Below are 72,089 nucleotides of genomic sequence, written 5' to 3' on the forward strand. Positions count from 1 at the left end.
ATGTAATAACAAGCCTTAAGCTAAAGGTTGTAGCAAATACATGTTCAATTAATCATCGATTCACTCGACAACTATTTATTGGGTATCAACTTTGGGGCAGGCCCTGGGAATACAGTGATGAGTGGAAAAGGATGAAGGATCTGCTCTCACCAGGCTATAAATAGCGTTTAAAGGAGAGACACACATCAATCAACAATGACACTAATGAATGCATAAGCATAAATGGAGAGAATACTTTAAAGGAAAGAACCAGTTTTGTGAGAGCTACAGCCAAGGAACCTGACCACAAGAGGGGATATCCAGGAAGGCTTCCCAGGTGAAGTGAGGATTGAGCTAACATCTGATGAATGAGAAGGAGTCTGCAAGGGGAGAGGAGAAGAGAGCAAGTTGCAAAGGCAGAAAGACAGGCAGGAGGAAGACAGATGGGAAGGTAAGGTACAGTCCAGGGAGGGAGCAGGTAGTGGGAGAGACTTACAACTGGGACAGGGGGGTGAGGTGTCCAAGGGATAGTCAGAGAGTGGGATTGGCAGAAGGGCTCTTGAAGGTAGAGATGGGGTTGGCAGGAAGGAGGTATCTAAGCCACACTGACTGTTGGAAACCACATTAGGGATGTCGATCTTTTTTTATATATAATTTTCATTTATTTATTTTTGGCTATACTGGGTCTTCATTGCTGTGCAGGCTGTTCTCTAGTTGCAGCACGGGGGGCTACTCTCTAGTTTCAGTGTGCAGGCTTCTCATTGCAGTGGCTTCCCTTGTTGCAGAGCATGGCCTCTAGGGCACGTGGGCTTCAGTACTTGCAGCACGTGGGCTTAATATCTGCAGTTCCTGGACTGTAGAGCACAGGCTCAATAGCTGTGGTGCATGGGCTTAGTAGCTCTGTGGCATGTGGGATCGTATCAGATCAGGGATCCAACCTGTGTCTCCTGCAATAGCAGGCAGATTCTTCACCACTGAGTCACCAGGGAAGCCCTGGGGATGTCAATCTTTAATCCTGAGTTGGGCACACACATCTGATTGGGGGTTTCAAGAAGTTCATCTGGAGGCATCTCTCAACGGTCATCCTGCCTCCTCCCCTAGCACATCATCTGAACCACTTACCTGGAGCCAAATCACACTGAGTTATGTGGAAACTGCTTCTCCTGCTTCTGTCTGATCTTCCCACAGAGATCACAAGCTCTCCGGGGCCAGAAACATGTGCTCCAAGTGTTATGCTGACTCACTGCTGCTGCTAAGTCGCTTCAGTCGTGTCCGACTCTGTGTGACCCCATGGACTGCAGCCCACCAAGCTCCCGGTCCCTGGGATTCTCCAGGCAAGAACACTGGAGTGGGTTGCCATTTCCTTCTCCAATGTGTGAAAGTGAAAAGTGAAAGTGAAGTCGCTCAGTCGTGCCCAATTCTTTGCGACCCCATGGACTGCAGTCTACCAGGCTCCTCCTTCCATGGGATTTCCCAGGCAAGAGTACTGAAGTGGGTTGCCATTGCCTTCTCCAATGCTGACTCACACAGAGTCTTAAAAACAGTAAATGCTTCCATTGAGTATATGTCTGAGGATAAGGCTAGTGATAAAGAACTTGCCTCCCAATGCAGGAGCCTCAGGAGATGTAGGTTTGATCCCTGGGTCTGGAAGATCCCCTGGAGAAGGGCATGGCAACCCACTCCAGTATTCGTGTCTGGAGAATCCCATGGACAGAGGAATGTGGCAGTCTACAGTTTATAGGGTCACACAGAGTCGGACATGACTGAAGCAACTTAGCATGCATGCAATACAGGGGAAGTTCAGTTCAGTTCAGTTCAGTCACTCAGTCATGTCCAACTCTTTGCAACCACATGGACTGCAGCAAACCAGGCTTCCCTGTCCATAACCAACTCCTGGAGCTTACTCAAACTCATGTCCGTTGAGTCAGTGATGCCATCCAATGATCTCACCCTCTGTCGTCCCCTCTCCTCCCGCCTTCAATCTTTCCCAGCATCAGGGTCTTTTCAAATGAGTCAGTTCTTTGCACCAGGTGACCACAGTATTGGAGTTTCAGTTTCAGCATCAGTCCTTCCAATGAATATTCAGGACTGATTTCCTCCAGGATGGACTGGTTGGATCTCCTTGCAGTCCAAGGGACTCTCAAGAGTCTTCTCCAACACCACAGTTCAAAAGCATCAATTCTTTGGCGCTCAGCTTTCTTTATAGTCCAACTCTCACAATAGAGTCCATAGGGTTACAAAAAGTTGGACGTGACTGAAGCGACTTAGCATGCAACACAGAGCAGAGCCTCCCTGTCCAAAGAGAAAGCCAACCCTACTATACAAACTTTTAGGAAACAGTAAGATGTTTACTTCCATACTTCATCAATCACTTTATTTGCATATGTGGCATATTACATAAAATAGTGTGAACATTGAGAAATATAATGTTTCCCAATCTTTAAAAAATGAAGTTAAGGTCATGGAATGATTGTATTCAGACTCTTCCTGTGCACTTTTGTCATTTGCCTTCATCACCACCAAAGCCGTTTTTGAATCATTGAACATAATTCTCTGTCACACATCACCTGCTCTTCAAGTTGTTCAAAAAAGGAAACTTTTAATCCATCTAAGATGCTGTTGCTGCTGCTAAGCTGCTGCTAAGTCACTTCAGTCGTGTCCAACTCTGTGCAATCCCGTAGACGGGAGCCCAGCAGGCTCCCCCATCCCTGGGATTCTCCAGGCAAGAACACTGGAGTGGGTTGCCATTTCCTTCTCCAATGCAAGAAAGTGAAAAGTGAAAGTGAAGCCGCTCAGTTGTGTCCGACCCTCAGCGACCCCATGGACTGCAGCCTTCCAGACTCCTCCATCCATGGGATTTTCCAGAGTACTGGAGTGGGGTGCCATTGCCTTCTCTGAAGATGCTGTTACTGAAAATTTTATTTTAATCCCCAGGAGGTTTTCTCATTTGTTCTCTGGGTGGATATTTATGATACCTAGAAGGTTAGCACTTAAAATATGCCTTTTTTTTTTTTTGGTAAAATGAATGTTGAAAGACTTGCTTTAAATACCTTCAATATTTTTTAATGATGAAGTCATATCTTCAAAAATAAATCCCATATCTGTGTTATGTATTTTTGCCTCTCTTTCTTCCCCTGGTGTTATCAGATGCCGTCTCTAAGCCTCCCCCATCATCACCAAGATCATCATCATTGGTTCAGGTCCTTTGGGGCTAATGTCTTTCCCCCAAAACTTTCTTTTTTAATTTTTTTGGGTGGCCATACCAGGTGGCTTGCAGGATCTTCATTCCCTAACCAGGGATGGAACCAGAGCCCCCTGCAGGGGAAGAACAGAGTCTTAACCACTGAACCACCAGGGAAGTCGCCCCCAAACACTTCCTTGATATTCAAAATAAGGTAACTGAGAAAACATCAGGAATGAGAAACTTTGTAAGAACTTACATTATAAACGAGTTTAGGGGGAAATACGTTGTCTTACAATCAGCTTTGTACAGTAATTACTTGTCAAATGAAATACCAGCCTATCTCACCTTGTGGTCATAGCCAAGGGACACAGGACAGTGTGGAAACTTTTGCTGAGAAGTATTGTATAACTTTTGAGAATACATTTCATTTAGCTTACGCCAGTGATTCTCAAATGGCCATTTTTGCCTCCCAGAGGACGTCTGGCAGTGTCTGGAGACATTCTCGGTTGTCCCAACGAGGGGGAGGGTGCCACTGGCATCTGGAGGGTAGAAGTCAGGGGGTATTGGTGTATGGTCCTAGGACAGGTGGCCTGCCATTAGGCTCACCTGAGGAAGATTTCTGGGTTTCACCCATGCGTGTACCTGTGTGTCTCTCCAGTTTAGGTTGCTGCTTAACCAATTGAAAGACCCATTTTTGTCACAGCAACTCATCACAGAACACTTCTTGGCTGGGATTAGGAGAAGATAGTATTGTGAGGGCCAACTAGTCACCAAGCATAGTGTTATGATGGGTTCCTGAAAGTCCAGGAACCCATGAAAGTAGATACTCTCATGCTAATTTTCACTAGGAGGAAACTGAGGTACAGAGAGGTCTAGAAACTGGCAGTGATGGAACCGGCACAGACTTCAACCTCACTGACTCCAGAACACATGCCCTTGAAGCCACCCCACACTGCCTGGGTATCAGTGGATTATGAGTGCCTTGGATCATTTCCAGTAGTTCTCCAATTGACGGGGCCATTGCATTGTGCAGTAACCCCTTCCTTCAAAACCCCTCATGAATTTTTGGTCTTTAGAGTTTTGAACTTCTAAGATCAAAGTTTTGCCTGACTGCAGGGCTTAAGGTACAATGTGAGAAGAAAAAGTAAGGGAGCTTATGGGAAGACAGATCATGATCACTCCATCAACCTCCTCCAAAGGGTGAACCAAGGAGCCCACCCTACAAATCCCTCCGCAGGCATCATTTCACTGTTTGCTATTTTGGTTGCTCTTCACTGACAATCAACAATCCAGAGCTGTTCAGCCAGTACTTAGAGCTAGCTGGGGAATAGTCAAATAGTCATTTAAAGCATGTCATCCTAGACTTCTCAAAGTCGCAAGAAACATATCCTCATGCCATAAAAAGCTATGTAGTGCTGAACTCCCGATCCCTCCCCTGCCCTCCATGTCTCGGATAAACACACAACTTGTCGCTGTGAGGGTTGGAATACTCTGCAGGTGTGGTTGCCTGCGTCCCACCATGCGGGCTTCTGTCAGCTTCCAGCCGTCCTGTCCTCTATGGTGAATGGACGGGGAAGCAGAGAGATTGATCCATCATCAGACTCGAGTTAACCCCCTTTTCACGTCAATATCGGTCTCAGACAATCTGAACACACTTTTAGGAAAAACTGCCTCCCTCTTTCCACAGTGATCCTGGTGGGTACTGATGTTTTTATGATTATTAATAAAATCTCTGAGACAGAATTTTATGGGCACAGAGAGACTCTAGAAAGTCATTCTTATGCCTCGGAAAATTGTGTATGTTAAGGATGATGAAGGAGATTTTTAACAAGAATGTTTAAGTGGCCGGGGTGTGAAAGACAGAATTTTAAGTATCTGCTGTGGCTCCTTGTGATGCTGAACTTGCTTCCTGCAAAGGCCTTCAAGGGATGTGTTTCCTGGAGGCAGCCCGACCCCCCCCCACCCCCGCCCCGGAAAGTGACTGCCGGGAGAATGTCCCAGCGATGGTTTCTGTGTACCTGTGAGGCCAGGTGACTCATTGGGAAGATGCATCATGGTTACCAATTCTCTGGCTTGGTTTTATATCAAGCTTTGCTTTCTCTGCTCTCTGCTCTTCTTTCTCCCTCCCCTCCTTCCTTACCTCTCCACTTATTCTGTCAACATTCTCTTCGGAGGTGCATGGATCTGTTCACCCAAACTCTGTAAATGACTTACAAAGAAACCCCCACTCCTTTGGACCCTCCTAATGAGAACGGGTTGAAAAAGAGGCAAACACGAGGAGCGTGCAACATGATGAACAAATATCGATATGCCCTGGATGAACAGGAAGGGCAGAGCGCCCGGCATCTGGCTGGAAGTCAGCTTCATAATTCACGCGGCAGAAAATTCCTTGGCCAAGCCCAGGAAATGTAGCTTTGCTCAATGCAAAGGAAAAACCTGGCACTGTTTCCATGTGTTGTCTTTGCTGAAGCCAGGAGAGGAGCCAGAAGCAAGCCCGAGTGCTACCTGCAAATTCTCCAAACATTTCTGCTACATCCACCTCCCCCTCAGCTCCTAGCTTTAGGACTCATATCAACACTGATTTTAAAAACGAGAATCCTGGATAATTTGGCCGTCCCCAGCACATAATGACAGCTTGGTTAATGAAAGGTGTGCCTTCAAAAATGGGAGCTGGATGGACAAGGCAGCTAATTTTGATAACGAAGAGATTCGAAGCAACCATGCAGCAGGGTCCTTTGCCTATAGTTCCACACTGGCTGTGTTTTTGTTTGGATTCCGTGTTAATTTTAGAAACTGTAAAACACAACACGCCAAATGCGTTGATTGAAATAGTACTGCTTCCTGGAGTCTGACAATCTGTTGTCTCTTACAGGCGGTTGTCCAGTGAGTGAGTACTCAGTTGTAGGAGGGAGTTTTGTGGAGAACTGAGTTAACTGGAAGCTTTGAATATTGTGATTCTGCTTCACATCTGCCTGGGTATCCCTCTGTTCATGAGTTCATGCTTCTATTCACTATTTATTGGCTCTAGTCTCCTTGCCAATGTAGAGCTGGACTATATTTTGATCTGGAACATTGCTTTTTTAGCCAGTTAATATAGAGTATTCTCCCTAAAGACCTGTCAAGGAAGTTGGTCATTTCAAATAATCCTGAAGAGAAGTTGAATTTTTTATGCAACATTTAGACCCAACAACATTCAGTTACTGGGTTTTAAAATGAAGGTATCGAAGGAAGGAAAGGAGAGAAGGAAGAAGGAAGGAAGGGAGGGAAGAAAAAGAATGAAGAAGGAAAGAGGGATGGTTTGGTTTATGGTTTTAAATTTAGACAAACTCTGAAGAAACACTTACCCTTTCTTTAAATAAATAAATACTGACTGCTAAGTTATATTGTTGAATTTAAATCATATGATAAAGAGGTACTTAGCGAGGCCATAAACAATAAAGATAAACATTTTTGCTCTCATGGGACTTCTATTTAAAAGTAGGAAAGACAGTTTTTAACAGAGCATGATATAATAGCAAATATGATAGCTGGTTTATTATAAAATTATAAATGTTAATTTTTGAATCACATTTACAAAAGTTGCCACTGAGCATGGTTATATTTGTCAATTTTTTATTGTCAGTGTTGCTAAAAGAAGCCATTCACTAGTAACAGACTCAACACTGAGCAATATTTAATGGGAACTGAAACAAGTCTCTGTTTTCAGGGGAGCTTTTGCTGGAGAGAAAAGTCCCCTCAGAGCATCAGTGAGATACTTCAGATAAACATTTAGATTTATCTCTAGCAAAGCAAGCAAGCTGGGGAGGAGGGAAGGGAAAAAAAGAAAGAATGTAAAAACCCTAAACCAGGAACCCCATGGAGGGTAGGAAGAACTTGGAAAGGCTAATAATTTGGGCTTTTAGCTGTTTTGCTACGTTGTTAGTATTTGATTTTATCCAAGAGCAATTCTGGGTTTTAAGGCATCCTTCCTTGTTGCAAAATAAACAGAAATTCAGACATTGAAGGAAACTGAACTTCATTTCCTTCTTCATTAGAACCTATTTGGACCCCCACTCCCATGACTTTTTCACGCCTTTCCTTTTTGTCTCATGCTAACTCTTTAAGAAAGAAAATGAAACACAAATCAAACAGCAGTGAGAACCTTGGGTGGGGGTTTTGCTAAATTTTGTGACTGTTTTCAGAAATACAACATAACTCTTCCTTTCCCCTTCATGAGCGTTTTGGAGGCCCTATTATCAGGCCATCAGTAATGAGAAAAAGGCACGATGTTGATTCACTATTGTAGTTAAAATAGATTTAGAACCCAGGGACATTGTTTTGTTCTAATTTTTCTCTCTTTTTTTCTCAATTCACCGACTTCTCAAAGACTTTCCCAAAGTATCTGGCAGTTTACAGCGCAATAAGGTAAAGTGAGGAGAAAGTTTTGTTGTGGTTTTCTTTGTCCTGCTTTTCCCCCCACTTCAAGAATCTGAGGCCCCATGGAAATCCTTGGAGTATGCTTGGCCAGTACGGACCATTGTAAATGAAACACCAATCAAAAGCATCATTCCACCAGCTCCTTCAGGTTCTAAAGCAGAAGAATGTTCTGATCACTGAAGCCATTTCAGGGCCCAAAATTAGAAAGTAATAAAAAATATCACACTCTCCCTGGTGGGTAGTACATTTAATTGGTTCCCCAGCAGGAGGCCAGCCTGAAGTCAGAAACGCTTACTCTCTAGAACTCTGCTTTGGAAGGGCTGCCTGTAAACACGACCAAAGAAGTAAGCAATTGAGCGAGTGAAGGGAAACTAGGAAACCAGAGCCAAATGCAGAAACAAATAGCTCGGGGCTAGAAAGAATAAAGAAAAAATTGCACTAGCCCCAAATTTCCTTAAACACAAAAATTCGGGTGTCACCACACCAGACCAGATGGCTCGTTTATGTGTTTAGATCAGCTTAGAGCAACATCCCTGTTTAGGACTGAAGTTATTCTTGGGATTAAATTCTGGCTGCGGGACCTAGTTCAGGAGAAAAGGGACCGTGCTCACAGAATCCTGACTGTTTGGGATTTGACTTAAAAGGCTGGGCAGAGCCCTGATTCCAGCTTACTCTTGGCTAAAGCACAGCTTTCTCGGCTGGTCTGGTTAAACGTGCCCTCCGAGTGAGAACGCTGGGACTTGAGTTATCCGGAAGGACTGCTCGGCCCACAGAGCCTGATGCTCTGCTGCCACCTTCTGTCCCAGCCGTGACGCCAGGAGGCTGTTCAACTTTGGAAAACCTTGAGATTGCCCCCCTCTGCCTTCCCTGCACGTTTCCGAGGCATGAACGATCCCTCTTGTCCACCTGGAGGCTCGAGGGTTTGGGTCTGGCCTTTGGAAATGAGCTCATCCAGAATGAACATCAGCTTGATTGTGTCCCCTTTTCCCAGATCTCCACGTCGCCATAGGTAGAGGGAGGGGTCTGGAAAACGAAGTGGAAGGCCAAGACAGGGCTTTTTGTTTTCAGACGTCAGCACACTCTTGTCTAAATCATTGCCAAAGACAAATGGGATGAAGTGGAGGAAAGGAAAAGTGAGATTGAATAGCAGGAAAAAAGCCCTGACAGCAAGATCTATCGCCCAGTGGAGAGGCGTCCCCAGGGGCGAGCTATTGGTAGAGATATTTAAAACCTGAGTGGACAAAACATTAGACCCTTCACTGCAGGGAACAATTCAACAGCAGCTCCTGGGACCTGACCCTTGTGAGCACAGAGGTCCTTCCCAACTGTAATTTTTTATGATTTCTCAATTGACTTCCCTTTCTATAAAAAGTATTCAGTTGCTGCTGAGGAATCCAACTGCTCTAACATTCGGTTTGAGGTGAGGATGTATTCAGTATACTTTCATTTTTGTGCAGCATGAAAAATGCCTCTACACCCAATCTCTTTGAGCCAAAGGAAAGCAAAATTCAGATGATTAAGCCTATAAATACGTATTTTAGGCAGGGGATGGAGGAATCTGCCCTTAACAACCAGCCAAGACATGATCAGAGCAGCTGTGGCTTTGCTGTACAGCTTTTAGCAAATGCTCATCTCTTCCAAGTCTCCAATTTTGTTGCTTGTCTCGTCAGTCAGGATAATGATATCTGATGCCAGTGGTGAACATTTTGGAAGGACCGTGAGGCCGAAGAAATGTCTTAGCCTTGCCTCTCACTGCTAACCATCCCATTGTGTGGATTTTATACTTCTCAGCTTGCAACCTTGGACTGGGGGAGACAAGAGGGAGGAGAGAGGTGGGCTGCCGAGTTGTGTGCTTTGCTTGCAGTCTCTTCTTTAGGGTGACTTGGCTCAGCCATCCAACCAGTAATAATTAGGCTCCCACTAATGGCCAGGTGCTGACAGCCTGGAGTTGGTGTGTCAGAGTGGAGGTGAACAAAGGGAAGAAAAGCAGTGGAGTCCTTGGTGTAAGTCTCTCAATGGCTTCTAACTGTTCTTAGGGGGAAGTTGAACATCCCGTATTTTGCAAAGCATCACACGATCTGGCCCCTGCCTGCTTCTTGGATCTTGTCTTTGCCCTTCCGCTGGGTCAACTTCTCCTTTCATGGGTGAGCCTTGTTCCGTCTCATTGCAGTGCCGGCTTGAGTGCTCAGCCCAACACTCAACTAGTCTTCCTCCCACCCTTTCACCTAGTTAATACTTCTCATCTCTCAGTTCCCAGCTGTGAGGTCACTTGGACAGAGAAACTTTCCCAGGCTTCCTGGCTCATGCCAGGTCTCTAGAGTGTTTGCTACTTTGGCCCTGTCCCTTCTCCATCAGAGCTCACGACACAAGGACAGCTAAAGAATCCAGGACTGGCTGGGGGGAGGAAGGGGGGTGTGAGGAGGGTGTCACTGTCCATCTTTCCCGTCAAAGCAAGCTCCAACAAGCAGGCACCTCGCCTGTCTTACTGACCTTGGCTCCCCAGAGCCTCCCCCGGGGCCTCATTCATAGAGCAGCTGTTAAATAGGTGAACAAATGAAAGGCTGAATTAATGAAGTGTCAGAATGCTGGTGGGCTTCCCAGGTGGCTCAGATGGTGAAGAATCCACCTGCAATGCAGGAGCCTTGGTTCCATCCCTGTGTCAGGAAGATCCCTGGAGAAGGACATGGGAACCCACTCCTGTATTCTTGCCTGGAGAATCCCATGGACAGAAAAGTCTCGAGGGCTACAGTCCCTGGGGTCACAAAGAGTTGGACGTGACTGAGCGACTGACACGTCCATGTCTGTATTGTTCTAGAACACTGGTTGCACGAAGTACTATTGGATCACAGAAGAGAGAATGAATGCCACCTGGAATGGCTTCCTAGAGGAACTAACGGTTGAGCTAGGTACTTTTTAACCTTCTGATTCAAGGAGATATGATCGACATATAACATTGTTCAAGGTGTACAGCAGAATGACTTGGCTTACATATACTGTGATACAACAACCACAGTAAGTTTATTTCACATCTATCATCTCATATAAATACAAAAAAAGAAAAAGGAAAAAAAGATTGGTTTTTTTCCCTTTGTGATGAGAACTTATAATTTGTCCCCTCAGTACCTTGCATGCAAGTGTGGTAAATCACTTGAGTCATATCTGGCTCTTTTCGACTCTATGGACGGTAGCACACCAGGCTCCTCTGTCCATGGGACTCTCCAGGCAAGAATACTGGAGGGGGTTGCCATGCTCTCCTCCAGGGGATCTTCCTGGCCCAGGGACTGCAACCTGTGTCTGTAACATCTCTTGACTTGGCAGGTGGGTTCTTCAGCTCTAGCACCACCTAGGAAGCCCCTTAATTAATACTTTGAATGTCATCTTAAGGAAAAACTTACAAGTTTCCACGCTGAGAAAGGCCTAGGGCCAGTTCCTACAGGGTTCACCCTCTAGCCAGCCTAGGAAAAAGCCACCTTTTAATTTCTTATTACAAAATAATGCCTATTGGTGGTAAGAAATTCAAACACTGCTGAATGTCCAAATACTACAAATTCCTGTCCTTATCTTCTGTCCACATGCTCCAGGTTTCACTATCAGTCACACCAGGTGTTCCCTTCTTCCTGTCCAGATTTAAAAAAAAACACCTTCCTTCCTCTCCCATATGAAATTATTTTAAATAAAGTTTTATTCCACCGAAAAAGGTATATGTGTATTGCCCCAGGGAAGAGCTTGACTCCTTCTTTCACTTAATTAGCATCTTGGGCAAGCCTGGAGGAGTTTGTAGACTGCTGCTTATTTCCTCCTAGCTGTGGTGGATGTCTTGGAAGAGATTTTTACATTGTTGCAATAAAGCAGGTCTCCCCAGGATGTCCCACCTCTAAGAAACAGAGATTTTGGTCTGGAGAGAACTTTTCATAGGTACCGTCACTATTGGGTTCTATTACAAAGATGATTGAAAAACAAGATGTATCAGGAAATCTGAATAGAATGCATTACTCTTAATAATCCCGGAGTTCGGGGATCTGATATACGCTGAGTGTCTGGCATTGGGCTAAGTGTTTTACCTGTGTTGTTTCATTGACTCCTCATGAGAACCTTGCAAAGGGGATCTTATTATTATCATTCCTATTTTGCAGATAAGGGAGTTGAGAGTGAGAGAATTTCTGTATCTTTCCCTAGGGTCAGCAAAACAAGCATCAGATCTGGGACTTGAACCAGACAGCCTGCGGGGAGAGCCTGCAAGCTTCCCCACTGGGCTACTTTGACTTCTGCGAAGTCTAAGAATGGGAGACACGGACCGGAAGGCTTAGCTCTAGTTCTTGTTGTTTTTGTCACCAAGTTGTGTCCGACTCTTTCACAGCCCCATGGACTGTAGCCCACCAGGCTCCTCCATCAGTGGGATTTCCCAGGCAAGAATATTGGGGTGGGTTGCCATTTCTCCCAGGGATCTTCCTGACTTAGGGATCAGACCCTTACTTCTTGCTTGACAGGAGAATTCTTTACCACTGAGCCACCTCAGAAAGAGATCAAACCAGTTCATCCTAAAGGAAATCAGCTCTGAATATGCACTGAAAGGACTGATGCTGAAGCTCCAATACTTGGGCCACCCGACGCGAAAAGACCCTGATGCTGGGAAAGACAGAAGGCAAAAGGAGAAGAGGGCAGCAGAGGATGAGATGGTTAGATAACATCCGCGACTCAATGGAACTCCAGGAGATAGTGAACTCAGGGAAGCCTGGCAGGCTACAGTCCATGGGATCACAAAGAGGTGGACGCGGCTTAGTGACTGAACAGCAACCACAACAGGGCTGTTCGGGATGTAAATAGAATCCTTTGTTGAGGTATTTGGCCAACTCTAGCACATGCTAGCATCTTAATGAATGCCTCTTAGCTGATTTCACGTGGCACACTTCAAGACAGTTCAAGTTGGCTCAGAATGCTGCTGACTGAGAGGAATCACCCATATCAAAGTTGGAGGTGGGTGGGAGTGAGCGTTCTCCTTCCTGCCACGCTATCCACTCCAGCTCTTGCCCCATTGTCCCCATCTCCACCTCCATTACTGATGTAGATTGTGCCCATTAAAAAACAAACAAAAAAAACACAATCATCTTACTGTGTTTGACAAGTAATTTATGGTTATTGTGAAAAGTCCAAAAGTTAAGAAAAGTAAAAATGGCTCTATTTTTAAAATGTTCACCTCTGTGTTTTCAAGGTTACTTGATCTTTTGGTTCTTGGCATATGGGTAACAAAATCCGTATTACCCAGAACAGGTTTTTTAAGTAGCAGATGAATCTTATCCTACTCCTGAGTCTTGTTGAGGAAAGTCTCATTGTGAAATGTTAGTAACCTGAATAAATACAGCAAGAGAACTCCTTTAAAAAAAAAAAAAAACAACTCACGGCAATGGCACCCCACTCCAGTACTCCTGCCTGGAAAATCCCATGGATGGAAGAGCCTGGTAGGCTGCAGTCCATGGGGTCGCTGAGGGTCAGACATGACTGAGCGACTTCACTTTCACTTTTCACTTGCATGCATTGGAGAAGGAAATGGCAACCCACTCCAGTGTTCTTGCCTGGAGAATCCCAGGGACGGGGGAGCCTGGTGGGCTGTTGTCTATGGGGTCGCACAGAGTCAGACACGACTGAAGCGACTTAGCAGCATAGCCAATTAACAATGTTGTGACAGTTTCAGGTGAACAGCAAAAGTACTCAGCCATACATATACATGTATCCTTTCTCCTCAAACTCCCCTCCCATCCAGGCTGGCACATAACACTGAGCAGAGTTCCTTGTGTATACAGCATGTCCTCGTTGGTTATCTATTTTAAATACAGCAGTGTGTACATGTCCATCCCTGACTCCCTAACTATCCCTTCCCCTCATCCTTCCCTCCAGTGACCGTAAGAAAAAGAACTTCTTGAATGAAGCAGGTGGTCATCCCAAACCCTAGTGGCTCAGAGTCAGCTTTGTCTCCTGCTCATTCACGTCTCTTCAATAGCATGCAGGGGGGAAGCTGATGCTGGTTTATAACATGCCCTGTGAAATGTCTATTTTTTTTCTTAAAAAATCCAAACATTCGCAGAGAATGTAAATACGCCTCCTCTCCTGCACCATGGCCCCTCTCCTCCAGCGAACATGTGTGAAATCTCACACGTACTCTTGTGCACCCAGGCCGACTGTCTGATTCAGGACGACAAGGCTGTTCTCCATGTGTCTGTCAGAGGTGCCAAACCCCAAAAGCCCAGCGAGACCAGATGGGAAACCACAAGACCGGCCCCCTGCCCTCCGCAGCGTGTTGTCACCTCATTTGGGTGTGCATCACGTGAGAAGGCCGAGGGGGTCAGCCTCATTTGTGAGCCGAGCTTAGCCAAGTAGACGGCTTTCCACACCTCGCTCGTCCTGCCGGCCTCACACTCCCCTTAGTCTGACCACCTGAAAGCCGCTGGCTCTCTCCCTCCCCCACGGCTCACCACTTCAACTTTTCTGAAAACAGAACAGACCCTGGAAGAGAGTTCAGGGGCACAGTGGCGGGGGACAGGCAGGACAGGCTGGTGGCAATGGTCATCATGGGCTTGTAAGCTGCCTTCCTGGTTGCAGCTGAGGGAAGCCAGTGGAGACCATGGAGTCTTCATACTTGGGCTGTTTCAACATCTGGATGGATGCCTTGTCCCCATGGAGACACGGTTGTCATCCTAGCAACACACAGAATGTCTTCAGGGTTTTCAAGCTCTTTCCCATCTGTGACCTCCGCTCCCCTCTCAACCATGGTAGGGAGAGCAAGGCGGAGTCCATCCCAAACTCCCAGAGGAAGATATTGTGATCAGAAAGGTTGAGGGGTTTGTCCATGTAGCGATGGGGGCGAGCCTGCTACTTCTGCTCCCTCCCCAAAGCATGTCTTGAGAGTCCCCCCCAAATGTGCCATTCTTAGAGCAGAAGATGAACTCGGAAGGATGACCTGAGACGGCTGGGCCCCCTGCCTCCTTCATGTCCCCCTCCTCCTGTGGTCCCCTGATCAGTCCGCTCCTGGGATCTGTGCAGGATGGTGTGCCCAGTGCCTAGGTTGGCCGCGTGGCCCCCTCCTCTCTATGCGACAGTCTGTCACCGTCCAAGCAGGAGGTTGACAGTGACTGGCGGCTGACGTATCTCTTTGTGGAGCGGTCAGCCTGGCATTCTTTTACCGGCTGTCCCAAGTGATATTTTTCAAACTTGTTTTTGAAAAACCGAAAAATCAGATCTGGTTAGCGTCTGGCTGTTCCAGAAGGGGTGGCTGTAGGTAGCATCAGACGAGGTGATCCTGAATTGCCCCAGGGTAGAAACTATCGCTGAGACAGAAACATGGTTTTTGACCTGCAGGAATTTGAAGAAGTGACACGCAAGGGTGGTGTTAGCCCTTGGTGCCAGCACTCGGGGCTGATCAAAGACCCTGATGTTTGCGGTGACCCTGGCCATTCATTTTCACTTGAATTTGTTAGCAGACCATAATCAAGTGCACAAAATCTTGCTATGAAGGCCAGCCACTTGGTTGTAATTTGCATGACATTCTACCAACCAGTATCTGCCTTATTTAAACAGTCTTTAATTTCTAGAAGAATCTCACCCTCTTTTTCAACAGCAGGCTTTTTTCCAGCCCCTTCTGGTCATCACTGCCTGCACCTATCAGAAGCAGTAGGATGAGGGCCAGAAGGTTGTTGGATTAGGGGGTGACAGTAAGTTTATTTGTTTGCTTGTTGACTGAATTTGAAAATATATATATATTACTTTCAGATGAGTAATAATAATGACTCAAGCATTATGCTAAAAACTTTAAAACATGATCTCATTTAATCCTAAGACTAATTAATTAGGTAGAGATGTATAACTATCCCCAACCTATAGGTGAGAAAATAGAAACACAAGAAATTTCATTAACGTGTCTAGAGTTGTACGGGAGCCGGGAGAGCTGAGATTCACACCCAGAACTATCACACTCTAGAATCTTGTACTCTGAGCCACTGCCCAGCTTAAGCTGTGTGTGTGATCAGTCGCTCAGTCGTGTCTGACTCTTTGCGATCCCATGGTCTGTAGCCCTCCAGGCTCCGCCGTCCATGGGATTCTCCAGGCAAGAATACTGGAGTGGGTTCCCATTTCCTTCTCCAGAGGATCTTCCTGACCCAGGGATCAAACCATCTCTTGCGTTTCCTGCATCGGCAGGAGGATTCTTTACCACTGAGCCACCTGAGAAGCCTGCCCAATATAGGCTAGTTATTCTCATATTCTAGATGCAGGCTGGTGGTGGTATTTATATTTTGGCCTCCTTTATGCATCTGCAAATGAAATGTTACTAACAAGCCCCCATCAGTGACATCCTGGGAAGCAGGGCTTTTCTCCCAGTTAATTCTGGATTAGTTCTGCAGTCAGTGACTCAGCTACCTTCGGGGTTCAGCCAGGACTATATGATGGCTTAATGCTAGCACAACAGGAAATCCTTCGAGTACAGAAATCCTATTTCCTGAAACAAGGGTCGTCAGATAAAACACAGGTTCCCAGTTACCTTTGCATTTCAGATAAGCCGTGAATACACGTTTAGGGTAAGTATGTCTCAGGATATATTTGGGATATACTCACCTTTTAAAAATGATTCACTGTGTATCTGAGATACAAATTTAGTTGAGCAGCCTGGATTTTTATTTGTTAAATCTGAAAATTCTCCAAGAATTCGAATCAAATATATCTGAACCAGCCAAAAGATATGACGTGAGTCTGGTGTCCAAGTACATCTCAGAGACATAGTTAATATGGTTAAAATAATAATAGCAGGTAAGGACTGGAACATCAAAATTTCTGAGAAGCTTCCATGGTTTACATGCGATCAACTTGACAGATAGTTGAATTCAAAAATCTGGGGGAAATGCTTGTATGTATGGGAGGTGACTTTTGATCAGTGATTTTCAGTCCTAGCTATACATTGGAATCTTCTAGTAAGCTTTTTCAAAAAGTACTCATGTCTGGGCCCTACCCTAGATTCTGGGGTAAGTGGTTGGGAGTGTGGCCTAGGCATGAAGATAGCATGCTGAGGATAAAAGATCCCTAACATCCCCTGGCTTCATAAATGGTGTGGGTAGACTGCGGTGCAGGTGTTCAGGAGGGAAATAGTGTATGATTGGAAGGGACCCAGCAGCTTCCTGGAGGAGCAGGAAACCCAACCAGATGAAGGATAGGGAAGTTTTGGATAAGCAGAGAAGAGCAAGCAGAGTATGCCAGGGAAGGGAATGATTTGTAACAGAAGGTTTGCAAAAAAAAAAAAAAGTTCAAGCCAAGTACAGAGAACAGACCAGTCGGATAAAAATGGTACATCTGACTAGCAGTGGATGTTTTTAGTTGAATAGTTTTTGTTTCTGTGTATAAAACTTATCCATGAGTTGTAGGAATTTTAGAAAATACGGTAAAACAAGAGGAATAAAAGCCATTGCCTATCTATCATTAACAGGAGATCATTTTCAAACTGTGGTTACTTTTCTGTGCCTTTTCGATGTTAATGAGAACATACATATGATAATTGTATATCCTACATCTTTGATTTAGCATTATATCACAAGCATTTCCTCATGGTATTAGAAATTGTTCATGAATATTTATACTGGCTGCAATTATTGCCATGAGACTGATGCAGCATAAGCTTCTTAACCTTTCTTCTGATGCTGGACGTTCAGTTAGTGTCCAAGTTTTTCCATATTTAGAGGGTTGGTTTTAGACTTGTAAGACGTAAATGGGAGAGCCTGAAGACAGGGCCCTTCCTAGTAGTCCACAGACTGAAAGAATTTGCAGGACTCTTCTTCACTCTGTGCTTTCATAAACCATGGAGAAGAGCTTTGAAGTCTTCAACACCAAAACCAGACGTCAAGTTCATCCCCGAAGTTAAGATGGCACCCCCCTTGGGGCGTGCTAAGCAACGTGCCCCAAATCACAACTCGAGCAGAGATGCTGCTTCTTCCCATTACAGACTGCTGTCTGGCCGAGGAACTACTGTTGGGACCTAAGAGTTTTTTAACACCCAATTAAATTGGTGTAATTGGATAGAGTTGTAACTTCTTCGCCTCCAGCTGTGCACCATAATCTGTTCCACACCTGGGTGCTGTTTTGCTTGATTCTTGTACTTTTCCTACCGTTGCGGAGATGGGGTAGCAGAAAGCCTTTCCCCACTTTCTGATGTAGAGAGGATTTTTCCTTCCTTTTGAAGGAGACACTGGCAGTTGGCTATCACTCTTAACCTCCCTTGGGCTAAGACTTTACTTTGACCCCAAGGTTTTAGCATCCCACTTTCTCTGGGGTCTGTTATTTAAAATTTCTCAGCAATACAGAAATAGTCCAACGAAGAAAGAACAGTCGGTCAAGTTCAAGACTCAGCACATGTACCAGCTATGAACAAAATGGAATTTTGTTCATGACTCTTTTGACCCAAGACCCAAGGCTATGGGAATGACAAGTAGATCATGCTACAATTCTGATAGATTTTAAAAACGTGAACTAGCTACATATTATGCAGGTCAGAAGACGAACTTCACTGAGCAAGACCAAAGAAGGCTGAAAAGCACTCTTAATATTTAATGATTTTTTTCAGAGTTCCACAGTTAAATAACAGGGTACAAAAGGAAGAGTATCTTGGTTTCAACCCAATTCTATTACCTGGACTCCTTTTACCCTTGGGACTGCCCCCACCCCGCACCCCCCCACCCCCCCACCCCGCACCCCCCCACCCCCCCACCCCCCCCCACCCCCCCACCGCCCAGCCCATCTCTCATGCAGAACCTGTGCTCATTCCTGACCTCAGCTGATAATCATCAATTTTATAGATGACTTGGATGTTGGATCAAAGGTGCTCACCACAATCTGAGTATGCACCAGAATCATCTGAAGAGTGGGAATTGGGCCAGATGAGGCTTAACAAAATTCCATTAAATTCTGTGGTTAACTTCAGATTGCTGGAACCCACTTCTGACTCTGTGGGTGTGGATTGCAGTCCAAGAACTTGGACCTCCAACAAATTCCTAGGTGATGCTAATCCTGCTGGCTAGGAGACCAACTTCGAGAATGACTGTGTTGGAAGATTCTTTAAGAACCATCTTGTCTGAGTATTGTCTTTTCACAGCCATTTAACATTTCCTGTATTTCCTGGGCAGGCATCACTATTCAGTCCTGCTGCTCTTTCCTCATGGGTCCAGACTATTCTCCAAATGCTTCCAACACAGTAGTTTAGAACCTTGTTCCCAAGGTATGCACCATGGACCAGCACTATCAGCATCACCTGGGAGTTTGAAAGAAATTTGGAATCTCAAATCCCACCCCAGGACTATTAAGCTGAACTATGCATTTAATGAGATCCCTAGATGAATTGTATACACAATAAAGTTTGAGAAGAATGGATCTAAGCAACCAGAGATATTCAGTTCAGTTCAGTCACTCAGTCATGTCCGGTTCTTTGCAACCCCATGGACTGCAGCACTCCAGGCTTCCCTGTCCATCATCAACTTCTGGAGCTTGCTCAAACTCATGTCCATCGAGTCCATCCATGTCCATCAAACTCATGATACCATCCAACCATCTCATCCTCTGTTGTCCCCTTCTCCTCCCACCTTCAATCTTTCCCAGCATCAGTGTCTTTTCAAATGAGTCAGCTCTTCGCATCCGGTAGCCAAAGTATTGGAGTTTCAGCTTCAGTATCAGTCCTTCCAATGAATATTCAGGACTGATTTCCTTTAGGATAGACTGGTTGGATCTCCTTGCTGTCCAAGGGACTCTCAAGAGTCTTCTCCAACACCACAGTTCAAAAGCATCAATTCTTTGGTGCTCAGTTTTCTTTATAGTCCAACTCTCACATCCATACATGACTACTGGAAAAACCATAGCTTTGACTAGATGGACGTTTGTTGGCAAAAGAATGTCTCTGGTTTTTAATACGCTGTCTAGGTTGGTCATAGCTTTTCTTCCAAGGAGTAAGTGTCTTTTAATTTCATGGCTGCAATCACCATCTGCAGTGATTTTGGAACCCCCCAAAATAAAGTCTGTCACTATTTCCATTGTTTCCCCATCTATTTGCCATGAAGTGATGGGACCAGATGCCATGATCTTAGTTTTCTGAATGTTGAGTTTTAAGCCAACGTTTTCACTCTCCTCTTTCACTTTTATCAAGAGGCTCTTTAGTTCTTCTTCACTTTCTGCCATAAGGGTGGTGTCATCTGCATATTTGAGGTTATTGATATTTCTCCCGGCAATCTTGATTCCAGCTTGTGCTTCATCCAGTCCAGCATTTCTCACGATGTACTCTGCATAGAAGTTAAATAAGCAGGGTGACAATATACAGCACCTTTCTTCTGGTTCCTATTTGGAACCAGTCTGTTGTTCCATGTCCAGTTCTAACTGCTGCTTCTTGACCTGCATATAGGTTTCTCAAGAGGCAGGTCAGGTGGTCTGGTATTCCCATCTCTTTCAGAATTTTCCACAGTTTGTTGTAATGCACAGTCAAAGGTTTTGGCGTAGTCAATAAAGCAGAAATAGATGTTTTTCTGGAACTCTCTCGTTTTTTCAATGATTCAACATATGTTGGCAATTTGGTCTCTGGTTCCTCTGCCTTTTCTAAATCCAGCTTGAATATCTGCAAGTTCACGATTCATGTACTGTTGAAGCCTGGCTTGGAGAATTTTGAGCATTACTTCATTAGCGTGTGAGATGAGTGCAATTGTGCGATAGTTTGAACATTCTTTGGTATTGCCTTTCTTTGGGATTGCAATGAAAACTGACCATTTCCAGTCCCGTGGCCACTGCTGAGTTTTCCAATTTGCTGGCATATTGAGTGCAGCACTTCCACAGCATCATTGTTTAGGATTTGAAATATCTCAACTAAAATTGCACCACCTCTACTAGCTTTGTTCGTAGTGATGCTTCCTAAAGCCCACTTGACTTTGCATCCCAGGATGTCTGGTTCTAGATGAGTGATCACACCATTATAATTATCTGTGTCATGAAGATCTTTTTTGCATAGTTCTTCTGTGTATTCTTGCCACCTCTTCTTAATATCTTCTGCTTCTGTTAGGTCCATATCATTTCTGTCCTTTATCGAGCCCATCTTTGCATGAAATGTTCTCTTGGTATCTCTGATTTTCTTGAAGAGATCTCTAGTCTTTCCCATTCTATTGTTTTCCTCTATTGCTCTGCATTGATCACTGAGGAAGGCTTTCTTATCTCTCCTTGCTCTTCTTTGGAACTCTGCATTCAAATGGGTATATCTTTCCTTTTGTCCTTTGCCTTTCACTTCTCTTCTTTTCTCAGCTATTTGTAAGACCTCCTCAGACAACCATTTTGCCTTTTTTCATTTCTTTTTTCTTGGGGATGGTCTTGATTGCTGCCTCCTGTACAATGTCATGAACCTCCGTCCATAGTTCATCAGGCACTCTGTCTATCAGATTTAGTCCCTTGAATCTATGTCTCACTTCCACTGTATAATCATAAGGGATTTGATTTAAGTCATACCTGAATGGTCTAGTGATTTTCCCTACTTTCTTCAGTTTAAGTCTAAATTTGGCAATAAGGAGTTCATGATCTGAGCCACAGTCAGCTCCTAGTCTTGTTTTTGCTGACTGTATAGAGCTTCTCCATCCTTGGCTGCAAAGAATATAAACAATCTGATTTCAGTACTGACCATCTTGTGATGTCCATGTGTAGAGTCTTCTCTTGTGGTGTTGGAAAAAGGTGTTTGCTATGACAAGTGTGTTTTCTTGGCAAAACTCTATTAGCATTTGCTCTGCTTCATTCTCTACTCCAAGGCCAAGTTTGCCTGTTGCTCCAGGTATTTCTTGACTTCCTACTTTTGCATTCCAGTCCCCTATAATGAAAAGGACATCTTTTTTGGGTGTTAGTTGTAGAGGGTCTTGTAGGTCTTCATAGAACCATTCAAATTCAGCTTCTTCAGCATTCCTGGTCAAGGCATAGACTTGGATTTCTGTGATATTGAGTGGTTTGCCTTGGAAACGAACAGAGATCAGTCTGTCATTTTTGAGACTGCATCCAAATACTGCATTTCAGACTCTTTTGTTGACTATGATGGCTACTCCATTTATTCTAAGGGATTCTTGCCCACAGTAGTAGATGTAGTGGTCATCTGAGTTAAATTCACCCATTCCAGTCCATTTTAGTTCACTGATTCCTAAAATGTCAATGTTCACTCTTGCCATCTCCTGTTTGACCACTTCTAATTTGCCTTGATTCATGGACCTAACATTCCAGGTTCCTATGCAATATTGCTCTTTACAGCATCAGACTTTACTTCCATCACCAGTCACATCCACAACTGGGTGTTGTTTTTGCTTTGGCTCCATCTCTTCATTCTTTCTGGAGTTATTTCTCCACTGATCTCCAGTAGCATATTGGGCACCTACCAACTGACCTGGGGAGTTCATCTTTCAGTGTCCTATCTTTTTGCCTTTTCATACAGTTCATGGGGTTCTCAAGGCAAGAATACTGAAATAGTTTGCCATTCCCTTCTCCAGTGGACCACGTTTTGTCAGAGATATACTGGAGATATACTGGAGTTGAAACCTCTTTGCTTAATATAGTCCAGTGATTTCATTTTAAAGATGAGAAAATAAGAATGTACACAGGTCAAATGACTCACCTTCTTATGAGTAGCAGATTTCCCTGGACTTGCTAAAGTGACAACTTACTTAAAGAAAAGAAAGAAGAAAGTGAAGTCACTCAGTCATGTCCAACTCTTTGCAATCCCATGGACTGTAGTCTACCAGGCTTCTCTGTCCATGGTATTTTCCAGGCAAGAGTACTGGAGTGGGCTGCCATTTCCTTCTCCAGGGGATCTTCCTAACCCAGGGATCAAACACCAGGTCTCCTGCATTTCAGGCAGACACTTTACCCTCTGAGCCATCAGGGAAGCCCATACAACTTACTTAAGGTAAGTTAGAGAGGTTAAGGTTATTAGCTAAGGTGTTAGCTAATAACCTTAAAAATACAGCATCAATCCCAAACCCCACCACCTCTAGTAACACCATTATATTTTCAAATGGGCTTTGAAAATGAGTCTTGGACCTGAAGTGAAGTGTGCTAAGATTGAATGCCAGGTAGAAGTGTCAAGACATACACTGTCTTCACCAAATTGATGCTGTACACAGTTACTAGAAGCATCTAATAATGAGATTAAGTACTTCCTCTTCCCTCCACCCCACCCCTACCTAATTCTTGGCTAAAATTCTGGACTACTAGGACCCAGACTTGACTCTGTTTATGGCTGCACTCCACCGAAGGAGATAATAGAACCTGGACTCACTAGCCTTATGATCCTAAAGAGACACTCATGTTTCATTTCACAAAAACATTCCACGAAGCCAGCAGGGCAGGCAGGTCCAGATAGAAGAAAATATTGCTCTAGGATGTGGCAAAAAGGTTTGTACAATGTCATACATTCTGTTAAAGATGAGAAGGGTAAGACTGAGCCCAGGCGTCACTGACCATAGAGCTGGAAGTGTCCATGGTGATGAGCCAATGTGCAGTCCTCTGTTCTGGCCAGCAAAGTCACCTGTTGGTTCGGAAGTATGGGGTGGGGATAGGAGGATGGTCTACTAGATTGGGGTGGGAACAAACCCCAGGCAGGGGTGTAGGCTGGAAGGGGTGTCCAGGGCTAAGAGTGGGGGGTATATGGTACAGGAAACCTTGATTGATATGTCAAGTCATCCTGATTTAATCTGTTTCATCACCATCTGTAAACATTAAGAAAACAGGAAATTGTTCTTACTTTTATTTTAATTATGGAGTCCTTAGAGAATCTTATTGAAGCTGTGGACTTTCTCCCACCCAATGTAAGTGCCCATTTGTATCATGCGCCTTTTTAAAACTTTTTAATTGGAGGATAATTGCTCTACAATGTTGTGTTGGTTTCTGCCATACAACAACCCGAATCAGCCATAGCCATCCTCCCTTTTGAGCCTCCCTCCCACCCCCCACCCCAACCCCCACCCCACCCGCCTGGGCTATCACAGAGTGCCAGGCTGGGTTTCCTGTGTTGTGTATCAGCTTCCCACCAGCTACCTGTTTTATCCACGGTTGTGTATACATGTCAATGCTACGGGCTCAGTTCGTCCCACCCTCTTCTTCCCCGCCACGTCCACAAGACTGCCCTTTACATCTGGGTCATCACACCTACACGTACAACTTCAGGGGTTTATCGTGCCTGCAGTCCACCTGTGCATCTCTAGGGGACCCAAAGACCCCAAGAAAACGACTCTTGATCGGCGGTCTAAGTAAGTGCTTGTTCAAAGTCACACAGCTGGTTAGTGGCAGAAAGGGCACCGGACATCGAAACTCTCTTCTTGGGACTCTTTAGAAGACCTCAAAGTCAGCCATTTGGGGAAACTTAGGGTAATATCTGAGATTTAGGAACTTAATGTAGTTGAGTTTAAAGCTCAAAATAACATCTTCCCTGTGCCTCTTTGAAAGTCAAATGAAAAGCAAAAGTCTAAGTTGATGTGGTCCATCTATAAATAGGCATTAAGCACCTACTATGTAAAAGGATGTATTCTAAGCACAGGATAAAGCAGCAAACCAGTCAGATGCTGGCCCTGCCCTTGAGACATCTATGGTCCAGCCAGGAAGATAGAAAAGGAACATGTACTAATTATTACAAGTTACTGTTTAATGAGCATTATAAAGGTTATCTTGAACTCTTTTGGAGAAATGGTGCTAAATAAATGATTAACTTTAATACTATAAATAGTGTGAAACCCTCACGTTTATGAATAATTAAAGGTGCTTCCATTATGGAAACACAAAGCTCCAGCACCTCTGTTGAGCTGTGCCTTCTAGGAGCAATGGTCCCTGGTGGCAGCGCCAGCGCCTGCCTGTCCCCATGGGGTTTTTTCTCCACGTATGTGCACTGGCGCCTTGCTCGCCTGTGGGAGGGTTGTGGGGTGAGCTGTTTGGAGCCAAAGCTAGACTCTCTGATCCAAGTCATCTGCAAATATTTACAGTGTTTGCGGCACTTCCTTCTCACATCAGATGCTGGGGATAATCAGAAAAACCAATGAACTCAAGCCGACCTCATGTTATGCTCTGATAAATATTTAGACAGTCAATTTGGGGAGGCTGGCAGTGGAGCTGTGGGGAAGTGGCTGTGGCCACTGGATCCTCAAGAAGAAATAATCAACTTCACTCTATTTCTGAACATACAGAATGTGTTTAGGGGAGAGTGAAACATCCCATTTGGGGAATGATTGATGTCCGGCCCTTTTTTGATTTTGGCTCTGGGGAGTCTGTTCTTTGAATGAGGTGGTGGATTCATTGCACCATCAGTCCTGGTACAGCTGTTGAGTCCTCCAGACATGGGAGAACTGGTGGATAGACCCCTGTCCTTTAGACTCCTCAACATATATTGCACATGTTCTTGGCTTTTCCTGCTATGTTCCAGGTACATGTGAAGGTTGTTGGAGGAACCCACACTCTGAATGGGTGTCCAGCCCACAGTGTGAGGTGAGCGCTTGGCAGGTTATCATGGTAAATGTCTTAGTCTGTTCAGCCAGCTGGAACAAAATACCATAAACTGAGGGACTTGGGGACAACAAAAATGTATTTCTCTTAGGCCTGGAGGCTGGAAGCCTGAGATCAGAGCCAGCATGGTGGGTGAAGTCCTCTTTGGGTTTGCAGACTTCTTGCCATGTCCTTACAGGGCAGAAGGCAATGAAGGATCCCTCTGGAGTCTCTCTTATAAACCCCTAATCCCATTCATGAGGCTCTACCCTCCTGACTTAAGCACCTCCCAAAGGTCACACCTCCTCATTCCATCACCTTCTGGGGTTAAGATTCCAGCATGTGGCTTTTAGGGGGACTTCTCTATCCACGGGATTCTCCAGGCAAGAACACTGGAGCAGGTTGTCATTTCCTATTCCAGGGGATCTTCCCAACCCAGGGATCAAATCTATGTTTCTTGTGTCTCCTGCATTGGCAGGAAAATTCTTTACCATTGCACCACCTGGGAATCTCTTTAGGGGGACATAAACACTTAAACCATAGCTGTAAAGAAAGACCCACAACCCAACCCAAGTTTGGAGGTATTTGCTGAGCCACGCTAAGAAAAGGGTCCACAGTTTCCAGGGAACTTTCCTGCCTTTTATGAGATCCATGTGAGAGACTACGGTCTGCATGTGTCTACCTGCCAAGCTGAACCTCAGCACACCCCCCACCGTCTGTCCTCAGAGGTGCTAGAGCACACCCGGCATCCTTGTGTCCCCACATCCCTGCTGTCCTCTTTATTCATCATATGGTCTGCTCTGGGCGTGGCTGCCCCAATCCTGGGCCATCCAGGAAAGCTGACTGAGGTCTCTGCGATCCCTTTTCCTACCACCACGAGGAGAGCACTGATACCAACGTGCTCTCCAGATGGGGATGGTGGTCTGTTTTCACATCTGGTATCTCATCTCAGATCTGAAAAGGACATGTTGAAATAGCCAGGAAAGTTAAATCTGAGATGGAGCAGAAATACCTCAATTTTTGAAACATCTCTTCTTAAGACATTTTTTCCTAGGAAAGGTGCCCAAACTATCAGAATCCAAACCCTAGACTGGTCACTACTGGACCCAAATCAACACAGGTGGGGCAAGTCCAGGACAATGAGAGGCACATAGTCTGTAACTTCAAACCAGGTTGGATGTTGCTGTTATTGTTCAGCCGCTCAGTCGTGTCTGACTCCTTGTGACCCCATGGACTGCAGTATGCCAGCTTTCCCTGTCCTTCACTATCTCCTGGAGTTTGCTCAAACACATGTCCATTGAGTCAGTGATGCCATCCAGCCATCTCATCCTCTGTCGCCCCCTTCTCCTCCTGCCCTCAATCTTTCCCAGCCTCAGGGTCTTTTCCAACCTGTCAGCTCCTTGCATCAGGTGGCCAAATACTTAAATCCCTTCTTCCATTCCAGGAACAAGACAGTATTCCTGCCAATACTTAAAAAAATTCAATCACGTCTTCATTCTGATCCACTCTGATCTGCACGTGTGCACACCGGTGTGTGTATAAGTTTACCTGACAAGCCTGGTTCTTTGCTCAATCAGATCATTAAGACAATAGAGAGAAAGGTTGTTGTTTTTAATAAAACGTTGAAAAAAATTTTTTTTTGATTCTTGGGGAAGTGAACCAATCCACAAAATCAGTCAAAAGGGTTGAACCAGTTTAGAGAAAGAATCACCCTTTCTCACCAAGCTCCACACATGGAGAGATGGTCCATGTTGGCACATGCCCACCCACACTATAGGATGAAGGCATCACCACTTGGCAGAGAGGCCTGTTTTTGTACTGTTTCCCTCACTCCATCCATCTCCCCAAGGTATGTCTTTGCCATCTGGGAAAACCCATGTCCTGCCAATGCCTTGGAGACTTTAAGCTAATGGTTTGTTTCATACTGTGCGTTTAGGGTTTACTCCAATCTTTTTCCTGGATGGCTCGAGGAAGTTGCTCATGTATGAAAGGACTGTGCTTGGCCAAGGAAAAGGAAGCCAAGATTATCTCATGGAAGTGAGAAAAGGAGTCATCACTTCGAGGCACACAGATGAGTGGATTTTCAGGCTTGGGCAGTGACCTAGGCTGGACATTTCTAGCAGCAGAAGCCAAAGAGGAAATGCCTGGGCGACATGGTGTCTGCCTTCTCTTAGCATAGAACTTACCCATTCGTTGGCTTCATTGGCTGAGTGGCTGGGGATGGAAAGGGAGAAACAGGCACAGCAGGAATCAGCGGGAACAGTCTGTAACTACATGAATGATGACAACACTTTCCATCATCACACGAAAAGCCAGGGGATGATTCCATTTCAGTTCTGTCTCCTGAACCCTTATGACTCTGTTTAACAGAGTTACCTCCTCTCTGTGGCCAGGCTGTGACCTTTGTTGAGGACTCATCCCCAAGATCTTGTGATTCTGGGATTCTCAACTGACCCCCTGGTCAAATCAGTGCAGGTTAGTGGTCTCCTGAGACTCCTACCTAGTAGGGTGGGTGATAGAGGTCATCTGGCAGGAGAGAGCAAGAGAACCATTCTTTGGTTTCTTCATCTGCAAAGTAGAGATGACTTTGCTCGTCTCTTGGAGCGGCTGGCAGCAGACAGGGAGGCAACACATGTGACCATGTAGAGGAGCATCACTCAGGTACAGACAAGGCTCACAGGGATTCCAGCATCCTGCCTTCATGGGAAGACAGGAGACCACACACAAATTACGGGGTGGAGGGTGCTGGAAGAAAGGGGAGGGGCCCCGGGCTCTGCTGCCAGTCACCTGGGAGGAAAGACCTACGGCAATGATTATTAACCCTTTTTATTTTTGACATAGCCTATTTGAAAATCAAATGAAAGCCACGGTCCCTCTCCATAGTAAATAAATAAATAAATTGGGAGGAAGGAGGCAACCTTTACTAAACACCTACTGTGTGCCAGGCACTGCTGATAGCTTCCATCTCTGAACAACCCTTGAAGGCAGACACTATTGATACTTAATATCACCAAATGCAAATATTGAGGCACAGAAAGTTTCATTAACTTGCCTACTGCTCTATTTAGTGTATGAGTTTCCTAGGGCTTTGGTAACAAAATACAACCAAGTGACTTAAAACAATAGGAAGTTATTCTCTTCCAGTCCTGGAAGTCCATGAAGTCCATGATCAAAATGGTGGTGGCAGGGCCAGGCTCTCTCAAAAGCTTTAAGAGAGAATCTGTCTCATGCTTTCTCTCAGCTATCAGTGTTGCTGACAATTTTTGGCATTTCCTGATTTGCAACTGAACAACTTCCCCTTCTGCCTCTGTTGTCACTTGGCATTCTTTTCCATCTGCGTCTCTCTCTGTGTCATTTTCCTCTTTGGATGTCAGGCAATATTGGGCTAGGGACTGGCTTAGCGACATCTTAACTAAATACATCTGAAGAGCCAGACATCCTGGAATGTGAAGTCAAGTGGGACTTAGAAAGCATCACTACAAACAAAGCTAGTGGAGGTGATGGAATTCCAGTTGAGCTCTTTCAAATCCTGAAAGATGATGCTGTGAAAGTGCTGCACTCAATATGCCGGCAAATTTGGAAAACTCAGCAGTGGCCACAGGACTGGAAAAGGTCAGTTTTCATTCCAATCCCAAAGAAAGGCAATGCCAAAGAATGCTCAAACTACCACACAATTGCACTCATCTCACACGCTAGTAAAGTAATGCTCAAAATTCTCCAAGCCAGGCTTTAGCAATACGTGAACCGTGAACTTCCAGATGTTCAAGCTGGTTTTAGAAGAGGCAGAGGAACCAGAAATCAAATTGCCAACTTCTGCTGGATCATGGAAAAAGCAAGAGAGTTCCAGAAAAACATCTATTTCTGCTTTATTGACTATACCAAAGCCTTTGACTGTGTGGATCACAATAAACTGTGGAAAATTCTGAAAGAGATGGGAATACCAGACCACCTGACCTGTCTCTTGAGAAACCGGTATGCAGGTCAGGAAGCAACAGTTAGAACTGGACATGGAACAACAGACTGGTTCCAAATAGGAAAAGGAGTACGGAGTACGTCAAGGCTGTATATTGTCACCCTGCTTATTTAACTTATACGCAGAGTGTATTCAACTTATACATCATGAGAAATGCTGGACTGGATGAAGCACAAGCTGGAATCAAGATTGCCAGGAGAAATATCAATAACCTCAGATATGCAGATGACACCACCCTTATGGCAGAAAGTGAAGAGGAACTAAAGAGCCTCTTGATGAAAGTGAAAGAGGAGAGTGAAAAAGTTTGTCTAAAGCTCAACATTCAGAAAACGAAGATCATGGCATCCGGTCCCATCACTTCATGGCAAATAGATGGGGAAACAGTGGAAACAGTGTCAGATTTTATTTTGGGGGGCTCCAAAATCACTGCAGATGGTGATTGCAGCTATGAAATTAAAAGATGCTTACTCCTTGGAAGGAAAGTTATGACCAACCTAGATAGTATATTAAAAAGCAGAGACATTACTTTGCCAACAAAGGTCCATCTAGTCAAGGCTACGGTTTTTCCAGTAGTCATGTATGGATGTAAGAGTTGGACTATGAAGAAAGCTGAGTGCCAAAGAACTGATGCTTTTGAACTGTGGTGTTGGAGAAGATGCTTGAGAGTCCCTTGGACTGCAAGGAGATCCAACCAGTCCATTCTAAGGGAGATCAGTCCTGGGTGTTCATTGGAAGGACTAATGCTGAAGCTGAAATTCCAGTACTTTGGCCACCTCATGCGAAGGGTTAACTCATTGGAAAAGACTCTGATGCTGGGAGGGATTGGGGGCAGGAGGAGAAGGGGACAACAGAGGATGAGATGGCTGGATGGCATCACCGACTCGATAGACATGAGTTTGAGTGAACTCCGGGAGTTGGTGATGGACAGGGAGGCCTGGCGTGCTGCAATTCATGGGGTCGCAAAGAGTCGGACATGCCTGAGCGACTGAACTGAACTGAAGGACTTTGTTTCCAAATAAGATCACCTTCTAAAGTCCTGAACATTAGGACTTCAGCTTATCTTATTAGAGAACACAATCAACACTTCAAAAGCTAGTAGTAAAGTCAGGATTTGCACCCAGGTAGTCTAGCTTTCTTTTTATAAAGACATGACTTAGTGACTGAACAACGACAGCGAGTCTAGCTTCCAGAATCTGACCCCTTAATCTCAGTACTGAACTACTTCTGTAACAATACTAAAACACTGAAGACTAAAACACTGTGCCATGTTGAGGGCTCCAGACCCGGAACAACAAACCCCACCATGGCCCATTGGGTGGCAGAGTGGTCTTCTCTTTCCAACTAGGAGATGTCGGCTCAGAAAGCCTGGGTTGCAGAGAGTGCATCTTTAAGTCTGCAAGACAAAGGGGAGGATAGGTGATGGAGGGCGGTGAGAAGCACCCTGACCAGCATGGGCTCTGGTGGCAGAGTTCTGGAGCCCTCAGCCTGGGGGATGGTGCTGAGTGTGGTCTGCACACTCGGGCACCAACAGCAGAGGACCAAGCAGACATCAGGAGGGACAGGTCTTCTTCAAGTCCCTTCTGCATGCCCAGCATGGTGTTGGGGAGCAGAGATCCTAAGCTAGGTTGAAAAGCCATCTTGGCCCCCCAGAGTTTAGGACCCAGTAGCATATAAGCCAAGAGATGCCATGAGACAGAATCCTGTTGCGTCAACAGTCAAGCAGACATACCCATCCAAATCTCTGGAAGAGTCAGCTGCCTGTCAGAACTAGAAATGCCTGGGAATCAAAGAAGGGGATTAGGAACAAGGGAGGTGAGAATTTAGGACAGCCCTGGGCAGTGGGTTGTGAATGCACCCATAGGTCAGGCGATGCCTGAGCGCCAGGCTGTTCTTCTTACTGTTTTCAGACCTGTCCCGTCCTCTCCTGCCTCGGTACCACCATACATGCCACGCCTTCAGCGTGAAATGCTCTTCCCTGTGCCTCCCTCTGTGTCTGGCAAACTCCCCGTCATCCTTCACATCTCCTGGAGTTCCGGCTTCAGTACCACATCCTCGGGGGGCTACTCCCCTTTCTGTCCCACGACCCTTTGTTCTCCTCTCATTTGGGGCCATCGTTTGTCTGTTTCAGGCTTCCCTTACCCCGCAGACAAAGGGATCCTTGAAAGCAGAACATCGTCTTCTTTCTTGGGTGCCCGAAGCACAGAACAGTGTCTGCCTCCCAGCTAGATACTCCATGGGTGGAGATGTTTACCGACTGGATCCCTGAAGGTTTTCTAAGAGGCTAGAGCTCCTGGTTAAGATCAGAGAACTGGCCATATCTGATTGAAAAACGTGACTGGTGAGAGACAGGAAAATAGGTGAATATGCTTACATCCGAGTTGTAAGGATCTACAAGATCTTTTCATCAGTAGCTTCATGGTGAAGGGTACAGCTTGAAGGCACACGTCCCAGGCTCAAAACCTGGCCCCTAAAGTCCTGTGTGTCCTCAGGCAAGTGACTTGACCTCTCAGATCCTCAATTTTCTCATTTGTAAGGTGGTCATATTAATGATACTACCTTCCTATTTGGCATCAGGGAGTGTGTGGAGGGTGCGTGTGGAAGATGAAATCATGTAACATACTTAATACAATACCTGACATGTAAATCAGTGTTCAGTAAATATAGTTGTGAAAAATATCATTGTTGTTATGATAATAATGATTATAATTCAATTACGATTTGAATTGAAGACACTGAAGCAGACCAGGGGGCTTCCCAGGTGGCATAGTGGTAAAGAATCTGCCTGCCAATGCAGAAAATGCAGGAGATGCAGGTTCAATTCCTGAGTTAGGAAGATCTCCTGGAGAAAGAAATGGCAACCCACTCCAGTATTCTTGCCTGTAAAATCCCATGGACAGAGGAGCCTGGAGGGCTACAGTCCATGGCATCAGAAAATATTCAGACACGACCGAGTGGCTAAACAACAACAGAGCAGACAGGATGAGGCTGTCAGGTTGGCTTAATAAAGAGCATTTAACTGAACCCCTTTCCTTGGGCACAGCTCTCAACCACAGCCACCAAGATCCTGTCGGGAATTGGCAAGAAGTTTCTTTCAAACGCTGTGGCCTCTTGACACAAGGAATGTTTTCAGAACAAATATTTCTTAAAAAATTACATTTTCCGGGGTATATTACTCTTTTGACAAGAGTTCACAAATCCTGGAAGTGATGTGTTTGATCCTTTCTCCTCAGAAGGACCGAGCTGAGGAAACCATCTTCAGCACAGGCTGTGAAATCGGCCGAGAGCTGGAGGAAGATGGAACTTTCCCAGCAGGCACGTCCCCTGATGCAGGTTGAAAGGGAAACCTGGAAAAGATGGCCCACCCAAACTTCCCACCAAGAGAGCCCTGGAACTTTCTTTCTGTATGTTTTAAAGATCTCCTTCTCTTCTGAATCCAGGTGTGTGTTTCCGAGCTGTAAGGGTTCAGAGGCCATTCTGATATGACCCAGCACAAGGGTGTAGATGGGCGCTCTGGTCCTCATCCATCACCAGCTCTCTGTGTGTCCCTGGGAAAGTTACTCAACCTCTCTGAGCCTGATTTCCTCATCTGCAAACAGAGAATAGGACTCACTGATTGAAGATACTTTCCAGTTCCGGTCTTTGCTGATATTTAGGTCAGGGAGGTAGCTTTCCTCCCAACCAGCTTTGTGTCCATCTCACGATTGAAACTCCCATTCACGGTCAGAAGTTTGGCCAGAGCTGGATTCAAATGTCAACACAACCACTTAGTCAACTAAGGGACTTGGGGCACATCTCCTATTATCATCAAACTTCAGCTTCCTCTTCTGTAAAATGGGAGAAACCTTACCTGCTCTGCTGGGCAAGAGGAGGACCTAATAACAGCATCTAAGTTTCTAGTTCAGCACCCAACACCAGTCAGGCTTTGTTTCTCGTTTCCTTCTAACCTGCATCATCTCCAACCCCCTTTCTGGGTCTGGATGCTCTGTCATATTCTCCCCATTTCTGCAAAGCAAAAACTAGGAAGGCAAAAGTCATGGGAAACCATCCTTCACCCACGAATCCTTGGGCCAACCATGTTTTCCATTCCCCACCCCAAAATTACAGCTAAGGCCTGTTTCTAAGTTCACAGACATTTATTCCCCTTTATAAAGCATGCATGTATGCTAAGTTGCTTCAGTTGTATCTGACTCTATGCAATCCTATGGATTATAGCCCACCAGGCTCCTCTGACAATGGAATTCTCCAGGCAAGAATACTGGAGTGGGTTGCCATGACCTCCTCCAGGGGATGAGCCCGACCCAGGGATCAAGCCTGAGTCTCTTATGTCTCTTGCATTGGCAGGTGGGTTCTTTATTACTGTGCCACCTGGGAAGCCCCTCCCCTCATAATCAGGACAATGCAAATTATATCCATTGCTGTGATGGGCTTTGTGTGCTTCAGGGCCACTCTGCATTCTTTTGCATCTCACAATGAGGATGACATTATACCCATTTAACAGATGAGGAAACTGACGTTTGAGGAAGGCTTCATAACTTGCCCCGTCAGCAGGAAAACAGGCAACAAGTTGGGCAGGAGTCCAGACTCTTGATGGAAGGTGCACTTCCCTGCTGCTCTGGTCAGAGACTTCCTGCCTGGTGAGACCCTGAGGATTCAGAGAGGTTAAGTCTAGGCCTTTTCAGCCAGGCAGGAAGAAGAGGATGTGTGAGTCTGGTGGGATGGATGAAGGTGGGCAGCCAGAGTGGTGGTGTCTCTGGGTGGGGTGGGGCGAGGGTGGGAAATAGTATCCTGCCAGCCCCCTCCCCACAGAGCCCAGCTCAGTAGCAGCCCACGTAGAGTAGGGTGACCGCCCAGTGGCATTGACAGTGTATACCCCTGATTGGCACTCAGGTGTTAGCTCTAGCAGGGCCAATGGTGGTGCACAGAGCTAGCAGCTGGGGGTAGCGAGGCCCGAGGCCCCAGGGGACCTGGCCGCCAGCGCTGACCCTGGTGGCTCTGCTTACACCCCTGCATGACTCTGCCCAGGAACCAGGAGAAACCTAGCCTCCAGGATGGGAGCTCTCACTCTCCTGTGTGTGTGTGTGTGTGTGTGTGTGTGTGCGCACGTGTGTGCTTTATTTTTGTTGTTGCTGTTGTTGTTGGCTGCCAGGTGCTCCTGAGACTGCAATGTGAGGAGGGTCTGGAAATGACTGTGGTTCCTCCCTGGCTGTGCAGAGTGGAAGAGAGGAAGCAGGGGCCTGTGAACCCAGAGGCTGGAGAACAGCACCAGCTGGGGTTGAGCTGAGCTCACCAGGCCGGGGCGAGGGCCTTTCCTCCTTCAGGTGTGTATGTCCTGCTACAGATGCCATGCTCCCCAGGTGATCAGCTTATTTCCTGAGGCCAAGGGCAGAATGATTCCACTCTAGACCCAAATTTTCTTCAAGAGACGATCCTCGGGTGGGGATTTCACGGCAGTAGAACAGTTTTGCCTGGGTTTGAAGCCTGGTGCCACAGGGGTTCTGTGTAACCTGCACAAGTTACTGAAGTGCTCTGGGCCTCAGTTTCCTCATCTGTCAAATGGGGACATAAACATGACCTACATTTTTAGGTTCATCATGTATGAAGATGAGGAATGTAAAGCGCTTGGTCCCAGCCATGACACACAGTAGGGGATCATTAGCAGCAGCAGCAGCAGCAGATGTCACTAAGCATTCTCATTCTTATTGGTAGCAGATCCTGCCCAATCTCTTAGATGTGTCGTTGGGTCATAACATTAATCCGACTTGGCAACTTTGCAGAAATCTACTAACCCACACCCCCAGACCCAACAGTGCACCCTCCCTGACCAGCAGAGACAAACAGAACCTTCTACCCAGCATGGGGTTTGGCATCTCCATGCTGCCCCACACCAGGTAATGTGTATGTCTGCTAATGACAACCATTAAACTTTATCTAACCCTTACTGAGTTCCAGGCAAAACAACAAGAGCATTTATTGTTTATGAACTCATTTGATCCTCACTGTAACCCTATGAGGCAAGTGCTATGTTATCTTCATCCTTCCTCAGTTTATGGGATGAAGTAATGTGTGCAAGGTTACATGGCTAGAGTGAGGCAAAGTCAGAAAAAACATGGTCCAAAAGGATACACGCACCCCAACGTTCATAGCTGCACTATCCACAATAGCCAAGACACGGAAGCAGCCTAAATATCCATCAACAGGAACGGATAAAGGTGTGGTACATATATATGTATATATAATGGCCTATTAGCTACTAAAAATAATGACATAATGCCATTTGCACTAACGTGCATGGACCTAGAGATTGTTAAATTGAGTGAAGTCAGAGGAGACCTACCATATGACATCCCTTACACGCAGAATCTAAAAAGAAAAGGTACAAATGAATTTATTAACAGAAACAGACTTGCAGACTTAGAGAATGAACTTAGGGTTGCCAGGGACGGAGAGTCGGGGGGAAGGGATAGTTAGGGAGCTTGAGACTGACATGTACACACTGCTGTATTTAAAATGGATAACCAACAAGGCCCTACTGTATAGCACAGGGAACTCTGCTCAGTGGTATGTGGAAGTCTGGATGGGAGGGGAGTCTGGGGAGAATCGATACATATATATGTGTGGCTGAGTCCTTTGCTGTCCACCTGAAACTATCACAACATGTTTAATTGGTTATACTCCAAAATTAAATAAAAAGATAAAAAAAAAACCAAAAAACAGGACTGGTGACAGAGTGCCCTGGGCCACTAGATGATTCTCTCCCCCAGCCGTAACTAAAAAGACTCAAGTCATCTTGTAAAGCAGATTCTGGAAAGTCTGAAGAAGATTCTCGAAAAAAAGGTGAGGGGCATTTTGTAAGAGTTACTCTCCATTTGGGGCACAGAAGTCTGAATCTCTGTAGACGTGGCTTAACTTTTCTCCTTGGCCTAAAAGACAAAGCGCATCTGCTTAACATTACTTGTGGTTCCCTGGAAGCCAACACAAACGCCAATTTCTGCTTCAAAATCCACACATCAGTGCAATGGAAGGGAAATGTACAGCATCTATCCTGAGTTCAGTGGAAGTGTGTTAGTCTCTCAGTCATGTCCGACTATTTGTGATCTCATGGACGGTAACTTGCTAGGCCCCTCTGTCCATGGGATTCTCCAGGCAAGAATACTGGAGTGGGTTGCCATGCTTTCCTCCAGGTGATCTTCCCAACCCAGGGATTGAACCAGGGTCTCCTGCTTTGCAGGGGGATTCTTTACCATTAGAGCCACTGATACGTTCCTAAACATATTGTTGTTAACTCTGACTGTAACCTCATTTGGAGATGGGGTCTTTGCAGATATCATCAAGTTATGATGAGGTTGTATTGGAATTGGGGATCCTAACCCAATGATTGGTGTCCTTGTAAAAAGAGAAAGTCTGGACAGAGACATTAACACAGAGAGAGGAAGAAGATGTGAGAAGAGAGGTGGAGTATAGAGGGATGCAGCTGCAGGCCAAGGAATGCCAAGACTCCTGCGACCACCACCAGCCATTCCCCAGAAATGGCAAGGGGAAATTCTTCCCTGGAGCCCTCAGAGGGAGCATAGCCACGCTGACCCCTTGATCCAGATCATGGTCGTTTGTTATAGCAGCCCAGCCCTATGGAATCAGTATGGTTGGCCAGAAGGGAAATGCATGCTGGGGTTGCCTTGAAAATCATTTCATATAAACATGTCTGACAGGTGGGGAAATGGGCCCAGATTTGTGCACGGGGCTGTGGGCTCAGGGCAGAGCAGCAGTCATACTGTGGAGGACCGTGTCAGGGTCAGGACAGGTGGCAGCTTGGTGTTCTCAAGTGCTCAATGGACACGGCTATTGCTCAATGTCACCAAACAGAATGAACCTTCTGCCCAGCATGGGGCTCCAGGTCTTCATGACACCACACACCCAGCAGGGCTGCTGCAGGGCCTTTGCAAGGGGGCCTCCTCCTTGGGGAGACACCACTGCCCCCCTCCTCAGCACAGTGCTCCCTCCCCAGGCAGACTGAGGTCCAAGCAGACCAAGTTTCAAATGTCAAGCAGGCTTCACAGGCTCCATTTTTTCATGCTGTGGGGAGTGTCCTGGCTGGGATGAGCGTATTTTGTGCAGCTATGCATTGGAAAGGCTTCCAACATGAAAAGATGCCAGGTATGGAATTGGCTCTTCTTGCTCTCGTAAGTTGAAAATATTGAATGCGCCTGAAGACTCAGCTAATGATCTTTGGATAGGAGGCATCAGAAATCTTGAAGAGATTCCCCAGTGCTCTGAAGGCAGGCACGTCAGTAACCTCCTGAGCCACCTCTCCCCCTCTCCCACCCTGCCAGCGGACTGTGGGGGTGGGGGGCGGTGGTCCCAGCCCATTGTTCTGCCAGGTGGGGGTAACTGGGGGCCAGGCAACTGCTGGGGGGTTACCATCCCACAAGAACCAAGCCCTCAGGAATAGAGATGCAGCTGGAGAGAACGGACGCGTGAGTGGGTGGGGAGGGGGCGGAGAGGGTGGGACAAACTGGGAGATATGATTGACATGTGTGAAACAGATGGCTAGTGGGAACCTGCTGTATAGCACGGGGAGCTCACGGGGAACACTCGGTGCTCTGTGGTGACACAGAGGGGTGGGAGGGAGGTTCCAAAGGGAGGGGACATATGCACACATATAGCTGATTCCCTCGGACAGCAGAAACTAATGCAACATCGCAAAGCAATTATATGCCAATAAAAAGAAAAGGAATCAAGCCCTCTGCCCTGTTTAGGGCAATACACTTTGTGGCTCCAATCATCTGACTATTGGGGGGAATGGGATTTGGCCACACAGATAGTTGTCTCATTTGTTCAGTTTTGAAGGAGTATGTACAACCCCGCCCCGTGCCAACAGTGTCCACCTTCTTTGGGATATGGAAAATTCACCTACTTTCCCTCTCATTTACCTGCTTATGATTATTCACCTGTGAGTTGTTACATTTTTATTTTTCATGCAAATGTATGAGCTGTTCATTTGGAAAATTCACTGTGAGTAGTCGAAGTTTTCCCTTTTTATTAGATTTTGCCATCTTCTCAACCCATTATGAGTCATATTTTCTTCTTCAAAAAATCTCTGTTGAAATATGAAATTACTACTAATTTTCCTCTTAATAAAGATTACAGTCAATTCAATGATTGACCTTAAGATCAGAAACTCTTATTTTAGGTTCAGATCACTGCGTGAGACCCGTAATCAGAGAATTAACTGTGCTGAGCATGCAGAGGGCTGGAGCGGTTCCAGGAGTTTCTCTCCTGGACTAGGGAGAGTCTGAGGAGCCGAGGTGGGCAGGGACTCTGACAGCTTCTACCACTCTCTTTTCTAAGTTGTAGTGTAGTCTTAAAAAAAAAAAAAAGTAGCTGCCTTTACTTTCAATGTGTCTGCTGCGCTTCCCCTGCAGACAATGGCTGAGGGAAGCTTCCAGAAACACAGATATCATATAGGGTGTTGCTTTCCTTAGACCTTTAGGGAAGGTGCATCAATCACCTTGACTGCATTGATTAGATTATCAGAAAAACAAATATTTTGACTCGGTCTGGGTCTTCCCCATTAACTGACTGGCTATTTGCCTGAATTGCTTTTTCCAGCTATGCACAGGTAGGTTAGCCTCTGCCTTCCCAGGAGGATAGTACATCCAGAAATACCATGGATTTCTCTAGATACCTCTCTCTTCCTCTGTCTCGTCTTCCTGCTGCCCTCACCAAGAGGTGACATTCTGGTAGGAACAGCCTCATTGTGCCCCGACCCCATCCAGGGCCATGGAGAAGATGCTTCAGGGAGAAACTGACTCCTGGTGGTCCTGGTGAACTCTAGGCTATATCCAGCCTATCTACTTTTACCCTAATATATGCCCCGGATAAAAACAATGCCCCTGCCTCAAACATGTCCAACCAGCCCTAGGTTCCAAGCTGCTGAAATTCTGGTGTTGCCTTGGCGTTCATGCTGCACCCTTGTCAGGACCTGACAAATCATTTTCTAAGGCAGGCAGGAAGCTCTGGGGGGCATTTAGGTTCCAGAGCAAAAGAGAAGCAGCATCTCTGCTCCCTGCACCCACTAAGCGCACCTACAGGCCCTCTGGACGGCGGGCCACACAGCCTTGCCCAGCTCGGCTTCCTGTTCCATGGGGACCTCGGAGCCCTAGGGCCCTGCTCTCTGCCCGCCACCCACGTTTCTGAGTACCAGGCACGGCTCCAGGGCTCTGACATCAAGTCCAGCCCAGGCCTGCCTCTCCGCAGCCGAGAGCCTGAGACACAACCTGCCTCCTCCCTGTGTGTGCGTGCTAAGTCGCTTCAGTCGTGTCCGACTCTTTGTGACTCCATGACTGTAGCCCACTAGGCTCCTCTGTTCATGGGATTCTCTGGGCAAGAATACTAGAGTGGGTTGCCATGCCCTTTTCCAGGGGATCTTTCCAACCCAGGGATCGAATCCACATCTCTTACACCTCCTGCCCTGACAGGAGGGTCCTTTACCACTAGCGCCACCTAGGAAGCCTCCTCCCTGGGACGCCTCTAAATCCCCTCAGAGGCACCTCTTTCAGGAGATCCCAAAGCTACTGTCATCTCTCAACTGCTGAAGAATACATTAAAAATTTTTGATAGTGAGGCTTTATTCTTAAATACAAAACCAGCCCCTTTCAAAGGCCCCCTGATGGGCCAAGAACATGCCCTGACTATAGACAGGGAAACATTTTAACCCAGTGATTTTTAAGCAGAGAAACAGCCAATTGATTGGGCTGCCGGAGTGGGAAATCACTTACATGGCACGCCGGCGGGGGCAGCCGGGGGAGGGGGGCTCCCCAGGCCGAACTTGGGCCCAGCCGGCTCTTCAGCATCCTTGCGTCTGCACTCTCAGACTTAGTTCATTAGCGAGCTCAGCACTGGGAGGGGAGGGCATGGAACTGCCTTGTACCTGCAAATTAATCACATGCCCACAGCTCTGCGGAAACATCCACTTTGGCTCTGGAATCTTCCTTCTGACACCTATGGAGATCCAGACCTGGCTTCTGAGATGTTCAGACTAAAAACAGGACAAAATTGGGGTGAGGGAGTTAGGAAGTAGGGGCAGAACTGGACTTGAACTACTCATGAGCTAGCTGTGTGTCTTGGGGCAAGTTACTTAACCTCTCTGAGCATTATTTCCCTGTCTGTTAATTGGGAATAATATCACTGCCTATCTCCTAGGGTTGGGAAGATTAAATGACACAAGATGGGTCTGGTGTTTAACATACTACATGTGCATGGTATGTGCTAAATGTTACATGTGTTTATATTCTTCAGTACCATTCCAAATGTAGTTTCAAGGCTCTTGAGGTGGAAAAAGCTGGAAGTCAACATGGTGACCCTCTCTGCATTCTGCTCAATGGAGTGAGTGTTGGCTCAAGTAAGTTACCACATAAGCCTTTTGAGAAACATCTAGCCAGTGTTTTGTTCATGGCGATTCAAAACAGCTTTGTGGAAAATGGGCTCCCCTGGCCAACAAGACTAATGTCACCTGGGTTGTTCTAGCAGAAGCTGGGGACACTCATTTATAACCTTGCAGAGGGAGTTTTAATATGGCAAGAGGCATGGGCTACCTCCTTTCACACCCCTTTGATCTGTGCAGCTAGGGGAACAGTGTAGTTGTTCAATCTCTTAGTCGTGTCAGACTCTTTGCGACCCCAGGACTACAGCACATCAGGCTTCCCTGTCCTTCACTGTCTCCCAGAGTTTGCTCAAATTCATGTCTATTGAGTCGGTGATGCTATCTAACCATCTCATCCTCTGCCACCTTCTTCTTCTTCGGCCTTCAATCTTTCCCAGCATCAGGGTCTTTTCCAATGAGTTGGCTCTTTGCATCAGGTGGTGGCCAGAGTATTGCGAATTCAGCTTCAGCATCAGTCCTTCCCCTCAATATTCAGGGTTGGTTTCAAAACAATAGCTTTGAATACTGTATCAGTCCATTAACTCAGAGCTATTGGCCTTTTGTCAACTTATTCATTTTATCTTTTTTTTTAATTGAGTGCCTACTTGTGTTATACTTGGTACCAGGGAACTTGCCATTGAAAGAGAGAAATTGTTCAAAACTTCAATTGTGAATGAAAAGATGGCCTAAAGGAATGAAACAGGAAGAAACCAGGCAGTTAAGGAAGATCTCTCCCAGGAGGTGACACTGGGCCTGAGACGATGCAAAAAGGCCATCCGTGCAAAGAGCAGAGAGAACAAGATCTCAGGCAGAGGGAACAGCAAACACCAACCCCGCGAGGCAGAAATAGTTCCTTAGGGTCCAAAAACAGCCGTAAGGCCTGTGTACTGAATCCCAGAGCCAAGGAGAGCAAGCAACAAGACGTGGATGGACCTGTAGGTGGGGCCCAAGCCCTCGGGGCCTTGTGGGTGCTGACAGGACCTGGGATTCTATGCTAAAGCAACAGGAGGGTTTTAAGTCCCTTGGAGACTGCAAGACTGAGAGTCCCTTGGACTGCAAGGAGATCCAACCAGTCCATCATAAAGGAGATCAGTCCTGGATGTTCATTGGAAGGACTGATGTTGAAACTCATGTCCACTGAAACTCAAATACTTTGGCCACCTGATGCAAAGAGCTGACTTATTGGAAAAGACCCTGATGCTGGGAAAGACTGAGGGCAGGAGGAGAAGGGGATGACGGAGGATGAGATGGCTGGATAGCATCACTGACTCAATGGACATGAGTCATTGGACACTGAGTAAACTCTGGGGGTTGGTGATGGACAGGGAGTCATGGCGAGCTGCAGTTCATGGGGTCGCAAAGAGTCGGACATGACTGAGTGACTGAATTGAACTGACATCATTGGATTGACCTAGGGTGAACACTTTCCTGGAGAAGGTAATGGCACCCCACTCCAATACTCTTGCCTGGAAAATCCCATGGACGGAGGAGCCTGGTGGGCTACAGTCCATGGGGTCGCTATGAGTTGGACACGACTGAGCAACTTCATTTCACTTTTCACTTTTATGCATTGGAGAAGGAAATGGCAACCCACTCCAGTGTTCTTGCCTGGAGAATCCCAGGGACGGGGGAGCCTGGTGGGCTGCCGTCTATGGGGTCGCACAGAGTCGTACACGACTGAAGCAACTTAGCAGCAGCAGCAGCAGCAAACACTTTCGAATCCAGGACCACCCTTTGTCGTTCTCTTTCAAACACTGAGAAATTTTTTTGCAGAGGACGGGCCTCTCCAGGTGGTGCAATGCTAAAGAATCTGCCTGTCAATGCGGGAGATGCAAGAGACACAGCCTTTGATCCCTGGGTCCGGAAGATCCCCTGGAGTAGGAAATGGCAACCCACTCCAGTATTCTTGCCTGGAAAACTCCATGGACAGAGGATCCTGACAGGCTATAGTCCATGGGGTTACAAAGAATCAGACACAGCTGAGCACAGTCCTTTATATTTATAGACGAAAAACTCTGCTAATGAGTCCAGAGAAGGAAATGTAGAGACCAGAATCTTGTTTCACAACATAAGGTGCTTTTGAAATGCTGGGAAAATATTCCCAAGCGGTTCCTGAGTCTTTGGGACTGTTTTCAGCTCACTAGAGCTGTAATGAAGGTGGCCCCTATCAGTCTGAGCTTGAGCTGCCTTAATTAGACCCAGATTCTCTATCTTTAAATTGGTCTTACATCAAAGCTGGAGTTATAATTACAGGTGATGCATGCGCGAGCTGCATTGTTATGTAGAATACGGCTGCCAGCAGGTTGTGTTGGGATTATTGAAAAGCAATTTGCAGGGGAGGTCTACAGGGGAAAGATGGTTCACCTCACTAAGCCTAAAAAAAAGAGCAATAGATAGCTGGAGGTCTTGGGAAAAACATGCTTAACAAAAGGTATTAAAAAAAAAAAAAAAACAAAAAACTCTAAGCATTTGCTAGCTCTATTTTGTATGCACATATGGCTTAAGCCACTCTTGACACACGGCTGTTATGGTCTGAGTTGTTACAGGTCATTGCTGGTCTGCATTCAATATGGCTGTGGGATTGGCTTATGGGGTCAAAGCAGGTTATCAGGAAAGCTCAGGCAGCTAGAGGCAATTCCCCGCTCTAAATTTTGGAACTGGGAGATTTTAGGTTTACGAAGGGCTCATAGGAAAGGCTTGTCTTGATTTCTTTGCTTTGAAGGGAAGTTTTTTTTTGTGACCAGATGTAAAGCCTCATGGGAAAATCTTTTCTTGGCAGTGAAGTAAGATTGCCAGTCAAGCCCTGACATGTTTCTAGGTTTAGAGGGACAAGGGGGGTGGGGTGCTGGGATTGTGACTGGCTAGATTTCAGGAGACGAGTGTCTTAGAACTTAGAAGAGGCCACTCAAGTTAAAGGGTCACTCAACTTTCAAAGCATAGTTTCTAAAATTTCTGGGTTGTTGTTACTCAGTCACTAAGTTGTGTCTGAGTCTCTGTGATCCCCTAGACTGCAGCACACCAGACTTGTCCTTCACTATCTCCCAGAGTTTGCATAAACTCATGTCCACTGAGTTAGTGACGCTATCCAACCATCTCATCCTCCTTCGCCCTCTTCTCCTCTTGCCCTCAATCTTCCCCAGCATCAGGGTCTTTTCCAATGAGTCAGCTCTTCTCATCGTGGCCATATTATTGGAACTTCAGCTTTAGCATTAGTCCTTCCAATGATTATTCAGGGTTTATTTCTTTAGGATTGACTGGTTGGATCTTCTTGCTGTCCAAGGAACTCTCAGAAGTCTTCTCCAGCACCACAATTCAAAAGTATCAATTCTTCAGCGCTCACCTTTCTTTATAGTCCAACTCTCACGTCCATACATGACTACTGGAAAAACCATAGCTTTGACTATACGGACCTTTGTCAGCAAAGTGATCGGCAAAATTTCTGGGTAGAAACACCGTTAGAGGAGAGCCATGTTCCATCACTAACTACTGGTAAGTATTTCTTTGCATGTTAGCTGAGGATGACCAAGAAGAGAGGATGGGACCTAAGATGGGTTGTGAGGAGTTTGCTTAACTCCTTGATTTGCTGTGAAGTGGAACTTAGTGAACTAATTGCTCCCACCACGTAGACCTGATCTGACACTTTGTCGTTGTTCAGCTGCTGAGTCCTGCCCAACTCTACGATTTGACACAGTTGCTGCTAAATTAAGAGCCATGCGTCTGATCACCCAGGAAATGCTCAGAAAGGCATCCCAAGAAATCCTTTGCATACTCCCTCCCTTTTTACCTATATCATCCTTTCTGGAGCTACTTTGTAATCATGAAATAGTTTTTCATAACAAACTCTGATCCATGGGATCACTGATGAAATTGTGTCATCTACAGAGGTACAGTTATAGCCTACCCAAACAACTGGTCAAGTCTATGGGGTGAGGGTGAGAGTGGGGGCATGGGGAGGGGCAGCTGTGGGTCAAAGGTTTGGAAACACCCTCTTGGCTTGTGTGGCTGAATGTTTGACTTTTCAACTGACTGTTCTGCCGGTGAATGGTCTTGGCCTCTGGGGAAGTAGGTGACCTCTTGCCTCTTAAATGGGATCACGTCTCTGGGCAAGTAGGCAGTTTTATCTCTAAAGAGTTTAGGGCCATGGAAGGTGAGGTCAAGTTGGTCACCAAGGGCAGGGAATCCAGGCCTTCCCTCCAAACCACATTCGCTTTCCTAATCAAACTGACTCATATGATTCCAAGTATTTCTCCATCCTCTCCAAGGCCAGTGGGCCATGGGGTAGGCTGATGACCTGTGAAATTTCAGTTTTAAAGAATGGAACTGGTTTTGATTTATTCAAAAGTCAGCCCATTCCTTTGGTTCTGTGTAGAGGCAGAGAGGGCAGGAAGAGCCACCACAGGGCAGGTCACATCTGAGGACCTTGGCAGCCCCTCAGGCTAACTTTCTTTGCCCAGGACACGCGGCAGACTCCTCTATGGCTGATAGAGAGGAGGGTCTCAGCCATAGAGCCACACGTACTCCTAACAAGGCCAGCACTGCCAGCTGGGAAGGTTTGCTTGAGGCTGGGCACCACAGACATCCTAGAAGAAGTGGGTTTGTCGAAGCCAAAGTGATGAGGTCAGGGTCCAATGTGCTTGATCTCTACTCCTTGTTTCTTTACTTTCTCCATTCCTGGTTGGCTTCACTGAATGTGCTGTCTGTGGGCGTCCATTCTGACTTCTGGTCAGGAAGATAGCCCAGAGCTGTTTCACTTGGTGGAACTTTCCCCTATATTCTCTCAGACTCCTACATGGACTCATTGATGAAGCAGCCCCCGTGCTCTTTGTCTTATTTGCCTTCGCCCCTCCCTTGGAAAACTACCAGACTGTTCAAATAAGTGGCCTCAGCATAGGTGTACATTCACCGACATGGCTGGATCTTAAAAACCTGATCCTGAGTTTTAAAAGAAGAGACACAGAATGAGATACATAAGACACTATGATTTGCCAAAATCAAAAGTAGATGCTCATAAAGCAGCAATACATGTAAAATAAAAAGATCACATTAAGCACACTAGAAGTGCCTATGGGAGGAGAGGAATAGAAATGGAAAATAAGGATCAAAAGAAAGAAATAAAGTAAATGAAGGAATGAGTCAACCTATCAATGATGATAATAGACCATGAGCTGAAGAGTATGATTAACTCAACACCCTGTCCTTAAAATCACAAAAAGCAATGTAATTTGGGTGATCTCCTAATACTAGATCTGAAGCTAAGAACCCAACAGACACGATGACACCAAGATGTCTGGCTCAGCCTGAATCCTGCCAGGCTCATGGGCTTCAGATCCAGATGCTAAGGACCTACCAGGAGAAGACAGAAGACACTCTCCCAGAGAAGGTGCCTTCCAGAGGAGGATGACAGCGTCAGAGGAGGTGGCCTTTTCCTTTCCTGACCACAATCCCTTCTCCCCTACCTGGAGATGTGTGTTGTTATGGGACCAGGAGCAGGTTGAGCTTCAGATTTATCACCTGTAAAATAGGGTAATGCCAGGACCTCTCTCATCAGGCTGTTGTGAGGAATGGATGTGTCAGTGTCAGCTCTGCTCTCAGCATAGTGCTGGGTTCATAGAGTTGCTGTCATGATCAGAATCATAGTCATAAGCATAATAATAACCATAACAGTAATAGTGATAAAAGTAATGAATTGTGTCATTTGTTCTTATTCGGTTGCTAAGTCTTCTCTGACTCTTTTGATCCCCTGGACTGCAGCATGCCAGGCTTCCCTGTCCTTCACTATCTCTTCACTTTGCTCAAACTCATGTCCACTGAGCCGCTGATGCCACCCAGCCATCTCATCCTCTGTCACCCGCTTCTCCTGTCCTTAGTCTTTCCTGACATCAGGGTCTTTTCCAATGAGTCAGCTCTTCACATCAAATGGCCAGAGTATTGGAGCTTCAGCTTCAGCATCCATCCTTCCAGTGAATATTTATGTCATAGGGAGCATTTTTTGCCTTTTTGTGCAAGTCTTGCTCAGAAGGTCCAGTTTTGGAATTATTTTAAATAGCTTGGTTTCCAGCCAGACAACATGAAATAAATGAAGTTAAGGAAGTCTTCTGAGATTCTGGAAGATAGAATGTTCTTCATTATCTCTTAAGTCTCCTGAGGATCCTAAAAGGCTGGGGCCACAGCAGAGGAAATCCTGGCCATCACATCAGACACTTCTGTGTGAGCAATATGAGTCCAGAATCTCAGCAAGAAGGAAGAGTTGGGAGAGAGAAAAGTCCCCTGTGATGCTCTAGATGAGTACAGACAAGCCAGAGACCCAAAATGCATGTGCTAGTTGCCTGCTTCTTCCTGATGTTGCCTTACAACTCAGAGGTGTTCACTGTCCAAAGGACTTTAATACTTCTTATCTCATTTAAGCCTTATGACACTTTCCTAAGGAAGTACAGAACTCCCACTTTACAAATGGCAAAACTGAGGTTCATGGTGTTCCGAGACCAGGATGAACATTAATTGCAGTTCTGGGCCTAAAACTCAGGCTTACCAACTCCCAGCCCAGTGCATTCTAGAGTAATAATGATGATAACGATAATGACAATTGTTACTCATAAGCAGATGTATGAGCCAGGTACTTTTTAAGGGGTTTTACATTCATCCAGCCCTTACAATAGGCCTATGATGTGAGTATTCTCCTCATGTCACAAATGAAACAGCTAAGGCACAGAGAGGCTAAGTAACCTGCCTAAGGCTGCACAGCCCACAAGTGGTAGGGCAGGATGTTATCACCCTTCCTGTTTCCTGCTGCCATGCCTTCCTTGAGGACCAGTTTCTGCTGCTCTGGGTCCTCTCAAGACAAGGAGCTCCTACAGACCCAAGGGTGGTTAGTGCCCACATCTTAATCCTAAGACTAAGGAACACAATCTTGTTCCTTGGGAGAAGGAATCATGGAAGAAGAGGGGGCTATGATGTCTTCCAGAAAAGACTCATATTGCAGCTGGATTCTTTACCAGCTGAGCCACGAGGGAAGCCCTCTGAACTTGGAGGCCTGACCAACCACAGATCTCTCTGCTGTACTCAGGACTCATTTCAAGTTTGACTGGGTATCTAGGGAATTTTTAGGGGAGCTGGTAACTTACTTAATGCCCAGTGTCCCTTTTATTGACTCTTTGATGTTCACTGGAGTTGAGCCTGCCACCAAAGCCTACCTGTCCTTTGGCCCAGGCTTCATAAGGCACATACTTCAGACTGTGGATTCATCACAGGAGCTGGTATGAATGGCAGGGGCAGAGGTAAAAACAAATCCCTATCAAGAGAACTTACGTTTGTGTCAACTATGTCTTGTTCTTTTGCTTGATACTCATCCCTTGCTTTTTCTCTTTCTTATCATTCTGTTACCTCCAGCCTGGAAACGCATGGAGATGACCAGGCAGCAGAAGCCCTGTTGAAAGAAGGTGAAAGTTCAATGTCCATATCTGAGAACATCAAGATATGGTGTTGTCTGTCCAAGAGGGCCTGGGAGATGGTAGGTGACCACAGAGGATTACCTCCCTCTGTATCCCTCCTACCCCAGGACAATTTTATTTTACATCTGCTCTTTGTTGGAAAGTCTTTGTGGAAGAAAGGAGGGATGGTGGCTAGCACTAACCATGGATGTGACTTAGATCACCAGGAGGACAGGGAAGAGTCTAAAGGGAGAGAGTAGCATCATGTGCATGGAGGCAAGAAGCAGGGAAGGACAAGATGTGAGGGGGTTAGCCTGGGCACCATGTTTGACTGAAAATGGGAAGGAGAGCCAGAAGGTAGGCCTTGAGTGCCAAGAAGTACTTTAGACTTTGACTTTCTTTGCTTCTCCCAAAGCATGTGTGGTGGAACTGTAGTTAACTGGCATGTAAGAGACGTTCTGGGGAAGAGAGAAGTCTGCTCAAGTAACTTTTGGAAACACTAGGTTAACTTAAATGCTAGGTTAGCTTAAATTATTGCAGGATTTGTCAGAGCCTTTATCATAAACATATGCACTGCAAATCTTTATTGGAGAAGATTTAGCTATCTTCTATCTAGCATTTCCCAAATTTATTCTGCCAGTGAGCCCAGTTTTTCAAGGTGGAGTTTGTGAGCACTCTAGAAAATGCTTTCCCATATGAATGGGCTATGGGGTGATGGGGCAGGGAACCAGTGAAAAAACAATTCCACTCTTGGTTCACTGTAAGACCCACATAAGCACCTTCCCTCCTCAAACTCAATTAGCATAGCTGTTCTTTACCTCTGCTGATCGAGGGCTGAGTTCTGTGCTTCGTTCCCTGCTCTGTGAACTGCAGTAGGACCCCAAGCCTTGACATGGAGGTCCTTGGAGGCCACTGACTGTCACTGCAGCTTTGAAATTATTATAACTTTCAATGGTTCTAAAACATTTTGAGGCCAGCAATCCACTTGGAAATATGCTGGAAGCTAAGAAATCTGTTCCTAGGCAGGCGGGTTGGTGTGGGGGAGCTCACAGATTCAAAGTCCTCTTATAATATGAAGGATTTTCCAAACTCTTGAGATCCATCTATGGAGTATTCATTTGTATATACCTTGGCTCCTTTGTCCGGTCATCATCATTTTCCTCTGTGCTGATTTCACTTGGTTGCTTAAATGGACAGCCCAGTTGGCCCACTCACAAAATTGGCTCTGTGGCCTGTATGTGACCTCTTTGCCTGGAAAATTATCCAGCTGGCCAGCTGGAAGCCATTTTCCCAGGAGGTGGTACTGAGAAGAAACACGAGGACACTTCTGAACTTGTTTTTAACTTAACATCAACACCTTTGTTTGGAAACAGAAAAGAGGCTGATGGAATAGTCCATCCAAGAGACTTGTGTGCATCTCTCAGCTTCTAAAATGGGAAGAATTGGGGCATGAATGGAGAAGCTTTAACATGGAGTCTGCCCTAGAGGTCCCAGTGTGACATGTTTTCCCTAAATGCTTTCCTTCAAGGTCATTCTGATAATAGAGCCAAACAACATTTTTCTTTTTTTTAGAAATATATTGTTTCTTAGAGAGTAGGGACAGGTCTGGTAGCCAGTCTCTCTCCATTTTCCACTAGCACTTCCCCACTGTTTGGAGAGCTTGGTTTATCACCCCTTAATTTTTAAACGTCTTGTGTCATTTTATTTTAAATATTGTTCTTAAGTACCAAAAAGTCAGTTTGGGGTATTTTTTTAAATCCAGTCTGAAAGTCTTTATCCTTTAGTATGATAGCTTTGACCCATTCACATTTATGATGATGGCTCAGCAGCTTGGATTTATTCAAACCATTTTCTTTTGTGTTTTTTTATCAACTAAATCTTTCTATCTTCCCAACTTGGTTTGTATTGAGCATAAGGGGTGAGATAAAACGTTCTGCTGCCTTTTTAGCTCAGACAAAGGTTACACATAGGTGCGTCCCTGACCTCTGTAGGAAATTCTGTCCTTTGTGATCAGCGTCTCCCAATTTATTTGTTTTCCTGTGCTGTGCTCAGTCATGTCCGACTCATTGCAGCCCCATGGACTGTAGCCTGCCAAGCTCTTCTGCCCACAGAATTTTACTGGAGTGGAGTGCCATTTTCCATTCCAGGGGATCTTCCCGACCCAGGGATGGAACCTGCATCTCTTGTATCTCCTGCTTTGGCAGGCGGAGACTATACCACCAGCAGCACCTGAGAAGCCTGTTGGTTTCCCTGAAGCCTGGAGACTTAGCATAGGAAGGGAAGAACTGGCTGCTGAGCCAAGAATAGAATGCAGTGTTGCTCCCTTGGTCTTACTCCTCACATAATAATAGGGGAAAAGGAGAGAAGGTGATATCAGAGAGAGCAATAAGCAGAGAAGGTGGCAATAAGTAGCTTAGAGATCTACCAGGTAGAGCCAGATGAAACTTCACAACCTCAGGGGCAGAACCTGATTCATTTGCTGGGAACTCTGCTTTGGTGGCAGAGGGATTCCATTCAGCCTTCTGAATCCTTGGGACCAGCAAGAAGGGAGTAGACCTTCTGTGTGCCCTGGCCCTCACTATCAGCTTTTCTCTCCCATGACTGTGGAATGACCCAGCATTTTGGAGCCCAATCCCATGGCATCCAGATGTCAGCAATTGCTTTTGGTTTCCAGAAGACTCAGCCAGTCCATTGCTAGCTTGTCCAACGGCTGGCCCAGTAAACCAGTGACCACACACTTGCCCCAAATTTGGCTGGGTTCTGGGGACAATTGGTCAGGGCTGCGTGAAGCAGATTGTGTGTATATATGTGGCCCAGCCGAAAGCTCTTAAAGCATGCCATGTGAGACACAACCTATAATAAGGAGTTATAAATTGTTCCATTCTGGTGCCTCTCTCTGAAGGTCAAAAGTTTTCACGGTTCTTTAAATGGGGGAGGAAGAGTCCAGTGCCCTGGCACTCTCTGAAAGCCTGGGGGCTCCTCCCTGGCCTAGAAGAGCTATGTTTACAAAGACAAATACTTTAATGGATAGCATGAGGCAGAGAAACAGCAGAGCCAGGGGGTCAGGGTCCTCGAGCTTGCTTGTGTTGAAGAGAACTGAGCCAAGCCAGTCAGCCTGGGGCCCTGTGGCTGACCTCATCTCTAGTCAGATGGACACTGGGCTCCATGCTCGAGTGATTGTCTGAAGCAGTGGCCTGCTTAAAGCTGGCTTGGCCAAGACATAGAATACACATAGGCTGGGCCAGGGGAGCCCCAGTGACCTCCACACGTGGGCTGCAGTGGGGCCATCCAGAGGCCCTGGATACAGTTCAAGTCAAATGACATCTATTCAAGACAGGGATCTCTGCTGAGTGCAGGGGGCCCTGCAGTATAAAAACGCAACCCTTCCAGCCCTCAGAGCATTACATGGCGTGGAGGAGGTGAGATGGATACACAGACATTTGTAGATGACAGGGGAGCACAGGCCAAGAGAGCACCCCTAGGGGGAGAGGCCCGTGGACTTCAGAAGCCTGGAAGGACATCCAGAGAGTGGTTAGGATGTCAGACTTCGGTGCCCCTGGGGGCTTGAATCTCTCTTCTGTTTCTGTTTACAGATTATGTCGCCATTGGTAAGACATTTTATTCACGTATAAACCCACCTTATAGAATTTTGTAAACATTCAATGAGGTAATATCTGTGAAGCGCTTAGCAATGGGCAGGACATATAGTCAGTGCTCAATAAACGAATGAAAGCTATTATTATTCCTAGAGGAAGGGGTCATTTCCAGGCCACTGAAGCTTTAAAGGAGTCAAGAGAAGGAGAGAGAACATTTAGAGCAAGAGGAACAGAGCCTGAGCACAAGTTAATAAAAAGGACTTGGAGAGGGGAAGATTCATGCATTCAATAAGTATCGATTTTTACTATTGGCCAGGCAGTATGGATACAATGATGAATGAGGCAGAAGTAATCCCTGTTCCCACTGGTCATTGCAGAGGAAGCCCCGTGGGAGGGTGCTGAAATATTCTGTCTAATCACAGACAATACGTAGGTCAAAGCCGAGGGCTTATGTGTGAAGAGGACACACAGCAGACCTTGTGCTCACCAGGACATATCTTTAAAAATCTCATCTTCAGAACTCTATTCCTACCAATCCCATCATGCAGAGTTCTATGAAATTAAATGACATCATAGCATTTTCTGGAACTCCTGGAAACTCATGCAACCTTGAACATGAATTACCATCTAATGTGGGAGCACCTAAATTGCAGAATGGTGAACAATGAGACTGACTCCTCAGTGTTTGTCTGCTCCTGTCCTAATAAAGTAATGGTCGTGCTGTTTGTGATTTGACCACAGCTCTGGGGCTAATGGTTTTTCCAGTAATCATGTATGGATGTGAGAGTTGGACTATAAAGAAAGCTGAGTACAGAAGAACTGATGCTTTTGAACTGTGGTGTTGGAGAAGACTCTTGAGAATCCCTTGGACTGCAAGGAGATCCAAGTAGTCCATCCTAAAGGAGATCAGTCCTGGGTGTTCACTGGAAGGACTGATGTTGAAGCTGAAACTCCAATACTTTGGCTACCTGATGTGAAGAGCTGATTCATTTGAAAAGACCCAGATACTGGAAAAGATTGAAGACAGGAGGAGAAGGGGATGACAGAGGATGAGATGGTTGGATGGCATCACCGATTCAATGGACATGAGTTTGCGTAAATTCCGGGAGTTTGTAATGGACAAGCTGGGAGGCCTGGTGTGCTGTGGTTCATGGGGTAGCAAAGAGTCAGACACAACTGAGTGATTGAACTGAACTGAACTGAGGCTAATCTTATCCTTCTAGACAGTGACTTTGAGCATGCAACAATTGAAGACAATACGATATGAGCAGTGGATGGGAGGGCTTGCAGTGTCTCCCTATTGTTATATCCTGATGAACATGACAGAGAAACACTTCACCTGATGTCCATTGCCAGACATATTAGAATCATGAGGGAAGCCTGACTTAGGATATAACAACTTCATGGTTGCCAGATGGAAAGACAGAAAGAACAAAGGTTCTTGATGATCCAGTTGATGGGCCAGAACCAACATGGATGCCCAGATACCTCTCAACTTCCTGCATTTGAAGTGTAATACATTTCTTAGTGATTGTGTGTTAGTTGCTCAGTTGTGTCCTACTCTTTGCGACCCTGTGGACTGTAGCCTGCCAGGCTCCTCTGTCCATGGGATTCTCCAGGCAAGAATACTGCAGTGGGTTGCCATTTCCTTCTCCAGGGGATCTTCCTGACTCAGGGATCAAACCCAGCTCTCCTGAATTGTAGGCAGATGCTTTACCATCTGAGCTACTAGGCTTGTTTGAATGGAGTTTTCTATTATTTGTGGCCTAATGAGCCCTAATGGAGACACTTGCTAAAACAGAACCAGGAATTTATTTAAATGATTGTACCTGCACTTGGCTTCATCATGGCTTTGGTCTTTCTCAGGGGAAACATACTCAGTCCAATCTCTGCTCATCTGACAGCCTGTACAATTGGAGACCTGTTGGAAACACAAATTTTGGTAATGTCAACCTTCTGAATTAAGTCAGATTTGATACTAGCAAGAGCTTGCTATAGACCAGGGTCACTTCTGAACAGTTTACAGACTTTATTTGCACTTCTCAAAAAACCCTTTGAATTTGGTTCTACCATGACATACCTTTTGTGGTTGAGGAAACTGAGGTGTAGAGACATCAGCGCACTTGTCCAGAGATGTGCAACTAATAAGTGGCTAAAGTTAGACTCAAATGCAAGAAGTTGCTTGGCTTCAGAGTCTGTGTCCCTGACTGAATTGTTTCTCCTTTGAGGTGGTCCTGCTATTCATAGATAAAAATTATATAAAAGAAGAGGCAGAAATAATCAATTAAAATTGAGTTCACTTGAAATTATAAAATGGGGAAAACACACCTTTAGGATTTCACCAGTGTCCGGGGAAGCCACTGTAAGCTTTGGAGAATAGAGTATTAGTTTTAAGTAAACGCCCATGTTTCTCATGCTCTCTTTTCCTCATCTCATCTCACCATCATTTCTCTAGGACTGTCTCTCTTTTCATCTCTTCATCTGTGTTAAAAACCAGTGAAACAGCCACCTACCATATTGGATGAATTCTGCAACCTCTAAGCACAGTAACTTTGATAAGAAGTCTGTACTTTGACCTACCACACAGGCAAAAAGAAAGTTCTGAATGTGAAAAGAAGCCCCATGTGAGCCTTCCATGTTCTCTGCCAAATGGCTTGAGCTCACCCCACCTTTTTAATTTTGCAAAACATTTGTGTTGTGTTTCCAGTTTCCCATGGTGCACCAGCGGGCCGGGTGATGAGAGGAGGGCTGCAGGGATGAGGTGCCTGGTGGGGCCCTGTGCTGGGCTGCAGGTGCTCGACAAGACTGGCCAATGGGAGCGACTTCTTGGAACCAGCCTGACAAGTTCCTGCTGGCCCAAGCCTGGGGCCTCATCTCCCTCCAGCTTGGCCCCAGGTCACCAAAAGGAAATGTATTTAATTTTCAAATCCCTCCTGGAGCCAAAGAGAATTCCAACAAAACAGCCATAAACATTAAAAGAGTCTTGTCTGATTTGGGAAAACATTCCATTGGATTTAAAATGAAATATCCTGTGACTAATCTCATGTAAGACTGGGAACGAGTCTAATTGTTCAATTTAGTGGTCAACGAGGGGACTCTGGAGAGAGACCTGGTCCCTCCCCCCTACCACTTTGGGATCGGCGGCAATAAATCAGCCAGGACTGAGATTTCAAACAAGGATCGTGAAGGGTTTGCTGTTTGATCCTCAAGCCCCCTTCTTCTCAATTTGTCATTGATTTCCCATCAAGAGAGTTTGTGCAACCGAATCCCCCATGCAATTCTGGCACTTTGTAAACTAGTAAATAAAACCCAAATGTTAATTCTTATGAGCACAGCATCCCCTGCCAAGAAATGAATAATGCACTGTGAAAAGCCACGGCATTGTGCGTCCTTGGATGAGGGATCAAGAAACGGTGGGGCAGGGCTGTGGAGCCAGGAGTCATGAAGGCAGTAAAACCAGGAAGAGGGATGCAACGGGAAGAGGAAGAAGAAACAAAACTATCTTGGAAGATCTTTGTCATCTCCTTGACTTGAGTGTAAGCTCCTATGGCCAGTGCCAGGCAATGACATTAATGAAAGATTATTTGGCTCTTTGTGCCTGTTCTGTGAGCTTCCCAGGTGGCTCAGTGGGTAAAAAATCTGCCTGCAATGCAGGAGATGCAGGCAGACATGGGTTCGATCCCTGGGTTGGGAAGATCCCCTGGAGGAGGGCATGGCAACCCACTCCAGTATTCTTGCCTGGAGAATCTCCATGGACAGAGGAGCCTAGAGGATTACGGTCCATAGAGTTGCAACGAATCAGACTTGACTGAGTGACTGAGCATGCACACATGCCTGTTCTGTATGGAGAACCTTCCAGACTTGTTTTCTCCTTACAACGATCTGTGAGGCAAGTTTGCTGTTCTCCCCATTTACAGATGGAGAAACTAAGGCATCGGAGAAGTAAACACGTTGCCCACTTGAGAGAGAAGAGATGAGCCACTCACTGAGTACCAGAGCCGACTCAGCTCCACTGTGCTGTCTGCCCTAGAGGGAAAAGTGTGGATAGACTAACCGACTATCCCAGGGTGCCCAGGATTGCAGGACTTACATTGCTAAAACCAGGAAAGTCTCAGACAAACTGGGCTGAGTTCACCCTGGTATGGGAGTTAGACTCCAACTCTGAGCAACCTCCTTGGGTGTTATGGCCAGAGTATTTTTGTTTTTGTTGTTGTTGTTGTCTTCAGAAAAGCAGGAACTGGCGTCTGTAGCTTTGTCTCTGTAAGGTGAGCCAGCAAGGTGGTCTAGGGAAGGCAAGTCCATTTCTTGCCTGCCCCTCCTCAAAATAGCATCCTGATACATGACCATGAAGAAGGAAAGAGTAATGATGACGCATGCTCCTGTTGTTTAACAAGACACCAATAGTCCCCTGGAACGATCTGGGCAAAGACAGGAGGAAATCATCTTAAATTCCAGTTCCAGAAAGTCTGTAAGTAAATTATGATTTTTGTTGATTATTTATTCGCCATCAGGTCACTTTCAAGGCCCAGAGGAACTCCTTCTGCTTACCATTGGATCTGTGTGAGGCAGAAAAAAGAATTTCTAAGCAGGGGCATCATTCCCTTTTCTGGGACCTATTTTATAAGCGGAGACCTCTTGCTTATGAATAATGCTACATTCAATCTTCTGACTCCTGGAGGAGTAAAGTCAATCTAGGATTCCATCCAATAATAATACTGCCTACAACAAACAAAGCTGTGCATTAGTAAACAGTTTTCACCATGTGTTACTTGACTTGAAGTCCTAGCAACCCCGTGAAACAAGGGAGATAAGATGAATTCCATGTTTCATGGTTCAAGATAGGGGCAGGTGGTATATGGAAGAGCCTACATTTAAAGACAGAAAAAACTGAGGCACCTTGCTAGTACGGTATCAGAAAGTATAATTATTTTAATACAAAATAAGTCAAGGGATATACAAAAAGTAAATATGTCTTTCTATTTCCCAAACTGATCTCAGTGTTTGGCACGCAGTAGGTAATCAATTACACTCCCTGAGACAGAGGTGGCAAGGAGAAGGTTTGATTCCAGTGTTAACCAGACTGAAGTTTGCATCTTAGCTCATTCGCCTACCTGTGAAACTCCAGGTAAGTCACTTAATCTCTCTGGGCCAACAGGAACCTTCCAGGCAGAAGGGCAGGGAAATATACCTTCACAGCTGTTGTGAGAACTTGTGATTGTAGCTGAGGAGGGCTTGGCACACAGGAAGTGCTCCATAAGAGACAGTTTTAGTTGTTTTCAGGCCCCAGGATTCTGGGCCCTTCTTTATGCCCAGGCTGGTGATGGAAATGGATGGGCTCTAATGTCTGGAGGCAGGCACTGGACCAGATGCTTCCTGACCCCCTGCCATATTTAACTCAACTGTCCTACCAAAATGAGAGGGAACGCTCTCAATTCATGCAACACAATTTCAGTGCCGTAGGTGACCCCTTCTGTACATGGCTGGGGCCGAGCTACAGGTGATAATTAGCTCTCAGAAAGCGGAAGGACATTAACTCCAGTGACTTGACTCTGTTCCAATTGTGATAATTAAATAAAGTGCCCACAGGTGGATCCCGTTAATGAGGCATCCACTGGGTTGCGGCGGAGCCATCCAGGCAGCTGGTGTGGAGCTGGGGCGTGGGCATAGCACAGCTGACTGAGCCGTGGGCATTCACAGAAGCATGAAGCGTCTCCGCTTCTCCCTTCTCAGTTGGTTCCTCCCGTCCCTCCGCCAGGCCATTTGAGTGTCTTTAGGAGTGCTCTTCTGGGGGTCAGTGTGCTTTGGGCTCTTCCACGAGCTTAATCTTAACCTTGAACAAGTATCTTCGGTCTCCCTAGTTCAGTTTCCGAATTGTAAAAAGAAGGCAATAGCGCAAAAAATGGAAAGAGAAGCTTGGGGACAAGTGAGTTCAGTCTCACCATCACACTCCCCTAGTTTCTGCTACCCTCTGCTTGGCCGCCTTTTCTCCTTCAATAGGCTGTTACCTCTTTCTTCCTCAGCTTTCAGCAACCCCAGATTCGCAGCCTGTCCCTGAAGAGATAGGAGGTAGAGGAGGCTGTTTCCAATTTCCATTGTTGTTTTGTTTTGTTTTGTTTTTTTTCACCCTAGGAAGGACCTGATTGGTCCAGCTTAAGTTACAAATTCACTCTGTGGACCAATCACTGTGGCTGGGAAAAGACAAGCCCTCCCCTTAGTCCAGAGGCAGATTATTGATCTATTACCAGAAGCCTCCTACTTGAATCTTTCACAGGGACAAAAGTGTCACACATCTTGACTCTTCTCTCCACTAAGAAGAAGCAAATTGTGTTCCTGAGGAGTGTGTGTGTGTGTGTGTGTGTGTGTCGGTCCTTTGGAGTGGGAATACAGCTGACCCTTGAAGAACACAGGTTTGAATTGTGTGGGTTCACTTATATGTGGGTTTTTTCAATTAACATATTGGAAAAAATTTTGGAGACTTGTGACAATTTGAAAAAATTCACAGATAAACCATGTAGCCTAGGAATATTGAAAAAAATTAAGAGAAAGCTAGATATTTCATGAACACATAAAATTTATGTAGATATATAAAATATGTGTGAATTGACTGTTTATATTGTTGGAAGGCTTCAGGTCAACAATAGGCTATTAGTTATTAAGTTTTGGGACAGTCTAAGTCATGCATGGATTTTCAATAGCATGAAGAGTGGGGGAAGGTCAGGGTCCATACCCCTTGTGTCATTAAAGAGTCAACTGTATATTTCTTCATAGAATGTTGTGAACGGCAATTGTTCTTCCATATCAGTCTAAGAGGTTAACTGGATGACTAGGCAAGTTGCTTACTCTCTCGAGTTTCCTCATCTGGAAAAATGGGGAATAATAATAGTACTAGCTCTGGGAGTTGGTGATGGACAGGGAGGCCTAGCATGCTGTAGTCCATAGGGTCGCAAAGAGTTGGACACGACTGAGCTGAACTAAACTGAACTGAATTCATGGGTTGTTGAAGTAACTGAATAATTCAGGCAGACTCAGTCCTTAGCACACTGTCTGGGCATCAGTAAGAGTTCAGTGAGCAGAAACCATTGCTATTATAAAGTGAAATACTACATACTTGTTTTTTTTAAACACTGATTTGTAAAAAAAAAAATAACTTGTTTATTTATTCATTTGTTTTGGATTTTTTTTTTTTTTGGCTGTTCCATGTGGCATGTGGGATTTTAGTTCCCCAGCCAGGGATTGAATCTGTACCCCACTGCAGTGGGAGCGCAGGGTCTTAACCGTTGGACATCTAGGGAAGTTCCTACATGCATGTGTTTAAAAAAAAAATAGTGGAGAACCTCACTTCTAACAAAAGGGACAAACAACATTCCAGATGAAAATATTTGTTTCCTCTGTCTCAAGAACTGGTGGGTGTGGAAAGGCAGGTTTCATTAAAGAATGGTGAGCAGTGTCTGAAATGAGCATTGGACACTTTCAAGGACCTAACACCATGAATGTGCTCCCTTGGCTGATTCTGCTGGTCACTTCCTTTTTCCTTTTCTGTCACTGCTGCTAAGTCACTTCAGTTGTGTCCGACTCTGTGTGACCCGGTGGATGGCAGCCCACCAGGCTCCCCCGTCCCTGGGACTCTCCAGGCAAGAACACTGTAGTGGGTTGCCATTTCCTTCTCCAACTAATAAGACTCATTTGCTTTTTAGTGGCGGTTGATAGCTTTACAGGGAAAGAGAGGGCTCAAACTTGGGACTGAGAGAGAAGAGACAAGGAGAGAGAAATAGAAATAAAAGTTATCTTTATGTGCCTGGGAAAGAGTGACACAAGACAGAGAGGAAGAATAGAATAGAATAATTAGGGACTTCCCTGGAGGTCCAGAGGCTAAGGCTCTGAGCTCCCAGTGCAGGGGGCCTGGGTTCAAATCCCTGGTCAGGGAACTAGATCCCATATGCCACAGTGAAAAATCCTACATGCTGCCAGGAAGAACAAAGATCCTGTGTGCTGCACCTAAGACCCAGGGCAGCCAAATAAACAAACAAATCAATCAATAAATATTTTTTAAAAAGAGAATAGAATAACTGTTAGAATAGTTACCTAGTAGTAACTAATAGAATAGTTGCTTCTTGGTCCGGTACAATAGACAAGGAGCTGGCTGAGATGCAGTCAAGAGAGTTCCATGCAGCGGAGAACAGCAGAGCGGGGGCATCGTTTGCTTTGAGAAGATGTGTGGAGGGACACATGTGGGGTTTCTGGTGCTGACTCCCAAACGATGTGAGAGGAAGGGCAGTTTCATTGGCTCTTGAAGATATCAGTGGGAAGCAGTGGCCATGTGTAACTGAGTCTCTGTGCTGTGTGCTAGAGCTCCCTTCTTTGATCTGATGGATGCCCTGTCCTGTAATCTGCTCTGCTGCCGCCTTGTCCACCATAGTGCTTGGTACTATGCTGAGCCCAGTAGGAAATCTATGGACATCAGAAGCAATGGGTATTTGCAAATCAAAGTTGTTCCTAACCCTTCTCTCTGTGGATAAATCAAGGTGCACCTAATACTGATGCTTCAGAACATCGTAGAGGAGAAAAGAAGGGAAAGGGAATTCCCTCTGAGTGCTTTCATTCATTCACTCACTCATTCATTCAGCAAATAGTTTCTGAGGGTCTGCAGTCCATAAGGCTGTGGTGAATGCAGGGGACACATCCATGAACAAGACAAGCAAAACCCCTCCTCCTAGAGTCTACATTCTGTTGAAGAAGAGAGAGGAGGGATCACCAACTACATATAATGTGTGGTAAGTGGTACCAATGAAAATATAGGAGCATAGGTGAGAGGGCTGAGAGCGCCTGATGGAACAAGAGGACGTTAACATCTCGGTCCTTGTTTCAAAATTAAGATCCACATTCTTTTCAGAACCTCAATTATTTTTACAAACATAGAGGAATTACAAAAAACCTGGAAAATGTAAAAAGCGTAAAGATACAAAAATCTCCCATAAACCACTGTTAAAACCACACTTATTTTATGCCTCCTTGGGATCAGATTGCATATCGTTTTGGAACCTGCCTTTTCACTTCAAATTACATGTTGAATTTCTCCTCCAGTTGTAAAAATTTAATTTAAAACATCATTTTAAGTAACTGCATCATATGCCATTTATATAGATGTGCCATAAATTATTTAATCATTCCCTATTGTTGAACATTTGGTTTGTTTCCACTCTTACAAATAGGTTTCAATGACTCTCCTTGTTCTTAAATCTTTAAGAGTCTGTTGGTTTCTTAGAATAGTTTCCTAGCCAGTCAGTCTACAAATTTCATGGAGTGATTATTATGTGCCAAGTAGATTTCCTCTTGCTTTCCTAGCTGGATCCTTTGGGTGCTGTTAGGAGTACTTGACTATGCTACCCTTTATTTTGTTCACCTGACAAGGTGGGCCTATTTACCACCGTCTTCTGTTGATCTCAATTGTACCTCTGGGTCCAGGGCATGAGGGAGTCCCTATATTAATTACTGTTTGGTCGCCTCTCAGTATGAAGTCTGGTTTTCCCCTTGATTTTTCCTCTCCTGTGACCCAGACTTTCTGGGACTGTGTGCTGTGCTGTCATACCTTAACTTTATGTATCTCGCCTATCCTTATGTGACTGGGGACTGTGGCAGGAAGTGGCCCCAGAAACTGGACCAGGGTCTGTCCTTGAGTGTGTATGTGAATGGGGGGTGGGAGACAGCAGGCAGTCCCAAAGTGCTATTGTAGGAAGATAGAAGATGGAAGTCCAGGTAGAGACAGCAGAAACTGGCCTGACTGCCTTCTGACCATGTCTTCAGATGGACTGAAATGGGACTTGAGTTTTCAGGGCATGTCATTAACCTGTTTCACTGACTCTTCCTGATCTGTGTACTTGAAAACCTCTGATAAGTGTCACAGATACTGTAGTAGAATGACTGCATGACCTCCCTTTGACTTGTAACTTTGCAGTCCCTCCCTGCTCAGATTCTAGCTTAGCAGTGACACTGGCTTGGCCAGTGGGAAGCCAATGGGACGCAAGTGGGAGTTCGAAAGTGCAGGCTTATTTCCACCAGCTCTCTCGTCACAACTCCGACACTGGCAGAGGAATATAGCCAGGCAAGGCTGTTGGAGGACTGTAAGAGCTATGAGGACCTAAGGCGATCCAAGACCAGCCAGTCCTCTGCCAGTCTATCCACTGATCACAGGCACATGAGCAAGTCCAGCCAAGATAATTGATTGAGGCCTGAGTTGCCTCAAATCAACCAAATTGACACGGAGAATTGTGAGAAAAACAAATAAATAAATAAAGCATATATTTAAGTTTTGGGGATTGTTTGTTAGTCAGCGATAACTGACAAAGACATTAATATTGAAGAGTAGAGGAAAGGAGGGCAGTGGAGTTGAAGAAGACAGGAATAAGGCACAGTAACAGATCAAAACACTCAGAAAAACTGCAGCCCTGAATTCACAGTAAGCACTGCTGTACAGCAGGAATTCCACCCTGTGGTTGCCCTTTGACCTCCAGTGTTGAGCTTGGCTACCCCTTCGCCGTATGCATACTCTCTCCCAGGTCTCCTGTTTTAGCAGTCCTAGGAACCAGAGTTGAGAACTCTTGGGAAGCAGGCGTCTCCAGAGACCAGCTTGTGCAATTCTGAGGAAGGTTCTGGAACTGCACAAACACCAGGAGAGAGCCCTGCAGTCCCTACTTGGGAACATTGGGGGCCTGCCCAGCAAGCAGCCTGGCTTCCTTTTCCCCTCGTCTACACGTCTGTCTTCATCCTGCCCACGTGGCTGACCTCCCGAGCTCAGGCTCCACTGGCCATCTCTCACCTGAAGCGGCCTGCAAGAGCATGTCCCAGTATGATCCCAGTACAGCCCTCCAAAGCCAGCAGCACCAGCTTGGGAGGAGGGGCAGGGGTCATTGAGCTGGACCAATCCTCCTCTAGCACAAACCACCCCCCTTCCTACCCTATTTGCCTCTCATTTCACGGGTGTGCACAGGGTTGCAAGAGGCACTCCTCGTAGAGTTTGTAACACAGAGATACAGCTCATTCGGTGCAAATAAATGACCATCCTCTCTGCTTTCCTTTTCTTTCAAACTAGAGAAATGCAAGTCGCCCTCCACTCTTCCCTCGATATTACATGGTGGTTTCAATCTCATTATTATTGCATTATATGTAGCACATCTGTTACTGGTCAGGAGCCAACTATTTAATTCTATTAGATACATCTATACGGCGAAGTGATAATCTACACCAGGTTTGTGGAACAAGCACTTAATACTTGGCAGCAAGCAGCCAGAGGCTTGATGCGCAAGTAAGAGGGTGTAGGAGGCCCGTTGTAGCCGAGGGTAGCAGGCGGCCAGAAAGCGCTGCGGCATCGTTCCCCAGGCCAGCATTCCAATGTGGGAAAGAAGTCCGTCAGTGGCTTGTTCCAACATCTGCAAGATATTGATGGAGAACGAGGGAGGTGAGGAGGGGAGGGAGAGGGGAAACGTTTACCTAACCAAATGCTAACTCTTCCAAGGGGATTCATGTCAGCGCAGACTAAATGATGTGAGGGTTTCAGCCACATGTGGTTGTATTTACCCCCCAAGAAATGGACACAGATTCGTGTCTTGTTCAGTAACTGCAGCGCCTTAGACGTGCCTTCTGCAGTTGCCCCTGAGTTCCTACTCGGGTTTCCTGGCTTCATCTCTGCACATCAGGGAATGGGCTTGCTCTCAGCACTGGGGCTCACAAACGGGTGCTGTGTGTGGGAATCTGGCTGGGGCTCTGACCTCCTGGAAATGCTGGCTGGATAGCACCCCTCTCTCCCAAATACCCCGTCTTGCCCAGGAGCAGTCCACAGCCTGAGTGCTGCCTTGCTCCCGAGCTGGCCACCTTTTGTCAGCAGCGTCTCCTGTGTTTTCACCTAGAGGGCTGGAGGAAAGAAGAAAGAATGATGATAGGATCTATGTCTGATTTCCCCTCCATCCAGGGGGAAGGATCACTTTTAAATCTCAAAAGTGATGAAGGGAAGTGGGGAGGGGTGGATCAAGAAGAAAGCAAGTCTCTTATTACATTGATTTTAACTAAGATGTCATCAATTTTAAGAAGCCCCGTTATTTTATATACCACTAAGAAAAATACTGATTCCTCAGCTATGATACACAGTCAATTAAAGACACACCCAAATTTCAGAGATGTTAAATTGTAGGGAGGAAAATGTGCAACTGTGGATGCTCAACCCCAGGGCTCCCCCAATACTGGCCACTAATGAGCTGTGGGACAGCGGGCAAATTATTTAGCCTCTCTGTACCTCAATTTCCTCATCTGTGAAATGGGCATAGTTATAGCTCCTGCCTCATACAGTTGTTGCAAGGATTAAATATTACTGTATGTAAGTGCTTAAAGGAGACGCTGTGTGTTTACTTATTGTGTGACCTTGAACGTCTTGTTTCCTTAGCTACAAAATGCAGGTAGCAATCCAATGATATTTTGCTTCCCCAGTGGCACAGCCATAATCTGCCTGCAATGCAGGAGATCTGAATTTGATCACAAAGATCCCCTGGAACAGGGCATGGCAACCCACTCCAGTATTCTTGCCTGGAGAATCCCATGGACAGAGAAGCCTAGCAGGCTACAGTCCATAGGGTTGCAAAGAGGTGGACACGACTGAAGCAACTTAGCATGCACGCATCCTATTGCATTTACATCCCTTTAATGTGGATCAGTGCTTAGACCTGCACTAACCAGGTCACTGAGAAGGCAATGGCACCCCACTCCAGTACTCCTGCCTGGAAAATCCCATGGACAGAGGAGCCTGGTGGGCTACAGTCTATGGAATCGCTGAGGGTTGGACACGACTCAGTGACTTCACTTTCACTTTTCACTTTCATGCATTGGAGAAGGAAATGGCAACCCACTCTAGTGTTCTTGCCTGGAGAATCCCAGGAACGGGGGAGCCTGGTGGGCTGCCGTCTATGGGGTCACACAGAGTCGGACACGACTGAAGTGACTTAGCAGTAGCAGCAGCAACCAGGTCACCAGGAAGACAGGTGGATAAAAGAGTTGTTTAAAGTAAAAATTCCATTACGGTGAGTAGACTAATGTGCCAGCAAGATGGCCTCTCCCTCCCCAGTCCTCCCAACTATCTAGGGTACACTTATGGGCACTGCCTTATTGAACCCACTCACCTACCAGGCTGCCTTCCTTTCCAACAGCTCAGGGGAAAGACATGATTTGTCACTGGCCACCAGTCTTTGCTTTTGACATAAACTGCAATTTATATCCCAAATATGGTCAATGTATGCCCTTTGTCCCTGGGGTGTTTTAAGAATCATTCATCAAGCAATTTCATATTTAATCGCGTGGTTAATTTTCTCCATGGCCCTGTAAGGAAGAGAGGGTAAGTGTTACAATTCCCATTTACTCAATGAAAAGGCTGAGGGCTAGAGAAATAAAATGACCACCCAAAGTCACATAAAGCTGGTTCTCTCAGAAATATGTTAGAAGCTTATGCTCCCATGGTGGGTTGAACTCATATTCAGTGCCTCTTCGTGCAACGGCCCCTCTCTGCAGGAGGATTACACATTCCTGCCTCAACTTCACACTGGGCCAGGTGACTTCCCTGGGCCAGTGAAAGGTGAGCTCTGTCCAAGAAGAAGCTCTAAGAGCTCTGAGTGACCTGCCATATGTCTCTTCCTTCTGCCATAAAGTTGTCCAAGTTCAGCCACAGGCTGCTTCATCACCTGCCCGGGTCCCCTGGAGCATTCAGCATGGAGCAGAGAGGCAGTGAGCTCAGAGTGGACACACAGCCTGAACGAGAAGCAAACCTTCATGGCTGCAAGCCATAGACATCATGGGGTTGTATGTTCCCCCAAACCTAGCCTCTTTTAACTGATGAAGTGTATTTTCTATTTTTAAAAATGTTTTATTGGAGTGTAGTTGATTTACAGTATTGTGTTAGTTTCTTACTTTTAAAAAATTTTATAATTGGAGTATAGTTGATTTTAAAATGTTGTGCTAGTTTCTGCTGTACAGCGAAGTGAATCAGCTATGCATGTACAGGCATCCACGCTTTCTTAGGTTCTTTTCCAATGTAGGTGATTACACAGTACTGAGTAGAGTTCCCCATGCTCTACAGCAGCTCCTTGTTATCTACTTTATGTATGGTACTGCATATATGTCAATCCCAATCTCCCAATTGATTCCTTCTCCCTTTCCCCCCATGACTGTAAGGTTGTTTTCTTCATCTGTGACTCTATTTGTTTTGATTTTTTAGATTCTACATATAAGCAATGTCATCTGATATTTGACTTTCTCTGTCTGACTTATTTCATTCAGTACGACAATCTCTAGGTCCATCCAGTTGCCATAAGTGGCCTTATTTCCTTCTTCTCATGGCTGAGTAATGTGACTTCCATTGCATACATGTACCCTCTGTGCACAAGACCTAAACCTCCTGCCCTGCATGAAACATTTGCTCTCCTAGAAGATAATTGAAGTGGCCTGCTATCGGTGGTCTCTGCTTCCTATTTTAGCACACAGCTCTCTTTTTCATATTAGCCCTGATTAGCCCACTCTGAGTACAAAATCAAATAATTCCAATCATGGACTAGAGCAGTATACTTTTTTCCACTAATTAAAAATAAAAATAATAATAATAAAAAAAAACGGTTACAGTTTTCCAAGGAAGAATTTTCTGGAGGATTTTGGGTTTACCAATGGTCAAAACATAATCAGAAATAAGTCCTAGGTGACCAAAGGAAATCAGAAGTTGAGACACTTAGTAATAAAGTAATGAATGATTTTCTAGAGTGATTGGCTTTGCTGAAGTAAATAGAGCTCCTTCTGGCTACACAGTCGAGCATATTGCTTCCTGGGGATGCCACTTTGTTGGTTAAACTTCTGATCCATTTCATCACTTGGCGGTAACACCTCAGTGAGCACCCCAGGAAGTGGCACTTGGGATCTTGGCAGGCCTGGAGGCACTTGGTTGGGTTCATCTCTCCAGATACCAACACCAGTTCTCTTTATGAATCAGTCCACCTAAGTCAGGCAGCATATTCAGTCTTAACTAGCCAGAAGGTGTGGTCTTCTGTGGAACTGTGCTACCCTAGACCTGCCGTGGGGGAGCCCAACCTTAAACCGATCTTGCCATGTCTGGCCCTGGCCATGCCCGGTGCAGGCCGTGCCCATGGGACACACTTCTGTCTGCCTTCCTGGTTTTCTGTTCCAGTTTTCCCACCACTCTGAATTTGCTGCTCTGATTATCAGCCTTGTATCTTGGGCTCTGATGACCCTCCACTCCCAGATTTTGGCTGAGTCCTCCTTCAGATGGTATGGACTTTGTGCCTTGGGAACATGTTCCACTCCCCACATGCTCCACCGTGACACTGACTCCTTCGAATCTGGGTTCACTTGGCCAGTTTGTATAATACAGAAAGGGATCCTGGGTTGCCCTTCTGAAAGGCAGTCAGCAACCTCCCAGCCAGGTCAGTTTCCAGGCATCTGGACAGCTAAGGACCCTGAATACCTCACCTAAAACTCTCTCCCCCAAGATTCAACCACGATCTCTCATCTCCTTGGAGAATGGGGCATGCAGGCTCCTTTCTGAAGCTCAAATGCATATGGCAGGCTGAGTGCCTAGTTTTGAAGTGCCTGGGGACCTGCAGATAAATGATGGCACTCGGAAGCTGGGGCTCATGTTACTGCTGAGCTGCCCACAACTGGCTTTCTTCGCTCTGAGCGTCTTGGCAGCAGTGTCTTTTCCAGCTGTACGCCTCTTGCTTAATGGGGAGCTGGTCCAGAGCTCTGGAGCGAAGGCCATGAGATCCAAATCCCATTCCAAGCGAGTGAGTGACAAGCAGCTAATTTCCAAAGCTGTGCAGCGGATATTTTTTTCTTCCTTCAACCCTCTGGGAGAGAAAATGATGCAAATGAAATACCCCAAGGGGAAGTAGCTTGTTGTAACTTATGATTAATCTTGAAAAACCACATGAGTTAAGCATTCCAGTCCTGGAGCTAACCTAAAACCAGGAACATGATCCTTCTTACTCACATGCGCTCACCCTCCCTCCCCTTTCCCTCTGTAGCTCCCAGAAATCTTAGGTGCTTTTGCACAATTCAGATCCCCTGTCACTTGAGCCAGCAGAGGGTACCTTTGCTGGGACCAGCTAAGAAAAAGGCAGCCTTGGAATCTGTTTTAGGGGAAACTCCTCTCATCCGGGCAATAGCCTAGGACATCTTTACAGCATTTGATGGCATTGTTCTTCATGATAGCCCAATGTTGGGGCTATCTTACCTTACCTTACCTTTTCTTAAATCCAATACAATGCTTCTGGAAGCATGTTGGGCTGTGACTGGCCCATGATAATGGTGAATGGTGTCTGGGGGCAAAACATGGCTCCCACATGCTGCTCTACAAAAGCAAGGCATCTAGGTGCACTCAAAACGATGCTCTGGTAGGTGTCTGCCTCTCACTGTGAAAAGTCATTTTTACCCCTTAGGCTTCTGTTCTTCATCTCAAAAGTGGGACTAACATTATTTCCCTTCCAAGATTGCTTGGGGAAATAAAGTCATTGTGGCAATAACATGATCTCTTTGTACTTCAGCTTCCTCTCTTAGGGTTGTCATGAAAATTAAAGAAGCTTATGTAGGTAAAGTGCTTAAGATAATGCCTGGCACACAGTAAGTGCTGAATAAATATTAGCTGTTATTTTTATTGGCTTTGAATGAAGCCTCGCTAAGGATGGTGAAAAGGAGAAAGTGTGGCACCAAAAAAACATGAGTTACCTCCCTGCTGTTGATAGCTCTTAAGGTGTTTCTCCTGAGCAATTGGCAAGAGATTCTTTATCCCAAGACAACTAGCACCTGCCCTCACACATTTAGGTTGCCCAAGAGTAAGGTGGCAGTTTGGACAGAGCTGTTTTGAGATGGGACATTTCAATGTGACCTTTTTGCTATTGATCCATCATAATGCAGAAAACATCCTTTTTTCCTTAATATATATATTTTATTGAAGTATAATTGGCTTACAACATTTCAGGTACACAGCAAAGTGATTCAGTTATACATACACACATATATTATCTTTCATATTATTTTCCATTATAAGTTATTATAAGATATTAACTAGAGTTCCCTGTGCTATACACTAAATCTTCATTGCTTATTGTGTATCTATTTTTTAAAATTAGAAATCTAGCATTCTATTTATACTAAGTCAAACAAATGAAATCACATTTCATAATTTTTTTAGCTAAACAAAAATTCACAAGTTTTCTAAAATATATATATTATACATATTATTTTTGTATATATGTGTATACAAAGGCTTTTCTACTATGTTTGATAAAGACTTAAGAAAGAACATCAAAGAAAAAAAAAGAGAGGGAGAAATTGGAGAACATAAACTAAGTGAAATGGGAGCACTGAATATAAAATAGAAAAAGTGAAACAAACTAGATAAAAGTAAAAGATCATTATATAGTCCAATTGTTTCTAAACATGGCTGCTCATTAGAAACATACCTGGAGCTTTAGAGAAAAAAAGCAATACCTGGTCATCTGTATTTTTTAAAAAAGTCCAAGATAATTCTGATATGTATCTGGATTTTAAAAAGTGAGTACATGTTTTTCTATTGATGATATAGAATTCAATTATTTTCTGTTGATCAATCATGATACAATGGTATTAAGTAATAGTTACATAATCACAGTAGTAAGAGATGTTTATCAGTTTTCACAATCAACAGCCAGACAAAATACAAAAGATGCTTACAATTGCAAGCCACAGTGGAAACATGATTAACCTAACTATATAAAATAACTATGTACAGTCTGAGGGGTTAAGTAGAGTGATGTGGTAAGTGGAAGTGCATACATGCACATATTTTCATCTGCCCACCCTATGCCTTTTGGTTGGTGCCTTTAATCCATTTACATTTAAGGTAATTATCGATATGTATGATCCTATGACCATTTTCTTAATTGTTTTGGGAGAAAATGGATTTAAAAAAAAATTAAAAGTAATGAGGACAACTGACCTTGAGCCTTCCTCTCTCCCTGAACCCAATCTTGTCCTTAAAACTGACCTCTTGGAGTCAAAGAGGAAGTGTTGCTGTGTACACATTCCTTGTTAACTACATCTTTTATTTATTTATTTTTAATTGAAATTTTAAGCATTTATTTTCTAGGCTTCATCAGAATATCCTGGGTCAAAACGTGATGTCAGATGTCTATGTTCTCCCGCAGACTACCTAGTTTTCTTAGTGCGGCTATTCCCACAGGGTCACTGGCCCACCTGGCTCTGTGAGGGGTAAACCAAGGGCAGTCAGCCTTGGACCAGTTTCATCCTGAGGAGAAGGAGGCAGCATCATTGGCCACCGAGTTGGGAGAGGCTGAGTTGGGGTACGGGAGTGTCCAGGATCGGAGGCATTGACATCACCTGGCACCCTTTCCGGCTTCCTTCCCAGCTCTGGTTTTAATTAGCTGCTTCCGGATTTAAGCTCCCAAATGTTCTGCCTCCATCCCGTCTAATCCTGCAGGCTGATGGGCCCTTATTTATGCGCATCAATACTGTTTACAAACATGAAAGCCGCCCAGCAGTGTTTGAACTTTAGGCATTGCCATTGGTTATCAATAAGGAAAGGCAACCCTGCAGGGGGTGCGTCGATATCACCAGGTCAATACTGCACGTGCAGGCGAGATCCAGGCCTTGCTGCACTGTCTGGGGGAGGAGGCTTGGGATGGCAGAGGCTCTTCCGGCTTTGCTTTCTTAGTATGACTGTCTCCTTTCCCTGTCTGAGTCACCCGGTGATCTCCTATGGGGCAGATCTGTTTACCTAAGAAGCTTCCTGTTGCAGCAGAGAGAAGAAGGCTAGCATTTTGGAGGAATATTCTTTTCCCAGTGGACACATTGGCCCACTATTGTCTTGGGGTACTGGGACCAGGGGTCAGTTTTCTGGCAGACTCTCCCACAGTTAAAAGCCATATGAGTGGGGACGAATCAGAAGCTCTCTTGACCTCACTTTTTAAATCTAGAAAATATTAGTCTCAAAAGTCAAATGTGATAACCTGCACAGAAGTGTTTTTGTAAGCTGAGATGGGTCAAATGTCTTACAGCCTGGTTTACAGAGGTGGGTTCAAACTCCAGTGCTGCCACTTACTGGCTGGATGTCCCCCAGCAGTTTATAGAAACTCTCTAATCCTCAATTTACTCGTGATAAATGGGCTTAATAGTGATACTGACCTGGAAGGCTGTTTCAGGACTAAATGGGATTAAACATTAAAAAGTGTGTATAGTCTGGTACCTAGACCTAAGAAACACATAATACATATAAACTGTTGCTCCATTATGTTGGTTATTTTTACCAAATAATAATTATCAATTTAATTAATAATAATTATTATCATTATTACAATTTCCAGGTCTGCCACTTCTTAGCTGAGTGAGCTTATAACACTTACATTCCTTCTTGAGCCCCGGTTTTCTCAGTTATTAAATCTGAATTACAAAACTATTCTCTTTTAATATTTAAGATTCTCTGAAAATATTCTGTGACCCTTAGACCAGCATATTTTAGGTGCTCAGTGCAGATTAGTTCTCCTTCCTGACGTTTATTTCCCCTTTCCTTCTGTGGAGAGATATAACCCTCATTTCTTTTTGCATCGTCCTTTGCAAATCTGGAAGAGGCAACCTTGGCTGTTTAATTTCAAAGCAATCACCCAAGTTGAGAAAGGCAACTCTGCAGGAGCTGGCATCAGGATGTGAGAATGTGGTTGATATCTCTTAGGTCGTGCCTCTGGTGAGCAGTGTCCTCGAGCCCCTGTGGGTTTTTTGTTTTATTGGCACCTAAATATCTCATCGATAAACAACAAGGACTTACTGTATAGCATAAGGAACTAGATTCAATACCTTGTAATAACCTACAATGGAAAATAAACTGAAAAAGAATGTATATACATATATATGCGTTACTGAATCACTTTGCTATATACCTGAAACATTATAAATCAACTGTACTTCAATCTTAAAAATTAATTTTTTTGCATTGTTGTTAGTCATGCCTGACTCTTTATGACCCCATGGACTGTAGCACATCAGGCTTTCCTGTCCTTCACCATCTCCCAGAGCTTGCTCAGACTCATGTCCACTGAGTCGATGATGCCATCGAATCCTCTTGTCCTCTGTCATCCCCTTCTCCTGCCTTCTATCTTTCCCAGCATCAGGGTCTTTTCTAATGAGTCAGCTCTTCATATCATGTGGCCAAAGTATTGGAGTTTCAGCTTCAGCATCAGTCCTTCCAATGAATAGTCAGGGTTGATTTCCTTTGGGATTGACTGGTTTGATCTCTTTGTAGTCTAAGGGACTCAAGAGTCTTCCCCAGCACTACAATTTGAAAGCATCCATTCTGTGGCACTCAGCCTTCTTTCTGGCCCAAATCTCACATCCATACATGACTATTGGAAAAACCATAGCTTTGACTACACACCTTTGTTAGCAGAGTAACGTCTCTGCTTTTTAATATGCTGTCTAGGTTTGTCATAAATTTTCTTCCAAGGAGCAAGCGTCTTTTAATTTATTTAAAATAAGTAAATAAAATATTTTTTGAAACTTCAAGTATCAAAAT

General features: G+C 45.3%; 1 long non-coding RNA gene across 1 annotated transcript; it reads right to left on the minus strand.

The window, feature by feature from the left end:
• Window positions 1-27,261: 27,261 nt before the first annotated feature.
• On the minus strand, window positions 27,262-59,724 carry LOC139179914 (uncharacterized). The gene is made up of 3 exons (XR_011564212.1): window positions 59,573-59,724; window positions 53,320-53,411; window positions 27,262-27,345 (listed from the first exon to the last, which is right to left on the minus strand). It is a non-coding gene; the product is annotated as an uncharacterized lncRNA (long non-coding RNA).
• Window positions 59,725-72,089: the final 12,365 nt, after the last annotated feature.

Source organism: Bos indicus, chromosome 26 (genome assembly GCF_029378745.1).
Source record: "Bos indicus isolate NIAB-ARS_2022 breed Sahiwal x Tharparkar chromosome 26, NIAB-ARS_B.indTharparkar_mat_pri_1.0, whole genome shotgun sequence".
NCBI lineage: Eukaryota > Metazoa > Chordata > Mammalia > Artiodactyla > Bovidae > Bos > Bos indicus.